General features: G+C 41.5%; 9 protein-coding genes and 1 pseudogene across 17 annotated transcripts; 5 read left to right on the top strand and 5 right to left on the bottom strand.

Annotated features, from left to right (window-relative positions):
- Positions 1–3,687: 3,687 nt before the first annotated feature.
- LOC122053240 (protein BZR1 homolog 1-like) lies at positions 3,688–6,754 on the top strand. The gene is made up of 2 exons (XM_042615194.1): positions 3,688–4,069; positions 5,866–6,754. Exons 1-2 carry the CDS (start codon positions 3,851–3,853, stop codon positions 6,565–6,567), a joined length of 921 nt encoding a protein of 306 aa, XP_042471128.1. The 5' UTR covers positions 3,688–3,850; the 3' UTR covers positions 6,568–6,754.
- Positions 6,755–9,294: 2,540 nt separating this feature from the next.
- On the top strand, positions 9,295–10,302 carry LOC122053239 (homeobox-leucine zipper protein HOX12-like). Of its 2 annotated transcripts, none has more exons than XM_042615193.1 (3): positions 9,295–9,451; positions 9,537–9,850; positions 9,916–10,302. In XM_042615193.1, the coding sequence occupies exons 1-3, from the start codon at positions 9,373–9,375 to the stop codon at positions 10,171–10,173; spliced, it is 651 nt and encodes a 216-aa protein (XP_042471127.1). In that variant the 5' UTR covers positions 9,295–9,372; the 3' UTR covers positions 10,174–10,302. The 2 variants fall into 2 exon arrangements, with proteins under 2 accessions (XP_042471127.1, XP_042471126.1); XM_042615192.1 differs by having other exon boundaries at positions 9,531–9,850.
- A 340-nt stretch (positions 10,303–10,642) lies between these two features.
- On the top strand, positions 10,643–12,347 carry LOC122053238. Of its 2 annotated transcripts, none has more exons than XM_042615190.1 (6): positions 10,643–10,955; positions 11,023–11,081; positions 11,183–11,244; positions 11,335–11,775; positions 11,849–11,993; positions 12,087–12,347. In XM_042615190.1, the coding sequence occupies exons 1-6, from the start codon at positions 10,790–10,792 to the stop codon at positions 12,195–12,197; spliced, it is 984 nt and encodes a 327-aa protein (XP_042471124.1). In that variant the 5' UTR covers positions 10,643–10,789; the 3' UTR covers positions 12,198–12,347. The 2 variants fall into 2 exon arrangements, with proteins under 2 accessions (XP_042471124.1, XP_042471125.1); XM_042615191.1 differs by having other exon boundaries at positions 10,646–10,937.
- An 18,812-nt stretch (positions 12,348–31,159) lies between these two features.
- Positions 31,160–32,862, bottom strand: LOC122050864 (annotated as a pseudogene).
- Positions 32,863–34,899: 2,037 nt separating this feature from the next.
- On the bottom strand, positions 34,900–35,461 carry LOC122053237 (photosystem II 5 kDa protein, chloroplastic-like). Its single transcript, XM_042615189.1, has one exon. The coding sequence runs from the start codon at positions 35,414–35,416 to the stop codon at positions 35,078–35,080; it is 339 nt and encodes a 112-aa protein (XP_042471123.1). The 5' UTR covers positions 35,417–35,461; the 3' UTR covers positions 34,900–35,077.
- Positions 35,462–36,501: 1,040 nt separating this feature from the next.
- On the bottom strand, positions 36,502–37,347 carry LOC122050863 (ethylene-responsive transcription factor CRF2-like). The gene has a single exon (XM_042611733.1). It carries the CDS (start codon positions 37,345–37,347, stop codon positions 36,502–36,504), a length of 846 nt encoding a protein of 281 aa, XP_042467667.1.
- Positions 37,348–38,253: 906 nt separating this feature from the next.
- Positions 38,254–40,938, top strand: LOC122053236 (adenylate isopentenyltransferase-like). The gene has a single exon (XM_042615188.1). The coding sequence runs from the start codon at positions 39,094–39,096 to the stop codon at positions 40,183–40,185; it is 1,092 nt and encodes a 363-aa protein (XP_042471122.1). The 5' UTR covers positions 38,254–39,093; the 3' UTR covers positions 40,186–40,938.
- Positions 40,939–45,043: 4,105 nt separating this feature from the next.
- Positions 45,044–53,869, bottom strand: LOC122053235. Of its 5 annotated transcripts, none has more exons than XM_042615183.1 (11): positions 53,673–53,869; positions 51,914–52,106; positions 51,732–51,817; positions 51,174–51,258; positions 50,182–50,260; positions 49,912–50,039; positions 49,614–49,700; positions 49,364–49,476; positions 48,084–48,214; positions 46,565–46,681; positions 45,044–45,299 (listed from the first exon to the last, which is right to left on the bottom strand). In XM_042615183.1, the coding sequence occupies exons 1-10, from the start codon at positions 53,744–53,746 to the stop codon at positions 46,569–46,571; spliced, it is 1,089 nt and encodes a 362-aa protein (XP_042471117.1). In that variant the 5' UTR covers positions 53,747–53,869; the 3' UTR covers positions 45,044–45,299; positions 46,565–46,568. The 5 variants fall into 5 exon arrangements, with proteins under 5 accessions (XP_042471117.1, XP_042471116.1, XP_042471118.1 ...); XM_042615182.1 differs by lacking the exon at positions 45,044–45,299 and adding an exon at positions 45,660–45,751; XM_042615184.1 differs by lacking the exon at positions 45,044–45,299 and adding an exon at positions 45,660–45,751 and having other exon boundaries at positions 51,909–52,090; positions 53,673–53,865.
- Positions 53,870–54,844: 975 nt separating this feature from the next.
- Positions 54,845–60,069, top strand: LOC122053234 (proteasome assembly chaperone 3-like). Of its 3 annotated transcripts, none has more exons than XM_042615180.1 (8): positions 54,845–55,010; positions 55,116–55,206; positions 57,556–57,603; positions 57,669–57,715; positions 58,618–58,684; positions 58,764–58,807; positions 59,257–59,314; positions 59,560–60,069. In XM_042615180.1, exons 2-8 carry the CDS (start codon positions 55,144–55,146, stop codon positions 59,608–59,610), a joined length of 378 nt encoding a protein of 125 aa, XP_042471114.1. In that variant the 5' UTR covers positions 54,845–55,010; positions 55,116–55,143; the 3' UTR covers positions 59,611–60,069. The 3 variants fall into 3 exon arrangements, with proteins under 3 accessions (XP_042471114.1, XP_042471115.1, XP_042471113.1); XM_042615181.1 differs by having other exon boundaries at positions 54,845–55,024; XM_042615179.1 differs by having other exon boundaries at positions 54,846–55,005; positions 59,560–60,067.
- A 551-nt stretch (positions 60,070–60,620) lies between these two features.
- On the bottom strand, positions 60,621–64,852 carry LOC122053232 (LEAF RUST 10 DISEASE-RESISTANCE LOCUS RECEPTOR-LIKE PROTEIN KINASE-like 1.1). The gene is made up of 3 exons (XM_042615178.1): positions 63,971–64,852; positions 61,861–62,106; positions 60,621–61,747 (listed from the first exon to the last, which is right to left on the bottom strand). The coding sequence occupies exons 1-3, from the start codon at positions 64,749–64,751 to the stop codon at positions 60,810–60,812; spliced, it is 1,965 nt and encodes a 654-aa protein (XP_042471112.1). The 5' UTR covers positions 64,752–64,852; the 3' UTR covers positions 60,621–60,809.
- Between the last annotated feature and the right edge of the window lie 4,414 nt (positions 64,853–69,266).

Raw genomic sequence — 69,266 nt, 5'->3', positions numbered from 1 at the left:
GCCGCCTGCAGATATTTCTCCGTCGGTAGGTGGAGTATGACCTTGATAGTCATGCGCCCGCCCGGTGTAGACTGAGCAGACGATGAAGGGGTAGAGGACTGGCCGACGGGATCGGAACGGATAAGAGATCGTCTGATTTTCCGCTGAGCAAGAGGGAGTGAGCTAAGGGGCTGGACAACGATGGGGTCAGAAGGCCAATCGCCTTGAGAAGGGGTCCGGTTGGAAGATAGCGCTTCCACCGTCGCAGGAGCCAACGGAGGGGGAACGTCCGTCTGCTCGGACACACGCACAGCTGAGGTGGCCGAGCGGGTTGGTGTGCCCGTTCTTCAGCGTTTGTGTCCAGACAACGGAAGTTCATCACCAGAAGACCCGGCTTCCTCGGCCTGAATGGCCGGTTGAGTACCTGACGGGGCGGTCTCTCCTGCCGCCTCGGTAGTGGCGGTCCGAGCGACAGACGCATCGCTCGACGTCTGCGCCTCTTCGCTCTCGCCTTCATGAGAACCGATGGGAGCGATGCCAAGTTTCTCTGCCTCCTTCGCTGCAGCTGCCTCTATCTCGACAGCCTTGAGTTTTATCATGCCGAGCGCCACCAACTTCATCATAGTGGCAGCTGCAAGAAAGAAAGAAGAAATTAGTTAGACCCAAAGAAAAAAAAGGAGAAAGTTATTTCTTGCCAGGGCCGCTCGGAAGCCTCGTTCGGGTCGAACTTAAGTCGAACATATACATCATTCCTTCGGGGAGCAGCTTATGAATATCCAGCTTCAGCCCGGCCAACAGATTGGCTGCGTGGAGGTAGGCGGGCTCGGTCCTATACCGCTTCAGGTCGGGCTGGGGAGGGAGAGCGATCTGCCATTAGGTCCGGAAGGGAGGTGGTTCGGGGAATCGCAAGAAGAAGAAGTAATCCTTCCAATGCTTATTAGAGGATGACATGTTATCAAAGAAGACGAGGTCGATTCCGATGGTGATAGCTCTTACCACAGGCATACCCGGACATGGAGCGATAAGGTTAACAAAGTGCCAATGAACGCTTAGCCGAGCGGCCGACGAAGGCTCGGCCGAGCGGCCGACGAAGGCTCGGCCGAGCGGTTGACGAAGGCTCGGCCGAGCGGATTACTCAAGCCCACTTGAGCCGCTTCAGCATCACTTCCGATCGGCCGGCAAAGCACTAAACTAATTTATCCAGTCAGTCAGACTTACAGCCTCCTTCGACTAGACTTGAAGGGGAGGCATGTGATCCGGTGGTAAAGTGGGACCCGGATGGTAGAGCAGCCAATGACACGTGGGAGTCAAAGTCAACACGGTCAACATCCAGTGCCCGGTCGGGCAGCCGACGTACTTGCCCGTGTTAGAGTGTATATTAAAAGTCTAGCTTTTGTAAACATTTATTTTTGAAATAAAAGAATTACATTTGGTCAATATCTACATTTATTTGTTAAATGTAATTATTCAATTAATTTATATAGTAGATAACATGGAGTGTGGTGTCACACTCAGAAGATCATGTTGTCGGTTCTTTATAAATTATAAATAGTTGCTCGCGACTAAGATGGAAAGGAATAAACCATTAGAATAGTTGTAGTTAATTAAATATTAGTTTATCTTGACTAATGAATTGCACTGATACACTCTAAGTGTATTGAGTAGGACCATTTTAGGTCGTCGACCACCTAAATTTATAAGAGTTTTTTTTCTTGTAAAATTTTATAAAAAATATATTTCCTTTTTCCCTTGATGAGGTGGTCGACCACCTTGCTTGGTGCCCAAGCAAGGGGCCAACCATAATTAAAATAAATAAAATCATCATCAATTAATTTTGGTGATTGATTCAATCAAGAGGAAAGAAAAGGAAAATTAAAAGAGAAAAGGAAAAGCTAGAGGAAGATTTTAATTTTTGTAAAAATTCTTTCCTTATTTGCCTTGAGCAACTAATATAAAAGAAGGGGTGAGGAGGTTTCATAAGACACAACTCTTATTCTTTTGCTTAGAGATCTCAAGTGGTCGGCCCCTCTCTCCCTTCTCTTTTCCCTTTTGCTCTCTTCTCCTTGGTGGTGGTGGTGGCCGGATTTTAGAAGAAGAGGAAGAAGCTTTTGGGTGGTGTTCATCTTGGAGGATCGTCGTCCACACGACGCCCAAGACGAGGCGAAGAATACGGCAGAAGATCTTGAGGTCATTAGCTTACAAAGAGAAGGTATAACTAGTAGTTTTCTTCCGCATCATTCTAGTTATTTTTCTTTGTATGAATTCTAAATACAAGAGGTAATTAGATCTAGTTTTTCGAATTTATTTTTCTAGTTTGTGTTTTCTTCTTTTTCGAATTTATGATTCGATTGTTCTTTTTGGTTAACCTAGAGTTATTTAAGGAAATTAAATATTAGTTTTCCTTAAAAGGCTTTGCCTAGGCGGTGGTGGTTGCTTCCATATCCAAGAAGGTCATGTGTCTCGCCATGCAGTACTGGAAGTCAATTTTTGAAAATTAATATTTAATGGAATTAATAACTTAGGTAGATTTAAATCAATAGTGTTAAGTTCCGCTTGCGATTCAAATCTAAACCATTAAGAACAGATAAGTTAAATTTGGAATCAATGATGTTAAGTTCCGTCTGCGATTCCTAATTTAACTTCTAAAGAACACAATAGGTTATTTAAGGAAAGGTTCGACACTTGTATAAAAAAATTTTGTACAGTGGAACCAGTATGTTTTCCTAGGACTAACCAACAGCCCGAGCGACAGTGCGACAGCCCAGCTCAACGCTGGGTTTCCGACGCTCCGGGGCCGAGCGGAATCCCCGCTCAGCCGGACGATAGACATTGCTCGACCACGCGCGGTAGGGCGGAAGCAGGATGAAGCACTAGGGGGCGAGCAGGCCTCCCACTCAGATCGATCACTCCAGCTGCAGTACGGGGGCTCGGCCGAGTAAACTCCCCGCTCAGCCTTGCAGACGACAATAAGAGCAAGAGGGAATATATTCTTCGGAGAAAGTGTCACCGACAAACGGCATGATTGGCGGCATGGTCAGACAGAGAATCGTACGGTGGAAGTTTCCACTGTCACGTCAAGGATATGCCCAGTCTGTTAAGGTATGGTGTCAGACGTGATTTTCTGACACACTCATTGCAGGTATGCTTTGAGAAGCGTGCACGTCTTGGTAAGCGTGCATGCGCCTTCAGAGAGCTCTATCAAAGGACCCTCAGACTTCGACGGAGGTAGGCGCGATTCATCACTGTAGCTACAGTTCTCGTCATTCTACTTCAATTTCTTGTTGTCAGAGACTGACTCGAGCGTCGGAGGGCTGTCACCGAGAACCCCTTCCCGGCTCGATTTTGTGCTTGCAAGTTCTTGCCGAAGGTCTACGTCATTCAGTCAACAAAAATATCATATCACCAGTGATCATCGACTCAGTACTTGAACCTGATCAAAAAAAATTTGGCTTCATTTTCCATCACTAATTTATATTTTTAGAAAAAATAAGAATTCACAATAATTATAGTGAGAGAGGACACGGAACGCTTCTTTGGCACACGTGGAACTCTACTCACTTGCTTGCGATTTTTTTTTTCCTTTTTTAAAAATAAAAAAAAAACGTAATTTTCAAAGTAGCAACTTGCAATATATAAATAAAAATCATATAAATAAAATAAATAAATAAAATAAATAATTGCGTTGCTGGCCTGGCCTCGTGCGAGATCTGAGAGAGAGAGGTATTAACAGTGTGAGAGAAATTTGGCGTCTTTCCCGTCTTCGATCTCTCTCGTTTGCGAGGAAAGAGGGAGGATTTGAGCAGAGAGGCGGACAAGGAGAAGAAAAGGTAGGAGTTTTTTTGTTTTTTTTAGGGTGGATCTGTGCTGAGGGATGACGGCGGAAGGAGGGCGGCAGCCGACGTGGAAGGAGAGGGAGAACAACAAGCGGCGGGAGCGGCGACGGCGGGCGATCGCGGCCAAGATCTTCTCCGGGCTGCGGGCGATGGGTAACTACAAGCTTCCCAAGCACTGCGACAACAACGAGGTCCTCAAGGCCTTGTGCCGTGAGACCGGGTGGATCGTCGAGGAGGACGGCACCACTTACCGAAAGGTATCGTCTCCCTCTCTCTCTCTTTTCCTCTCCAATTTCATCTTTCGGGAGGTGCTCTGTTCTGGTTTGGAGATTCAATGTTGTGATTTCTAACGGTAGAGCTCATATGCAATGAAATAGATCTTTGGGTTTCTAGTGGTTCCGATCACTTATCAACGTTTTGATGCATCGTTCCTCGCACCTTTTGGTAAATTGTTTTTCCTGTTATACTGTCACCAGCTGCTATGTGATTCAACTGGAGGATCCTCCGAAAGAAGTAGATTGCATAGCAGTTGCTTGAAGGGGTTAAACAGGGGAAAACAGCCAGTAGTTTAGAAATCAAACACCAATTGCTTCACCCTGCACACTCATTCATTGAAAATTTTATATGATCTTTCCGCAACTCCACATCGCTAGAGTCAATTGTGGACAACCACACTAAAAGTGAAACTTTAGTACCGTGCTGCTTTGTGTCATTTCTTGCACGCCAAATTTCCAGCTGCCAAATTTGCACTTGTACAGCAGTGCTGATGACCCTAGACGTTAATCCTTTGGCTTAATAGTTCTTCATGTCATGAATCTATGAAAAAAAAATACCCATGTTAAGGCAATTGAAAACAACAAGTAACACTAGTAGGCTGTCCCTCTCTATGTACTGCAGTCGATATATGATGTATTTGCTTCATGATTTCGTCATTTTGATTAATTCCCTCCCTCTTTGCATTTTTTGCTTTATTTCAATTCATAAAGGCGCTACTTAGTTGGCCTTTCGTGGCTGTCAACTTAGACTCGGGGTGTTCTTTTGGATCAGTTATGTCTTTGCATATAATTTTTCAATAGATTTATATTCTGAGAATCTCCATCTCATCCTAACTGTCATAAAACTTGCATTCTTTTCATTAACTTCTTAGTCCATTTTCATACTTTGCTTAATATCTAGGTTGTTTTTTTTGCTTCTATTGATCTTTTATTTATGCAATAGAAATAAAGAAACTGCAAATGCTAAAAGATAGGAAACATTGTTTGTGCCATAAATAATACAATTGACATAGAAATTTTGGATTACCATCTAGGTGTCTAATGTTAGATCGGATGATCTATTTGACCCTAAGGACAACAGGTTCCTTGTGTATATCCGTATTACAAAAGTTTAAGATTTTCGCATAAAGTAGTATGGTTGTATCACGGCCTTATGGGATGAAGTGGTTTTTGCAATAGTTCACGAGTGGCAGCAGTAGATTGTATGATTTGGTTTTGGAGTTAGTTGTGAGGGTCGGAGAAGATGGATGATGCAAAACAACGACGAGTTCACCAGTTGAAGGAAGTAAGCTGATTTGTATGGATGGATGTGAAAGGGAGTCAATGCAACGACTCTAAATGTTCTAGCAACTATGCATCATGCGAGCAGAAGGATGGAGAACTTGGCTTTGACACTATAAAAACTTTGTGATTGCAACACCATATAATTATCCGAAATGATTTATAAGGATTGTTTATAGAATTTTATACAGTTCTCTATACAAAGAAAGATAAAAAATTCAGAGATTGTTGACTCCATATGCCGGGCATTTGCTAGGTCGTAACACAGAAGACAGCACCTTCGTCCTTGTGTGTAAATGCAATAGTTGGAAGATACTACCCAATTTATTGTTGATTTAGTTGAGAACAGAGAGACGGAGGCAAACATTACCTTCACTTAATCATAGTTGATGTAATTTATCGTTAAATAACATCTAAACATTGATGTTTTTTTCTCAAATTTTACTTCCTTAAGCTTGTAATATACAGATGCTAACTGATGATTGATCTGTCGGCAGGGTTGCAAGCTACCACCAGCACCTCCACAATCATTACTTGCTGCTCCATCTTCTGGCATAAGTCCAAGCTCCTCGTCCCCTCTGTTGAGCCCTCTCTCCTCATCTTTCCCAAGTCCTGCTCCTTCCTACCATGCAAGCCCATCGACATCGTCTTTCCCAAGCCCCAGCCGCCATGATAATGTCTACAACCCCAGTGTCAATCCCTCGTATCTCCTCCCGTTTCTCCAAAATCTTACCTCCCTTCCCCCGTTTCGCATGTCTAATAGTGCCCCAGTGACCCCGCCAATATCATCCCCTACTGCCTCCCGCCCACCCAAGATTCCGAACCTAGACAATGCATTCTGCCATTCTCTTTATGCTATTTCTGCTCCTTCTAGCCCCAATAGAGACCACCAACCGGTGCAACCAACCACAATACCTGAATGCGACGAGTCCGATGCATCCACGATTGACTCTGGCCAGGGGGTCAGCTCCCAGACAGCAGCCCCTGGTTCCCCGACTTTCAACCTTGTTAAGCCCTTTGCTGTGATGGAGGGGACTGCAGCAAGCTCATCCGGAGGGATGTCAGAGAGGGGACGAGATGGCGTGGAGTTTGAATTTGAGAACATGTGGGTGAAACCATGGGAGGGCGAGAAAATTCACGACGTTGGACCAGATGACATTCAGCTCACTTTGGGAATCGGAGGCGCGACACCAGAGTGAAACACCACATGTTAGATCTTTGCTTGCTTTGTGCATTTGTTTTCCAAGTTCAGTATCCGTTCATTGTTGTCTAGATATTCTCAGTATGTGATTCTGCTGCCCCCATTCATTGTCTTGGTCTTCAGTAGCCGAGTTGTGCCAATGACTTAATGATTTCCATCTGAATGTATTATGTGAAGATTTTTCATGTGAAGATTACAGATTTTGAATTAACTGCTTGCGTGGACATGCCTAAGAAGACTAGGAAGTGAAGATGGCACAAAATTTGGTTATGGATTTAGCCATAGTTAGGCATGTGAGCATACAAGACAAAGCATAGAAACATCTATTTCGGACCCTTTCAAGTTGATCAACAAACTTCATAGGTAAACCAAATGCACATGCACAACTTGTGCTTCACTGAGTCCTATGGAGCCAATCTCATTAGTGTTTGTTTGTCCATTGCTATGGACTTAACCCTTTTATGAAGGCACCGGATTCTGGATATCCAAGTAGGTCGCGCGTGCACGTCACATCGTGAAGGCACATCCCCTGAAAGATGACAGCAATGGCCTAAAGTTGGAAGAAGATACAACGTGGATAGCTCCATTTCTAGGAGCCCACAATACTACTCTTGGTCATGCTAATCCTCCTTCCAGCTAAAGTGATGACTTATCCTCCGTAGTGACAGAGAGGAGATAAGATTTGCTTGTATTGCAACAGGAAGGGAGATGAGGGAATAGGAAAACAAGAAGGGAGTGGCAGAGATGTGGTCTGAGGATAGGAACTACCTCAGAGAGGCAAGCCAGGTACAACCCCTCAAGGCCAAGGGACCCTCCCAAGTTTCCATGTTGTTTGCACGCTGAACATTCGATGTTATCTTACACAGACCTTTGAATCAGATGCAGAGACGAAGTGACTGATCAAATGGGAGACGGCTCTACACCATTAATTATTGCGAGATTAAAGAAAAGCTTCTACAGCATCAGGAAGGTCAAATCAATTAACCAGGCTGGGCAGGCAGGTCAAATCAAGCTACTAGAGCAAGTGTAGCATGCAAACCTGAGTGCAAAGATGAAACTGAGGCATCAGCAAGCGTGCGCAGGGAAGGCTTCATTCAAGTGGCTAATGCTTATCCTCTCCTATAAGATTATGTCCGTTCTTGGCATATAAAGACAAGGTTTTTCCCAGCTTTAGATCTTGGAAGTTTAATCCAAATACGCCAATTTTGCACGTGTAATAGATCACCGCCCCATTAACCACGAGGAAGTGAGGTACAAAGGAAAAGAGTAAAGTAACTAATCGTGTCCGAGAATCGAAGCGATAAATATTGAGAGACGTGATATTTCTGTTGATTGTTAACGGATTCTGAGTCGGGAAGATTTGTGACCACAATAGCGTCAGTGTCGAATTAGGGAGGAGTTTTCTGACGATGATCCTCCGTGCTCAAATCAGTCATCGATGAGATGGAAACGGAAAAAGAAGCGAATTGAAAGAAACAGAATAACAGTAGTTACAATAATTTTAGCATATCTCTGTTGAAGCTTGGTGCTCCTTATATAGGGCTATCGGGAGTGCACAGGTATGTTTTTCGAGATATGCATGTTTTTCGAGATGTACATGTTTTTCAAAGCATTCCTTGAAAAAATATATCAGGAAAGTGTTTCTGATACTATCTTAATGATCCGAACATATCTTTAACATGACAGTAAAAATTTTCATCGTACGATCCTCTGTCTAACCATGCCGTCAACCATGTCGTCTGTCGATGACACGAGTTCTCACAAAGATATAGGTTGATTCTCCTTTTGTATGTCAGTGGATCAAGCGGGATGGTCGCTCGTCCAGCCCTCAGCCGTCCGGGTGTCAGATCCTTAGGTCGAATGGAGTGGCCGCTCGGCCAGCATCCCACTGTCCGAACTCTGCTGTTGTGCTGAGATATATCTGAGTGACTGTTCGGTTGTGCTCCCGTTTCGCCGATTCTGAGGTTCGACTTAAATCCGAGCGAGCTGGTCGCTCGGCGTGTGCCTCGCCAGCACATGGTTGTCTGAGCGCTGGAAGCTCGGTACGTTATCGAGCTATGGTGACATCGGGTTGATATTGACTTAGCTATCCTTCATCCCGGACGAACGAATGAGTTGCCCAATCGACCCACGATACAGGGACATTGACCGTCCAAACTTTGACTTCCAACCCTTAGGGATGAACTTTTATCACAGGATCAGCAATAATTATAGCGAACACTTTCAATGCATTGCCATTAAAGAGTATTAGTCCCTGTTTGTTTATATACAGAGGAGAGATGTTAGCCCATGGCTCGCAGGATAAATTTCATCCTGCTTGTACAGGCACTGTCCCAACTTCTCAAATGATGTGGTGGGATCCACTACTTAAGTGTGGATCCCACCATCCTAATGTGAAAGGTTGGGACAGTACCTATACAGGTAGGATCGAATTAACCCGGCTCGCAGCAAAAGGGGAGAAAGACGATGGCTCACGATTTGCATTGAAAAGAAGAAGAACGTTGCAAAGGAGTCTAAGACTGTCCTTAAGTGCCAACAAATTGTAATGTTTCCGAGCGATCGAGCATGGCATTCTTTCTGATCTTGGCGTCGACAAATGAGATAAAATATATAAAATCACGTGAATGACTAGCTCATCCACTCGACTTGATGATAACAAACTAAGCAATCCAGCTTCCATTGGATGTGATTGATTGACAAATGCATGTTCCAGCCTTCCTAGAAGGGTCTTGGTGTTCAACTACCACCTATAAATAAGCCTGTCGAGTTCGACACAGTAGCATTTAGCAAACTACAGAAGAAGATGAGTGAAGCGAGCATGACCACTGTGGAAGAACAAGTGCTCTTCTCCTCCTCAGTCGGTTACCAGTTGCCTCTTCGAGGTTGGCTTGGCAATTCATCTTCTTGTGCAGTTATTCATGTGAATAGAATAGCAATTAGAATTCGTTAACTACTTTTCAGCGACAGTAAGCGAGAGGACCCGGTTTCGCCGGAGGAGGAGGAAGGCGAACGAAGGTGACGGTGACGGCAGCGGAAATAAGAGGAGGCTGAGCGAGGAACAGGTGGAGTTCTTGGAGAGGAGTTTCGCGGAGGAGAGGAGATTAGAGACGGGGAGGAAGGACCGGCTGGCCGCCAAGGTCGGGCTGGACTCCAAGCAGGTGGCGGTGTGGTTCCAGAACCGGCGGGCGCGGCACAAGAGCAAGCAGATGGTGGAGGACTACGCCAAATTGAAGGCCGCCCACGACGCCGCCGTCGTCGAGAAATACCACCTGGAAAACGAGGTCAGTTTCAGGTAGTGCATGCTTGCGCAAACATGGCTGAGCTGCGATTGATCATATATTTGCAGGTGCTGAAACTGAAACAGAGGCTTGCGGAAGCAGAGGAGCAGATAAGGAAGCACTCCCCGGGCGTGAATGCAGCTCCCGACGACGCAGGCGTCGGTGATGGCAGCCCGAGCTCATGTTTCTCGAGCGTCCTCCCATTTGCTGGGGAGTTCGGGGTGGAAGGAGGAGCCGAGCTCACGTACATGCATGACTTCGACTTCAACAGCTACATGACCGTAATGGAGTGGGCAGTTTGCAATGATCACTCGATGGAATTGTAATTAATTAGTGTTTTATATGACAATAATGGAAGCAGATCGACTCTGTCTCTTGCAACGCGAGTGAATCGGCAAAAGGCAGGCGGCCGCTGGAGGTAGGAGGCAGGTCGCCGCCGCCGCCGCCGCCGAGTCATCCCACCGCTGAAACTTGAAGGAGCAAAATGTGCCCCCACGGACGGGATCAACCGGTTATGACATGGTATTCTTACAACATGGGTCGGGAGGTCGAAGGTCTGCGGCAGTAATTGCGATAACATCAATATCTGTCCGTGCTAAACATCTTCGACCGCCATGTCATCGCCGGGCCCGTATTCACCGTGATTTACTCCCTCTCATACTCGTGGGGCAGGGGTGAGGGGGCCGCTGGGCGGCGGGACCCGCCTTTGCAACTTGAAGGAGCAAAATGTAATTTTGTATAGCAATTTTTTTTTCTTTTTCTTTTTCTAGAGGTGGACCCACTCGGGGATCCACGATCCCACCAACGGTCGGAAAATTAGCACAAGAAGCGTAACGTTCCAACCTCTCCAACGAATCCCGACGTCCTCCTTCCCCTTCACTACTCTCTGCTTCCTCTAGGTTTCCATCTCCGGCGCCGCTTTCCTCCAGCGAAGCGCGAGCCATGGAGCCGGCCATAATTGACTGGAAGAGGGTTGAGTCGAGGTACGTCCGGGACGAGGCTTACGAGAACATCAACGCCCCTATGTGGCTCGACCTCAACGCCCCCGACAGCGTTCCCGTCGACGACGACGCCTGGTTCTGCCGGCCAGGTCATTGCTCCGACAAAGGTTTTTCCTTTTTATTGTCTTTCGCTCGAGAATTTCCGTTTTTATGCCTCGCTTTCTTGGGTTCCAGACTGCAAGCACCCTAAGGCCGCCGAAGATTTCAAGCTTTCGGCCATGGCTAGCCCTAAGGTTCGAAGGAAAACATGCTGAAATTCTTTTATTCCTTCTAATGATCCTTTTTTTTTTATCGATTTGATTGTTCAATTGTGGTGGATTGGGTGGGCAAGCAGGCGAAGATGATGAGATCGAGCTCAGAGAGATTGCCTTTCGGTGAAAGAAACAGCAATCGCAGGTATCGGATTTGCATTGTCTAACCAAAAAGTTACGCCTTTTGATGGAAGCTGAAAGGGGCTAATTTTCGTTCTTGATTGCGGCGATTTAGAGACGAGAACAAGCTGAAGAGAAGAGGAGGTCTCGTTGCTGCTCCGCTCCTCCCAACGTCTCCACTCAAGCCAAAGGCCTCGAAGGCTTTCAAAGAGGATCTTGAGAACCAAGACCCGAACCAATCAACGCCCTCTCGTCTCCCCCGCCCGACAAAGACGCGGAACGCAGCGAAAGAGATGATCAAGTCGAGCGCCGGGAAAAAGGTAGAAGAGGAGAGGGAGGAACAGAAGCCAGAGAAGCTACCACCTCGTCTGAAGAGCACGATGTCGGCCAGGAATTTGTTCTCCGGGAAGGACCTATTGAGCCAAATCTCCGAGTTCTACCACGAGCTCAAGAGAATGGCGGTCGGAACTAAAACTCTCGTCGGAGAAGAGGCCGAGAAGGAGGTCAACAATGTAGCTGAAAGCTCTCAACAAGATAGCAAGCTTCTGATCCCAAAGTAATCACACACCGAAACTCTAATTTTCTTTTCCTCATCATTTTTCTCCTCATCATCATAAAAAATTCTGCAGCAAACTGAAGATTGTGATAGAGAAATCAACATTTCCGAAGGAGGTTAGAGCAAATCCTCCGACACCACAGCGTTTCCCTTCCCCTCGCGGCGTAAAGAATGCAAAGGCTATTGCTAACGGACGATCCCCTCTCAACAGCAAGCCGGTGAGCGATTACACTCTCTGAAATTAGTAGAACGTGATCGAGAATGTGATCGGATATTTTTGATCCTAATGATTCTTGGTTACGCTTGATCAGGAAAGGATAGTTCTTCAAGAAGGTTGCAGCAATGTGCTTATTGCTGGTGACTCTGGAGGGACTACAACAGATTTGTTCTGGTTTCTAAAACCGTGTTCTTATCTGGAGTAGATTCTTGTTCTTTCAAGACAGAAACAATTAGTTTCCTTGTCAGATTTCGCTCTCGCTTCTTGCTGTTCTATTCAATTATTTGTTCTAAAGGAATAAACATGTGAGCTGGTGTAACTAGATAGAATCTGAATCATACAAACGTTTCTTCCATTGTTAGGCCTTTTTTTTTGTTGTATGATCTGGTCTATATATTAACATTAATATTTAGATTATCTAGATATCCAGAGTGTGGTTTATGCTATTTTTAGGATTACAGAATCTAAACATTCGAAAATTAGATTTGCACTCTCTACCGTGTGCAAATGAAAATTGTAATATGTAGATTTTATAAACGATACTATTTGGATATAATATTAGCCTCGAAATTTAAAAGGAAGAATTTCAGAATTGAGATTTTGTTTTGGAAAAAATTAGATTGCATTTCAGGAATTTTTCATATCCCAATTGAAAGATTGAGAATTGAATGTTTATATTCCCTTGAGTTCACATATTATAAATATTTTTTTAAAAAAATTATTTGAACACATACTTAAAAAATTATAATATAACAAACCTAAAAAGAAGATTTACAATTTTGTAAAAAAGCGACATCATGGAAGCTTAAAAAGGAGTACAAATCCAACAAATTTCAACCTAAAACCAATTTCCACCATATCAATTCCAATGTACAGTTAAGAGGAACAAGTCATATCCATCACTTTTAGCAAGAAAATCTCAATAAAGGCAACAGGAAACAAGGAAGGAGTAATGAACAATACCTATGAGCACACATGAATTGAAGATTGAGTAAAGAAATAAGAAATTGAACTGATAGCAATAAAGCTGCAAAAAAAAAAAAAAAAAAATTGCTAGGACTCAAGAACTTGTGCACTGAACATCTAAATAATTGATACACCAAAGTGAGGCACTTGATCATGTGTTCAAATCATCTTTTACTAGACCATGCTTTCCTTTAATGAATACATCATAACAAACCTAATGAATATATCATAATAAACTAAATAACAAGGTAAACAGAAGTAAATTACACAAATTTCAGTCATCCAATATAATATGTTTGGAGATTAGTAGCTACAAATTAAAAAACTTCAAAACACTAGAAAGCAGTCACCTGGTATACTTTTGAGAGAATCACGAGTGAAAGTCATTCATTGGATCCTAGTTAATGGAACTCTTTGTAATAATAATAAGTCTATTCAGAATAAATGAATATCTGAATTTCATCTTCACTGTCAGCTACTTTCTTCACTTTCTCTTGATAATTCATTCGACCAAAAAGAATAATGTCAACTACTATTAATTTTTTTCCCTCTGACATTGTCACGCCCCCAGAAGAGTCCCTGTCCGAAAAAATTTCGGCAGCATCTCCCCTGTACGGCGGACAATCAAAATTTTCTACAAGCACTAAATACTCAGCCACAGGCGGCTGGAATAATAACAGTAATGAAAATCAATCACCACGCAGTTATAATACTCTGACTCGAAATCAACCCTACTCAACTACACTCGTAAAGCCCAAATCCGATTTTTTTCTTACCTCTTCTGCCGTTCAGGCAGGCATGTAGTAGAGTAAATCCAAATCATACGAAAAGTTCATCCAACGGAAAGATTCCATACAATATCCATATGTAAGTCCAAAACAAAACTAAAATAATGTCTGATAGCGAAAAGCTAAAATGAAACAACTCAAAAACCAGCAGCGGAGTAGCACTACGTGCAGTGGGGACTAGCGACTGGAACTCCCTCCTGACAGCATCAACCTGAAAATAACAACAATGGAGGCGGGGTGAGTCCAACACTCAGCAGGTACAGTTGATATGCAAAGTAAAGAAATAACACCTAACACTAATCATGCGTACTCCTGATATAAGAAAGATATAAATATGCATCAAGTAAACAGGAGAATCTTTGTACTAACAGTCTCGAGTATAAGGTCAAACAGTCAGGGATAAGGAAATCTGATGCATGTCAAACATAGGTATCCAAACAATATGCGGCATATAAATGCAACCACAAACACAAACAATAAATGCATCATGCATATGATGCCAATGATGCGTCCTGGTCACCCCTGACGCCAGTCGATCATCTCATACAAAAGTGAGGCCGAGTGGGTAGGGCTGTGACAACCGTGCACTCTGTCGTCACTACTCCTGATGAGTGACCGAGTGGACGGGATGCTGTCGGAGTACACCTATCCTCCTACCCCAAATCATAGATGGGGGAGCGCAATGCTCTCATCTCCCGGTACACAATGACGGGGAGGAATCCCTGACGGATAACACGTTGTGTCACACTACCCATGAGCGGACCAACGGTGCCTAACAGAGTCCCTGTTGCAACACACTCTGCCTGAATCGACCACTAACCCATGAGTGGTGGTGTGTGCAGATCCATGTAACTGGCGATGTGCTCAGCAATAATGGAGCGGACTATCGCACAGCATGCAATCATGCAAATGATGCATGGCAATAACCATATAAACATCCTGACCTAATCCTTATATATAGAAATGTGCACCCTAAGTCAAAGAATCATATCAAATCAAGGTACACAGAAGGTATAAAAACCTAGGTCCTGAACATGGTCAAGCATGGCATATCACTACCCCTATAAGCATATATAAACAGGTAAAATATACCTGAGATGCAAAACCAATCAATCAATCAAGCATGTAAGATTTGGGTAGTGATTAACCGAAAACAGATAAGAAACACAATTAATGCAGCATGTTAATTTAATTACTAAGCATATCAAATGACATAAGTCAAAAGTACCCGCCTCCAAATAAGAAATGTCCAATCCAACGTCGAGATACCGTCTCGCGTCAAAGTCCTGTGTTATCAAACAGATAATGTATTTAGCTATATAACTAAATAAAAATCTCCAAACCTATTTAATAACCTTATCCTTCCTTAGAAATGGAATTGATCCCATGTAACAAAACAAGCAATGGATTAAATTCAATACCAATCCAATTCTATACATAAACCTAATTCATCACATCACGTAGCAAAATTACTACATATGATCATGTAATCAAATCACACCTAAATTAATCCATTATCTACAACACGTATCAAATCCCTACACTTACCTCAATTCACAGTCGTGAACACTGATCTACTGCCAAAAGGAGTGGATGCTGGACCAAAGAGCAGCCCACACACCCAAATTCCCAGATCCACCTAAACAGCGCTATCTACTGCCATCATCGGATCGAAATGAAATCAAAAGGTCAACACCACAAACAAACCAGATATCCAAAGCAAATATTAGGGTCGAACAGCTACCTCAACGACCACTGCTAGGGCACGGCGACGGCGCTGGTTTTCCAGTGACCGGCGGCACCTCATGAGCGCAAGGAGAAAGAAAGGAGACTCGTCGGTGGTCGCTCAAGCGTCGCCGGCGCGTTCCTGATCTCAGCGGCGGAGAAGCTCGCGATCCAAGCTAGGGCAAAGGCAATAGGTCGGCTGCCGGCGTGATGCTCGGCTCAGGGAAGATCGCCGGCAATGAAGCGGTCGGCTAGGACACGACGTCGGCAGTGCTCGGCTAGGGCACGGCGTCGGCAGGGGTGGCGGCGGCGCGTGGCTCAGCGAGGAGGAAGAGCACCCGGCGGTGCTGTCGGGTGGAGAAGGCGCAGAGAGAAGAGGGGTTTGGCTCTTGATCAAGCGCCGGCGAGGAAGAAACCGCCGGGGCCGGCGGGCTCGGGTGCGCGTGGGAAGGAATCGCCGCTCGAGAGGTTTCGGCGGGGTAGAGAAAAGAAAATTAAGAAATATAAAAGAATAAGGAAATGTAAATATAAATATTTCCTCGCTTAAACGGGGTAACCTAAACAGGCTTTTCCCGGGCCCCGTTTTTTTCCCCGTTAACTCGTCCGTACGAGCTCCGAAAAATACCCGAAAAATTTCCAAAATTTCCAGAAAAATCCCTTATTAATATTTCCTATTTTTCCGGTATTTTACATTCTCCCCCACTTATAAAAATTTGGTCCCCAAATTTCGTTATCTACCACCAACAAGTACTAACAACAGATATTGAGTATAAATGCTGAACGGTAAATAAATCACATACCTCAAGTGAAAAGATGGGGATATCGAGCTCGGATAGTGTCTTCGAGCTCCCAAGTAGCCTCCTCGTCCGAATGATGCTGCCATCCGACTTTAACCAGCCGGATGGTCTTGTTCCGCAACTGACGCTCTTTCCGGTCGAGAATCCGTACCGGAACCTCCTCATAAGTAATGTCAGGCTGAACTGGAACTGGAATATCAGCCAGTACATGCGTCGGGTCGGGTACATATCTCCTCAGCATGGATACATGAAATACATCGTGCACGCCTGACAGGGACGGTGGTAGTGCCAGTCGGTAAGCTACTGCTCCGATCCTCTCCAAGATCTCGAAAGGACCAATATACCGCGGAGCTAGCTTACCTCTGAGGCCAAATCTCTTCACCCCTTTCGTGGGTGAAACTCGCAGAAATACATGGTCGCCCACAGAGAACTCTAGTGGTCTGCGTCTCCGATCAGCATAACTCTTCTGACGATCCTGCGCCTCTGACATCCTCCGTCTGATAGTACGGACCAACTCTGCATCCTGCTGAACTCTATGAGGTCCCAACAACTGAGCCTCTCCAACCTCATCCCAAAGGACGGGTGTCCGACAAGGTCTACCATACAACGCCTCAAACGGTGCCATCTGGATAGCCGAATGAAAGCTATTGTTGTAGGCAAACTCAACCAACGGCAGATGGTCCTCCCAACTGCCTCCGAAATCCATAACACATGACCTCAGCAGGTCCTCTAAAGTCTGAATGGTCCGCTCTGACTGTCTGTGGATGAAAAGCTGTACTGAAACGGAGCTGTGTGCCCAAAGCCTGCTGCAGACTCTGCCAGAAACGAGACGTGAACCGTGGATCTCTATCCGAAATGATACTCAATGGAACACCATGTAGTCTGATAATCTCTCGGCAATACAGATCTGCCAATCGATCCAGGGAATCAGTCCTCCGAATCGCTAAGAAGTGCGCTGATTTGGTTAATCGATCAACGATTACCCAAATCACGTCATGGCCTCGTCGTGTCCTCGGCAACCCTACCACAAAGTCCATGGTAATGTGATCCCACTTCCACTCAGGAATAGGAATCCGCTGAAGTAATCCTGCAGGTCTCTGGTGCTCAGCCTTCACCTGCTGACAAACAAGACATCTAGCTACGAAATCCGCGATGTCTTTCTTCATACCGTTCCACCAATAGGAACGTCTCAAGTCTCGATACATACGGGTCCCGCCTGGATGGATCGCAAATCGAGAACGGTGTGCCTCCTGAAGTAGCTCCTGTAAGACCGGATGAGACTGAGGTACGCATAATCTGCCTCGGAAGTATATGATACCCTCCTCGTCTCGTGTAAACTCGGTCACGCCTTAAGCTATCTCGATCGCTAATAAACCGCAAATGCCGATCACGGCTCAGTGCCTCTCGGATCCTCGTCCGATCGACGATGAGCAACCATGGTAACAGAATACCCTGCTCTGTCGGTCCCTGCTCCTCAAGATCTAACTCGAAGAAACTCTGAATCAAGTGAAAGTCCGTGGCAAGCCAAAGTCCCTCTGGACTTCAGTGCATCTGCAACCACATTAGCTTTCCCCGGGTGGTAGCTAATGGTACAATCGTAGTCCTTCAGGAACTCCATCCATCTCCTCTGTCGGAGATTAAGCTCCTTCTGAGTGAAAATATATTTGAGACTCTTATGATCAGTGAGAATCTCAAATGTGATACCGTATAAATGATGACGCCAAAGCTTAAGAGCAAAGATGATGTCAGCTAACTCCAAGTCATGAACTGGGTAGTTCTTCTCATGCTCCTTCAGCTGTCGAGAAGCATAAGAGACTACTCTGCCGTGCTGCATCAGAACAGCGCCCAAACCCTGTAGAGACGCGTCGGTGTAAAGTACAAACCCATCCTCTCCAGAAGGTAGAACCAAAACTGGAGCCGACACTAATCTCCGCTTCAGCTCCTGAAAGCTGGTCTCGCAATCCTCGGACCATATGAACTTCACGCCTTTCCTGGTAAGACGTGTCAGCGGCATAGCAATACGCGAGAAGCCCTCGACAAAACGTCGGTAATATCCGGCCAATCCCAGAAAACTGCGGATCTCCTGAACTGACTTCGGCTGCTCCCAACCGGTGACAGCCTCGATCTTCGAGGATCAACTGAAATACCTCTGCTAGAAACCACGTGTCCAAGAAAACCAATCAAGATAGCGAATGCACTTTGAACTTCGCGTCGGTGATGCCGCCTAAGAATCTCCAAGATCGTATGCGAAGATGTGCATGCTCCTCCTCGGAGCGAGTAGACCAATATGTCATCAATGAAAAGGATAACAAACTGATCCAGATACTCCAGAAAATGCGGTTCATCAAGTCCATAAACACTGGAGCATTGGTAAGCCAAATGGCATTACCAAAACTCATAATGACCGTATCCGATGCGGAAAGGCATCTTCGGATATCGAATCTTTGACTCTCGATGATATCCGGATCGCAGATCAATCTTAGAATACACAAGTACCTCCGAGCTGATTAAACAAATCCTCAATCCGTGGTAATGGATATTTATTTCTGAGCTGCCCGTAGTCAATACATAACCTCATGGTGCCGTCTTTCTTCTTGACAAATAGCGGAGAACCCCATGGTGAAACACTAGGCGAATGAATCCCCTATCTAAAGCTCCTGGAGTTGAACCTTCAGCTCGTTCAACTCTTTTGGTGCCATACGATACGGAGCTTTCGATGTCGGCCCGGTTCCCGGAATCAGCTCAATAGCGAACTCCACTGGCCTTCTGGGAGGCAAACCTGGCAGCTCCTCTGGAAATACATCTGGGTATTCCCGGACAACAGGAACATCGGAGAGCTGCGAACTACTACTGTCCTCAGTACTGATCAACGATAACAGAAAACCATAACAGCCGTGAGACAGCAGCTTCTGCGCCTGAATCGCCGAAATAATCGAGATGCCGTCGTCTCTGATGCCAGTGAAACTCCACGAGGGTTGGTTCGGAGGCCGGAAGGTGACCACCCTCGTCTGGCAATCAACGGTAGCATGATATATTGACAGCCAATCCATGCCAAGAATGATATCAAACTCGACCATCTCCAATACTAGAAGATCTACTGTAAGTATCATGTTGCCAAAGTCTAACGGGCAACCTCTGATCTCCTGGGTGACTTCTAAAGTATCACCGGACGGTAGGGAGACAGTCAATCGCCGCAACCTAACAGTAGGTAATCTACCAATCTCCCGCATAAAAGTACGGGATATAAAAGAGTGCGAACTACCAGTATCAATCAAAATATCAGCAGTAAATGCATAAATGGAAATCGTACCGCGGAAAACGGATCCGTCGGCCCGCTGAGCACTGTTCGCGGAGGTGGCGGAGGAGGTGGTACCGGTGGCTCTGGACGCGCGGGTGGGAATGCTGTACGCTACCAAGGCCTCCTCTTCTCAACCAAATGGAGGAGTCTGATACTGCCCTTGAGTCGGATAATAAGGTCCTGAGCAAAACTCGGGGTGCTACAGAAGGTACTCCTGTCCAAGCATGCCAAATGTTGCTGCGGAGGGAGCTGCTCCGTGAAGATTGGGCTTCGCCCTCCACGATATGCCTCGACTAGACTGTCCCTCGACTGACCCTCCCGTGTCTTTGAGCTTTCGGTGACAATCTCGGCTCTGGTGCCCGGCAGTTTGCAATAAAAGCAAACCCCAGAGAGCAAGCTGGGGTGAGGTGATATCTGGATCCACATCTGAAACAATGAGTATCACCGGAAGGTGGTTGCCGGCTCGAGAAACCGGAACGCCTCAAGAAGACCGCCGATTTCGAGGCCTACGTGACGCCCAGTACTCGACCACCACCTGGATCGCCCGAGGCCGTCACATGCTGTGTCTGCTGGACTCGCCTCAAGTCGACCAATGCTTTCTTTTCTGTCCGGATATCTTTGCTGAGCTAACTCTATCATCAAAGCTCGATTCAATGCATCGAGTATGATGTAATCCCTAATCCGGCAAGCTGTACACGCAGATAACCATCCAATCCCTGTATAAACTGCTGTCCTCCGCAACTAACTCCGGACAAAACCGAGCCAACCGGAGGAATTCAGATTATACTCGGTCCATCGAGCGATTATTCCGCCTCGACTCATAAAATCATCGCGAGACATCCGATAGGATGGAAAGAAACGGCTCTCAAAAGCCTCTCGAACTGGTCCATGTGACGTTCTGCCCAATAATAGAACGCTGAGTCAACCACCGGGCATTAGCTTCATCCCGTAAATGGTAAGCAGCCAGCTCTTTCTCCCACTCTGAGCAAGCCATATAGAAGAAAGTGCGCCCATAGTCTCTATCCATGACAGAGCCATACTCGGATCGAGATCTCCGCGAAAAGAGTGAAACGAGTCTTCATCGACTCGGCCAGTGCTGGAATCCTAGCTCGTGCAGCGACAATATCGATGATCCGTGTCGGGACGGCTGCAGGAACTTGAGCTGATACTACGGTGGTACCGCTGAATAAACCGGAGGAAGAACTCCCGGTGCTGTTGTACCGGAGCATAGGTCGTCGGTGGTACTGCCTGGGGAATAAAAGTGGTGGCAACCGGAGGTACGGTAGGAAAAGGTACTGATGTGGAGCACCTGCCATCAGAGGCATGGGGTACAAAGCACCGGTATAGGATACATGTAGATCCAAGTGGTGGTGGCATCGAAACGCGTCGAGGTGACCGAGCGGATGTCGGGTGCACACCAATGGTACTCGATGGTACTGTAAGCGGTAGGCGTGATACCGTCGGTGTGGCCAAAGTAGGTATCTCTACAGAGCTATCGGGATTTGAGAGCCCGATGCTCCCGTTGCACTGACAGGCTCACTAACAATGGGCATCTCGGCATATCCAGATCGTGGTCCTCCCACGTGGTCGCCCAGCACCACGTCTCGCAGCAATACTAGTAGATCGTCTCATATCTGTAAATTAAATTACGATATCAATACCAATATAACAACATAAAATAACAACATACCTATTTGCTGTCTGGAGATGTCCAGTCCCCAATTTGACCTCAAAATTCCGTACGTACATATCGCCGGAAATCCAAATAAATCCGAAACGGAAATCCGAAACATAACCATATCGAAAATCCGATAATGCCCAGTTTGACTCGCAAACCTGGCTAACCCAAATATCCTGAATACCCACAACAGGTATCCGATAAATCTCCAGAACACCAAAAGCAGGTATCATAACCCGCTCTGATACCAAATAATAAATTGGTATCAGCTAAATCCCGAAAATCCAAAATACGAAACAAAAGATCGTAAAACTGTGCTCTGATACCACTAAATTGTCACGCCCCCAGAAGAGTCCCTGTCCGAGAAAATTTCGGCAGCATCTCCCCTGTACGGCGGACAATCAAAATTTTCTACAAGCACTAAATACTCAGCCACAGGCGGCTGGAATAATAACAGTAATGAAAATCAATCACCACGCAGTTATAATACTCTGACTCGAAATCAACCCTACTCAACTACACTCGTAAAGCCCAAATCCGATTTTTTTCTTACCTCTTCTGCCGTTCAGGCAGGCATGTAGTAGAGTAAATCCAAATCATACGAAAAGTTCATCCAACGGAAAGATTCCATACAATATCCATATGTAAGTCCAAAACAAAACTAAAATAATGTCTGATAGCGAAAAGCTAAAATGAAACAACTCAAAAACCAGCAGCGGAGTAGCACTACGTGCAGTGGGGACTAGCGACTGGAACTCCCTCCTGACAGCATCAACCTGAAAATAACAACAATGGAGGCGGGGTGAGTCCAACACTCAGCAGGTACAGTTGATATGCAAAGTAAAGAAATAACACCTAACACTAATCATGCGTACAGTCTCCTGATATAAGAAAGATATAAATATGCATCTGAAGTAAACAGGAGAATGCTGTACTAACCAGGTCCTGAGTATAAGGTCAAACAGTCCGAGGGATAAGGAAATCCTGTATGCATGTCAAACATAGGTATCCAAACAATATGCAGCATATAAATGCAGCAACCACAAACACAAACAATAAATGCATCATGCATATGATGCCAATGATGCGTCCTGGTCACCCCTGACGCCAGTCGATCATCTCATACAAAAGTGAGGCCGAGTGGGTAGGGCTGTGACAACCGTGCACTCTGTCGTCACTACTCCTGATGAGTGACCGAGTGGACGGGATGCTGTCGGAGTACACCTATCCTCCTACCCCAAATCATAGATGGGGGAGCGCAATGCTCTCAACTCCCGGTACTCAAAGACGGGGAGGAATCCCTGCCGGATAACACGTTGTGTCACACTACCCATGAGCGGACCAACGGTGCCTAACAGAGTCCCTGCTGCAACACACTCAGCCTGAATCGACCACTAACCCATGAGTGGTGGTGTGTGCAGATCCATGTAACTGGCGATGTGCTCAATAATGGAGCGGACTATCGCACAGCATGCAATCATGCAAATGATGCATGGCAATAACCATATAAACATCCTGACCTAATCCTTATATATAGAAATGTGCACCCTAAGTCAAAGAATCATATCAAATCAAGGTACACAGAAGGTATAAAAACCTAGGTCCTGAACATGGTCAAGTATGGCATATCACTACCCCTATAAGCATATATAAACAGGTAAAATATACCTGAGATGCAAAACCAATCAATCAATCAAGCATGTAAGATTTGGGTAGTGATTAACCGAAACAGATAAGAAAACACAATTAATGCCATGTGTTATTTAATTACTAAGCATATCAAATGACATAAGTCAAAGTACCGCCTCGAATAAGAAATGTCCAATCCAACGTCGAGATACCGTCTCGCGTCAAAGTCCTGTGTTATCAAACATAATGTATTTAGCTATATAACTAAATAAAAATCTCCAAACCTATTTAATAACCTTATCCTTCCTTAGAAATGGAATTGATCCCATGTAACAAAACAAGCAATGGATTAAATTCAATACCAATCCAATTCTATACATAAACCTAATTCATCACATCACGTAGCAAAATTACTACATATGATCATGTAATCAAATCACACCTAAATTAATCCATTATCTACAACACGTATCAAATCCCTACACTTACCTCAATTCACAGTCGTGAACACTGATCTACTGCCAAAAGGAGTGGATGTTGGACCAAAGAGCAGCCCACACACCCAAATTCCCAGATCCACCTAAACAGCGCTATCTACTGCCATCATCGGATCGAAATGAAATCAAAAGGTCAACACCACAAACAAACCAGATATCCAAAGCAAATATTAGGGTCGAACAGCTACCTCAACGACCATTGCTAGGGCACGGCGACGGCGCTGGTTTTCCAGTGACCGGCGGCACCTCATGAGCGCAAGGAGAAAGAAAGGAGACTCGTCGGTGGTCGCTCAAGCGTCGCCGGCGCGTTCCTGATCTCAGCGGCGGAGAAGCTCGCGATCCAAGCTAGGGCAAAGGCAATAGGTCGGCTGCCGGCGTGATGCTCGGCTCAGGGAAGATCGCCGGCAATGAAGCGGTCGGCTAGGACACGACGTCGGCAGTGCTCGGCTAGGGCACGGCGTCGGCAGGGGTGGCGGCGGCGCGTGGCTCAGCGAGGAGGAAGAGCACCCGGCGGTGCTGTCGGGTGGAGAAGGCGCAGAGAGAAGAGGGGTTTGGCTCTTGATCAAGCGCCGGCGAGGAAGAAACCGCCGGGGCCGGCGGTTAGGGCAAACCGGCGGGCTCGGGTGCGCGTGGGAAGGAATCGCCGCTCGAGAGGTTTCGGCGGGGTAGAGAAAAGAAAATTAAGAAATATAAAAGAATAAGGAAATGTAAATATAAATATTTCCTCGCTTAAACGGGGTAACCTAAACAGGCTTTTCCCGGGCCCCGTTTTTGTCCCCGTTAACTCGTCCGTACGAGCTCCGAAAAATACCCGAAAAATTTCCAAAAATTCCAGAAAAATCCCTTATTAATATTTCCTATTTTTCCGGTATTTTACATTCTCCCCCACTTATAAAAATTTGGTCCCCAAATTTCGTTATTTACCACCAACAAGTACTAACAACAGATATTGAGTATAAATGCTGAACGGTAAATAAATCACATACCTCAAGTGAAAAGATGGGGATATCGAGCTCGGATAGTGTCCTCGAGCTCCCAAGTAGCCTCCTCGTCCGAATGATGCTGCCATCCGACTTTAACCAGCCGGATGGTCTTGTTCCGCAACTGACGCTCTTTCCGGTCGAGAATCCGAACCGTAACGTCAGGAACTGGAATATCAGCCAGTACATGCGTCGGGTCGGGTACATATCTCCTCAGCATGGATACATGAAATACATCGTGCACGCCTGACAGGGACGGTGGTAGTGCCAGTCGGTAAGCTACTGCTCCGATCCTCTCCAGTATCTCGAAAGGACCAATATACCGCGGAGCTAGCTTACCCCTGAGGCCAAATCTCTTCACCCCTTTCGTGGGTGAAACTCGCAGAAATACATGGTCGCCCACAGAGAACTCTAGTGGTCTGCGTCTCCGATCAGCATAACTCTTCTGACGATCCTGCGCCTCTGACATCCTCCGTCTGATAGTACGGACCAACTCTGCATCCTGCTGAACTCTATGAGGTCCCAACAACTGAGCCTCTCCAACCTCATCCCAAAGGACGGGTGTCCGACAAGGTCTACCATGCCTCAAGCGGTGCCATCTGGATAGCCAGAATGAAAGCTATTGTTGTAGGCGAACTCAACCAACGGGCCCCCCCTCAGCCCTCGAAATCCATAACACATGACCTCAGGTCCTCTAAAGTCTGAATGGTCCGCTCACATCCATCATTTGTGGATGAAAAGTCTTGAAAGCAGTGTGCCCAAGGCTGCTGAGACTGCGAAGCAGGCGTGAACCGTGGATCTCTATCCGAAATGATACTCAATGGAACACCATGTAGTCTGATAATCTCTCGAATACAGATCGCCAATCGATCCAGAATCGATCCTCCGAATCGAAGAAGTGCGCTGATTTGGTTAATCGATCAACGATTACCCAAATCGCGTCATGGCCTCGTCGTGTCCTCGGCAACCCTACCACAAAGTCCATAGTAATGTGATCCCACTTCCACTCAGGAATAGGAATCCGCTGAAGTAACCCTGCAGGTCTCTGGTGTTCAGCCTTCACCTGCTGACAAACAAGACATCTAGCTACGAAATCCGCGATGTCTTTCTTCATACCGTTCCACCAATAGGAACGTCTCAAGTCTCGATACATACGGGTCCCGCCTGGATGGATCGCAAATCGAGAACGGTGTGCCTCCTGAAGTAGCTCCTGTAAGACCGGATGAGACTGAGCCGGAAGTATATGATACCCTCCTCGTCTCGTGTAAACTCGGTCTGCTGCCCGGAAGCTATCTGACTGCTAATAAACTGCAAATGCTGATCACTGGCCTGTGCCTCTCGGATCCTCGTCCTGATCGACGACTGAGCAACCATGGTAACCAGAATACCCTGCTCTGTCGGTCCCTGCTCCTCAAGATCTAACTCTGAGAAACTCTGAATCAAGTCCGTGACTGAAGTCCGGTGGCAAGCCAAAGTCCCTCTGGACTTCCTGCATCTGCAACCACATTAGCTTTCCCCGGGTGGTAGCTAATGGTACAATCGTAGTCCTTCAGGAACTCCATCCATCTCCTCTGTCGGAGATTAAGCTCCTTCTGAGTGAAAATATATTTGAGACTCTTATGATCAGTGAGAATCTCAAATGTGATACCGTATAAATGATGACGCCAAAGCTTAAGAGCAAAGATGATGGCAGCTAACTCCAAGTCATGAACTGGGTAGTTCTTCTCATGCTCCTTCAGCTGACGAGAAGCATAAGAGACTACTCTGCCGTGCTGCATCAGAACAGCGCCCAAACCCTGTAGAGACGCGTCGGTGTAAAGTACAAACCCATCCTCTCCAGAAGGTAGAACCAAAACTGGAGCCGACACTAATCTCCGCTTCAGCTCCTGAAAGCTGGTCTCGCAATCCTCGGACCATATGAACTTCACGCCTTTCCTGGTAAGACGTGTCAGCGGCATAGCAATACGCGAGAAGCCCTCGACAAAACGTCGGTAATATCCGGCCAATCCCAGAAAACTGCGTATCTCCTGAACTGACTTCGGCTGCTCCCAACCGGTGACAGCCTCGATCTTCTGAGGATCAACTGAAATACCTCTGCTAGAAACCACGTGTCCAAGAAAACCAACTGAAGATAGCCAGAATGCACACTTGCTGAACTTCGCGTACAGCTGATGCCGTCTAAGAATCTCCAAGACTGTGCGAAGATGCTGTGCATGCTCCTCCTCGGAACGAGAGTAGACCAATATGTCATCAATGAAAACGATAACAAACTGATCCAGATACTCCAGAAAAATGCGGTTCATCAAGTCCATAAACACCGCTGGAGCATTGGTAAGCCCAAATGGCATTACCAAAAACTCATAATGACCGTATCTGGTACGGAAAGCTGTCTTCTGGATATCAGAATCTCTGACTCTCAACTGATGATATCCGGATCGCAGATCAATCTTAGAATACACTGATGTACCTCTGAGTTATCAAACAAATCCTCAATCCGTGGTAATGGATATTTATTTCTGACAGTCACTGAATTCAGCTGCCTGTAGTCAATACATAACCTCATGGTGCCGTCTTTCTTCTTGACAAATAGAACTGGAGAACCCCATGGTGAAACACTAGGGCGAATGAATCCCCTGTCTAAAAGCTCCTGGAGTTGAACCTTCAGCTCGTTCAACTCTTTTGGTGCCATACGATACGGAGCTTTCGATGTCGGCCCGGTTCCCGGAATCAGCTCAATAGCGAACTCCACTGGCCTTCTGGGAGGCAAACCTGGCAGCTCCTCAGGAAATACATCTGGGTATTCCCGGACAACAGGAACATCGGAGAGCTGCGAACTACTACTGTCCTCAGTACTGATCAACGATAACAGAAAACCATAACAGCCGTGAGACAGCAGCTTCTGCGCCTGAATCGCCGAAATAATCGAGATGCCGTCGTCTCTGATGCCAGTGAAACTCCACGAGGGTTGGTTCGGAGGCCGGAAGGTGACTCAGGCGCATGGACCCATGAGAGCATCTGCAACACGGCGTTAATGACGCGTTATAACGCCACTGTTCAATTAACGTCGCGTTGCAGATACGGCGTTAATATTAAATCGCTTGAACGCGTTCAAGCTTTGCATGGAGTGGGCCAGCCCTGGCCCTAGCCCACCCCATGTGTATAATTTTTTTTTAATTTTTTTAAAATGTAAATTATAAAATTAAAAAATAAATAAAACGGTTAGTTTTTTAACGGCTAGTTCAAAATTTCATTTATAAATATCCATCCATATATGCGCATATTTTCATTCCAACCCGCTACTCTTTCAATTCTACTCTCTAATTTCTCTCCCCATCTATTTTTTCAAATTCCTACCATCTTATTTTCTATCCGAAATGGATGAAAATTATAAGACATTTTTTACAAATTTTTGAATTCTACAAACAACTTGCAAGAATATTCATCTTCCCAAAATTCACAAATTCCACCAAATTATCAATACTCACATCCATTTCCACAAAATTTTCAAGGTTTTGGAAATTCTATGAATCATCTGAATTATGCCCCTTGAGGTTCATATCAACCGCTTCCAGCCGAATATTGGCAAAACATGAGTCATCCGTATATTTCACGCCGTCGATTATTCATGGATATGATACCCACACACAACTGGTATGTCTTTCACTCCTTCGATGTCGAATGAACATGCAACTCTGACTTTTGTTCCGGAGACTCAGCTTTCCGACCGTGAATCCCTAATTGATGTGGTCAATTTAGAAAAGGCGGTTTCAAATGCTGAGGGTACAAGAAAGCGTTCAAATTAAACAAAGGTTGAAGACGAGGTCTTAGCGAGAAGTTTTGTCACTATTAGTGATGATCCAATAATCGGCAATGATCAAAAGGCGGATGCTTTTTGAGGACGGGTTGCAAGCTACTACAATGAGAATCTTCCCCTAAGTTCAAACATCAGAAGTGCAAATGTTATACAGTCACATTGACACAATACAATCCAAAAAAAGATATATCGATTCAACGCAAATTACAATAGTGTTTATAGTTCATATCGAAGTGGTCATGAAGATATATTGAGGTTTGCGTACGAAAAATATCGATCCAAAAACAATGGCGTTGTATTCAATCTCGAACATGTGTGGAGAATTGTCAAAGATCGTCCAATGTTTACTCCACGGTTCGTTGATCACTTTGTGGGCGACAAAGAAGACGAGGACATCAGAGTTGGGAGCAAGCAACACCTCCTCCAACCAAGATGTGAGTATAGACCTGGATTATGAAGATACTCGTTCAATGGGGCAAAAGGCAGCAAAAAGAAAGGGAAAAGACAAATTAAAATGGACCATGGAGGATTTGACAGTAAACAACAATACTATTATCACAAAGTTCACTGAGTACACAAACGTGAAGAAGTCCGAAGTCGATTTGAAACAAAAACAACTCGAAGTAGAGAAGATTAAGGCAAAAGTTGCATTGTCCAAATCTGAAGCTAAGAATCGTCGCTTGAAGTTGAAGGAGTACGAAATATTGAACAAAAACACCTCGCAGATGATAAAGGAGCAGCTTATCATACATGAATGCCTATGTCAGGATATTAGGTTGAGATGGAATATCTAAATTGTTTACTCAACGTTTATTTTCTAGTATTATTATATTTTCGAGTGATTGTAATTTTTAATTATTGTATTTCTCATTTCGATTAATGTGATTTTTAATTATTATAATTTTATAAAATAGTCGTTAAACAAGCCTTGGAAACTAGCTATTACAACTAGGCGTTGGAAACTAGGCGTTACAAACTTACTGTTGCAAACTAACCATTGCAAATTAGCCGTTGCAAACTAGCCGTTGCAAACTTACCGTTGCAAACTTACCGATGCAAACTAACCGTTACAAACTAGTCGTTGCAAACTAGCCATTACATGAGAAAAACAATATACATAGACACATTATGCTACAAGATTTTCATTCGACTATCAAACCATTTCTTAAACACATATACTAAAACGTGTTTCCTCCAAAAATATCTCATTATACAGGCAACTCTAGCTTAAATTCTAGCTCGACAAGCGAAGACGAAGTCCATGTTGAAATTGATGAGCAAGCTTATGATTCGGGTGAAGAATTGATATTATTGGTTCTTCAACAACACCAACAACTTATGGAAGCATATCAAAGAAGGGGTATGCGCAGAAGAAGGTTCGTCTAAAGAAATCGTGAAGCCGGGCATGAGAGGCTCGTCAATGATTATTTCTCTATAACCCAGGTGTATCATGATGAAATATTTCGAAGACGATTTCGAATGTGAAGAGAGTTATTTCTCCGCATAGTGAATGCATTATAAAATCATTCATTATTTTTTCAACACAGGGACGATGTTGTACGAAGAAAAGGGTTGTCACCACTACAAAAATGCACTGCCACGATTCGTCAACTGGCTTACAGAGTCCCTGTCGATCATCTTGACGAGTATCTACGTATGGGTGAATCAACTGCCATCAGACGCCTTTTCAAGTTTTGCGAATACGTGGTTGAAATATTTGGTGATAAGTACTTGAGAAGGCCAAATGCTGATGATGTTCAACGTCTTCTTCAAATGCATGATGAGAGACATGGTTTCCCTGGCATGTTAGGTAGCCTTGATTGTATGCACTGGAAATGGAAAAATTGTCCAGTTGCTTGGAAAGGTCAATTTACAAGGGGACATGGGTCACCAACAATCGTACTTGAAACGATCGCGTCTCATGACTTGTGGATATGACATGCATTTTTTAGGGTCGCCGGTTCACGTAACGATATTAACGTGTTATATGAATCTCTCATATTCAACAACGTCTTGCAAGGAAATATGCCGAAGATTAATTTCACGGTGAACGACACTACATATACGAAGGGTTATTATCTAACAGATGGAATATATCCCGAGTGGACTACTTTTGTTAAGGCTTTTCCTTGCCTGGAGGATCCCAAGAGGAAGTTGTTTAAGGAAAACAGAAGTCTGCAAGAAAAGATGTTGAACGGGCATTTGGAGTGCTCCAATCTCGATAGGCAATTGTCAGAGGTCCGGCTCGTTATTGGTATAGGAAAAAGTTAAAACAAATCATGCTAGCATGCATTATTTTGCATAATATGATTGTTGAGGATGAGGGAGGTCACATGACAAATTGATACAACGATAAAGGTGACGAACTCGCACAATCTATCCATGGCTCAAACTGAGGATTTCAGGATTATCTTCGAACAAATTCTGAGCTACGTGACACTCAAGTTCATCACCAACTTCGCACCGACTTAGTTGAGCATATCTGGGGGCAATACAACAACAATCCGTGAATTACTATTTCATATATTATTTTTAATTTCATAATTGTATGATTTATTTAAGTGATTGTTACATTTCAATTTCATAATTACATGGTAATTTAAAATAAGTTTTGTTTTCCCAGCTTTGTAAATTTAGTCGCTCAGTTGTAATTTCATTTTCCCAACTTTATAATTTTAGGCGCTCAGTTATAATTTTATTTTCCCAACTTTATAATTTTGTTTTTCTAACATTGTAATTTCGTTTCCTCACAACCATCTATTTTATTTAATAAATATATTTTAAAAAATTAATATTATTTTTGAAAAATAATAAAATTATATTTTTAAAAGTAATATTATTATTAAAAAAAATAATAATAATTTAAATATTTTAAAAATATATTTAAAATATATTTATTTAATATGATATAATTTTAAGATGATTGAGTGGATTGTGGGGTCCATAAATAATGAGTGTTAATGTTAAAAGGAATGTGGGTGAAAGAAAGATGTTGTTATAATGAGTATATGACAGTGGGCCCCATGCTTTTTGATGAGGTGGTGGGTGTTATAACGTTATAACATTGTGGATGCCCTGATACATCATGTTCATCCCCATCTTCTCCTAGCTTAAAGGAAGATGATCGCTTGAGATGTCCTAGCTCTTCACCATTTAACCCCCAATTAGGAACACGGCGAGAAGGGCATGCCCAATTGAGTAGTGATGAATTAACAGGAGAGCCAATAACTGGAGATGAGATGGGACCAAGATCATGTGAGCTCAGGCTCCATTGAGTAAGATGCTGCCTCTCTCTCTGTGAAAGAACAAACAAGCAAGAATTTAATGGAGAAATAGGCTCGATGCTTCGAGGTGACATAACACCAGGAGAAGAGATATTGGGTGAATATACATTAGTGTTAATGGGTGAAAGCAGACTTTGTTGTTACTGCAGATTGTGTAATTGACTAAGCATAACATTCTTGTTCGATGGAGAAAATATGCCCCCATGATCAGAATTACATCTCGGGGACAAGGTCATTTTTATAGAAAAAATATCATCAAGATTTTTAGGATTCATGGATTTGGCTTTGACCAGAGAATTCCCAGCCATTGCCATAGAGTTAGGTCGAGAATAGTGCATGTCATTCACAGATTGTTGGGAACTAATCTCCGACAAAAGTGTGAGGTCATCCACCAGCATGTCTCGTGCATTGAGAGACGACCGTAATCTGCTTGATTGAAGATTACTTGCAGGAAGATTTAATGTGGGTATGTTAGGTTGTGGTCAACCCAATGAGTGTCCAGAACCATTCACCGAAGGCAAAATGGGTGGTGTGAAGGAAGTCATAACAGCAGAAGGTGACCTAGGGATGAAATCCATGGCAACTGCCATCTCCATTGCAGCAGATGAGGTTGCTCAAGGGGAGGGATCCATGGATCCAGTGGACATGGGGAGCGGACGGAGCTCCACATTTGTGTGCGCAAAGAAACATACTTGGCGAGAGCAGTTGATTCCATCTTTGCATAGTCTTGTGCGATACTGCGCAGGGTGAAGTCAGGACAAGGGGCACAGCTATAGTGATACTTTCTTGGATCACACCGCCTAGCATTCTCGCCAGGATGAACAAACGGACACTCAGTCCAGTCATGGGAATATGCACGAGTGCAAGGGCGGATCTTGAACGAGAACATGCAGAACTCATCTGTGGCATATATATTGTTCTTGATATCTGGATATGTCGGATCTACTGGATACTCTTTTTTTGCTGGCACAGTCAGTGGTGGGAGGTCAGGGTATTTGGCTGGAGGCAAGGAGGCCAAATCACTATCAAAAGCAGACAGAGAATTTGATGAGGTAGTCATCACGCGGGTAAGATTTTCGTTGTTCCCACCATAACTAGAAATGGTACTCTTATCAAGGAGTTGCTCAAGGTAATTCCTTGCAAGAGGCGACCTGGGGGATGCTACTATAATGTCAGTTGGGCGGTTTCCATCGGCGTCAACCACCGTGGGATCAACACTGGCAACGAGAAGAGCCTTCACAACATCAACCGCAGCCAAGGAACCACCAGACGCAGCACAGTGAAGCGCGGTGGTGGTGTTGTGCCCAGAAACACAGTTGACGTCAATAGAAGCCAGAGAGAGGATGAGCTTGAGGACCTCGAGACTCCCATACGTAGAAGCCACCATCAATGAGGTTCATTGGTCCAGCACCATGCAATTGGAACCTTGGCTTCGGATGTACCAAAGGCCGAAGACCCAACTAGACTTCTTGTCGGATATCAGGTCACACCTTGACCTATATGGACTCCGTGCTAGTTATCAGTTCCTCAGACGTAACTGGGTTTCAGCGTAGTATCAAGTCTTCTATTCTAGACCCGTCAATTTCTGCACACTAGATAAAAATATCAGGTCATACAAAATCTAATTTTAACTATTTATCATTTATCAAAATCAAAGTTCAATTATTAGTGACAACTAGACTAATAATTCAAGTTCTCTAGTAGTGGCTAACACTCATGTTCTCCATGTGCCTCAAGATCTCTGTCTGCCTTACCCATGCTTCCTAAAATAAATGTTTGCGTTATCCATTTATTTCGGAGTAAATGCCCATGTTTCCAACATTCTTTAGAGTAACGTTGCCTCATGTCTATGTTTTCAGCAAGACACATCTTACCACTTGGAGTCAGGAGCGACCTGGAGTTAGGAGTAGCAAGGAGCCCCGAGCAGTCTAGAGTCGAGAGTGGCAAAGAGCCGAGAGTGGCCTAGAACCAGGAGTGACAAGGAGTTAGGAATGACATGGAGGTGAGTGGCAATGTGCTGGGAGCAGCCTTTAACCAGGAGTGACAACGAGTCGGGAATAACATAGAGCGGGGAGTGACAAAGAGTTGGAAAAGGCATGGAGTTGGGAGACCTTCTGTTGACTATGACCACCACTTGTGCAAGACCCTGACCCCTACATATACAAAACCCTTGGTTTTCCTAAATTATATGGCGCACGATGTAAGTAGTAGGAACTCATCTCATCCTCACCAATTATACTATGTCTTTCTAAGGCTCATGGTGCTGATATAAGTCACCTCTTTCTGAGACGTCGAGTTGTACAATTTCTTTCCAAGGCATATACTCTCTCTTTTCTAGACATTGTCTTTGCGACTAGTCAATGGTGGTCCATTCTTGGCATAGGTGCACATAGATGCTTGATATAGGTTCACAAAAGAAATGACTTGGTCGAAGAAGTATGGTCGAAGAAGGTGTGGAATTTGTTTCTGATAAAGGAACACAAAAGAAATGACTTTGTTTCTAATTGACTTGCAACAATGAGGACTAGCGAAGAGACCAGCAAGAGCCTGATTGGAAAAGAATGAGAAGGGGAGAGTTAGATTGATGGTCGGGGAGTTTCCCAGCACAACCACTTCGACGCTCAAGTCAATCTCCAATATAGGAGGAAGAAAGAAGAAGAAAGGTAATTTAGGATTTCAGATGCATGTGAGCGTACCTGCGCACATAGGGATGGGCGACTTTTTATAGAGTAGCAGCTAACACTCACATTCTCCACGTGTCTCGGAGTTCTCGCTTGTGTTACCAATGTTTCCTAAAAAAATTTATTTGTGTTGCCTATTTATTTCTGAGTAAATGACTTCATTTCCCATATTCTTTGGGAAATAACGGCTATGTTATCTGTGTATTCAGCGAGTCGCATTTTATCGTTCAAAGTCAGGAGCAGGTTGAAGTCAAGAAAAGCTAGAGCAGGGGAGTGGAAAGGAGCCGAGAACGGTCTAGAGCTGGGAGTGACAAGGAGCCGGGAGCGGTTTGAAGTCGGGAGTGGTTTGAAATCGGGAGTGGTAAGAAGTCAAGAATGGTGTGGAGCATGAAGCGGCAAGGAGTTGAGAGTGCGGCCTAGAGTCAGAAGTGGCAAGGAGTAAGAAGTGGCTTGAAGCCTGGAGTGGCAAGAAATTGAGAATGATGTGGAGCATGGAGGGGTAAGGAGCCGAGAGTAACCTGGAGCCGGGTGTGATAAAAGTTAAGTGGGTTGACGTGAATCAAAGAGTAGCAAGGAGTCGAGAATGGCATAGAGCTGAGATATTTTTGTTAATTTTGACCACCACCTATGCAAGATCCTTCACTTTCCTAAATTATATGTCGCCCTGTGATTACATCCCGCATCAGTATTCGTATACCAAATTGATCGATGCAGTTGTGAATGGTGGTCGTTTGTAACCTTGTTCAACCAACATAATTCTTATTTCAATGTCAACTATAAATTATAGATTCATAATTTGATTTCGATTAAGGCGAAAATGAAGACACGTTAAGTGGTACTTTAATCACATGATTACATCGATGCACCAGCCGCCAAATAAAGCCCAATGGATCCTAAACGCCAGGCCCATCCCATTTAGCATTAGCTACGTCGCCGTCGGTCGCCCCTTCACTTGTGGCAGATCTTGGCCGTCGGCATCGTCACGCACACCGGCCCGTACTTTTTCTTCGCCTCCGGCGTTCCCCGCTTCGGTTCGTCCAGCGCCATAGCGATTCCCTGCCCGACGGCGCACGCCGCGGCTGCCGCTGCGGCAAACATGACCGCCCTCCGCCCGCCGGCGTTCTCGTCGTCGCGGTCGTCGGGCTTGGAACTAGCTGCGTGATCGTGATCTTTTGAAGCCGCTGCCTTGGCCACGATCAGGCTCCGGCGTCCGGAGTTGAGGGAGGGGCGGCCGGCGACGGTGGCGGCGCCGCCGAGCATGGAAGCCATCATGGTGAGCGATGCCATTGGATAGGATTCAACTCCAACACGCGCAGTGAGGACGGAGGGAGCTGGAGCGCGTTAGCTAATAACAAGTGGTGGGCAAAGGAGTAGATGGGGCACGTGAGGTGCCGATTTGCCAATCTTATCCCAGTGGATAATACATCCAATAGCATGCTTACACGTCGGACGGGCGGATAAGAGGGAGGGAGGGGTGTGCCGTCGTGGCTAGACAAATAGTGGATTAAATTTATTAGTAATAAATCAAAATATTAATACTAATTCGTATAGCGATGAAATGGGTACGGACGTAATTTAGGAAAGCAATTGAGGGTGTTTTTGGTATTTAAGATCGACGAGATCATTTCAAATGGACATCTGTTCGCGGACCACGAGGCCCACCGGCAGATCGTCTCCGGCGATGTGTGCTGCAGATGGCGAATCGATTCGTGATCTGGGTCGAAGAAAGACGAGGCGGAAGCGCGGCGAGGCACGGAAGGGGCAGCCGGCTACGCCGATAACCCTCCGCCTTGCTGCGGCGGCAGAGAGGGCAGAAACCAAGTCGCCGATGGAGTTGGTGGCGGGGGTTGTCCTTGAGGATGGATTGGGGGTTGGCGATGCGGAAGTTGGGGGCAGAAGCGGCGCCTACGGATGCTGTGATAAGATCCGACAAAGAGGGTTCGTCCAGGTACGACTGATTACTGATTCCATCGATCGCCCTTTTTGCTGCTTCTCTTTTTGTGATCGTTGTTGGGTGTTGACTAGGGGAGGAAGAAGATCGATGGGAGAGCGGACGATCGGGGATCCCTTGGAGATGGGTTCCATGAGCTCGAAAAGAAGATGCAGGGGCACAAGCTGAAGAGAAGCCAGAGCAGAGGAATCTCCAGGAAGCTTTCCCCCAAAAGTTGATAAGGTACTTCTACCGCAATTCGTCCGTGCTCCTAGGGCTAGGGCTGTAAACGAGTAATGTTCGAGTCCGGCCATCTATTCTCCGAATTTATTAAGAAATGAAGAACTGCTGAAGCCATATATTTACATTAGTATTTTACAATCTGATCAAGGAAAAAAAAAACATGATTTCTCATACGAAAACAGAAATTGCATTCTAAATATTAATTTTGAAGATCTAGAAATGAAAAATCTCCGCAGTCCAGATAGTTCTCCGTCCACAGCGGCAAATCAGCAAGCCCGATCAAATCCTCGGCGAGCTCGCCGACCAAGAACGGCTCTTCATCGAGCCCGAATTCCACTTCCGGCGTTGTAATGCTTGCCATCCACTCCTCCTCCGCCGCCGGCACAGCAGCGGCACCAGTCGAAGCACTTTCTTTCGCCGAGCAGGAAGATTCGAGGACAGAGGACGATGGAACGGGGATCCCCAACGCCTGTGCCGTTGTCGCTGTGGAGGAAGATGAAATGGAACCGGCGACAGCGTCGTCGTCATTGGAGAAGCGCCGTTCGCGTTGCAGAAGGGATTTTTCCTTCTCAATCCGCCTTGCAGCCGCACGGTAAGCCTCGGCCGCCTCATTGGCGGTCGGAAAAGTGCCCAGCCAGAGACGAATGCCACGGATGGGGTCTCTGATCTCCGCCGCCCATTTTCCCCACCGCCGCTGCCGTACTCCCTTCTGCTTCCCGGAGATGGGGGTCTTCATCGATTTTGAGAGATTTGCGGGCCCGCGAGTAGCGGCTGCAGGGTCGACGGGGATCACGAAAGCAACTCGCTTTCTCTTCTTCAAGCCATCACCATGGTTATCATCCTCTTCTTCGCTGGAAGAATCGGTGGCATCAGGGTCAGTGAACGAGACTCGAACTTGCCTGATCCATTTGCCGATCTTCTCCGAACTGCTCAACATTTTTGACGAAATTGAATCCAGTGAAGCCGACCCCTCCGATTCTTCCACTGGATTCAAGCCGGAGGAATCGAAACTCTCAAATTTCTTCATTTTCCTCCTCGTTCTCATTCTGCCAACAAGAAAAGCACCAAATTCGCTTCTTCTTTCTCCGGATCAACAGCGAGCACTTCCAAATTGAGATTCTCAACACTGCAAACTTGAGCCGAGACCAACGTTCTCGATTCAGGTGAGGGCGCGGGGGAAACAGCGAAATATATGAAGAAATCCGAAATACTTCACTCCGAAACCAAATCCAGCCCTGCAAGATCAAACAATTCAGATCTAACACAAGAGATCACTACTTTCACTTGAAAATATCCCTACCAACAGTGTTTGAAGCCATTGGATCTCAGGAAAGCAAACTTCTTTTTCATGCAGATTGTGGAAGAATAGCAAGAACTGGCAGCCCACCCTTGTTCTTCCTTCAGAGAGCAGATTTGCAAGACGATATCAAAATCCGACATAAATCACCAGGTACCGGCTCTTGCTTCTACTCCTCGGCTTCCTGCGACGATCGAGAGCAGCAAAGCAACGACGAGAAGACGATCGATTCCTTCAATCTCCGAGAACTGGTAAATGACTCACACTCTCTACCTTTTTCCACTCGGCGCTTTAGGTTTTATAGCTCCTCCTTTGGCGGCGACCACGAAGCGGTCGAACGTCGTAGTGGTAAAATTGCGATTTAATTCACACTCGAAAAAGCTTCCCCAACATAACACCCAGCTACGTTTGGAGACGGATCCACGTGGGACCGACTTCGATGGGCCATTCATTACCCAGGTTGTGATCGAGTTGGCACCCACGACATCGTGCTTTTTAGACCGTGAGGTCGTGGGTGGAGCCTTCGTTGGAAGTTAATAATCCACGACGGAGAGAAGCGGTTTTCTTGCCGGTTTATAAATTCGACATATTTTATAAATGCTAAAATAATAATTAATAATTAATATAACCACGGAGAAAGTTTGGGGGCCACGGAAGCGGAGCAGGTGGCGTGGGTTCCAAGGAAACGTCGAAGTAGTTTCCCGGCAAAGGCGGCGTAGTGCCGTAGTGGTGGCAAAGTCGCCATGAGCAAACGCGCGCTGTCATATCTCCCGCCAGAATGTGTTCCCGCGCAATTCAAAAGTGGACATTGAATAGGCAGTTGATAGCACTTACTTAAGCCTACGGGCCAGGCCCATATTAAGGTCCCAACTTGATAATATTAACCATGTACAAATATAACTTTAAGCCCACGGGCCAGGCCCATATTTCTTTTCCATCCGTTAACTTGCCCATAAATCCATACAATCACCAAGTAGAAAACACCTTTTAATGCTTTAAATGATAATTATAAAGACTAATTAAAGAGGTTGGACTGGTCAAGAAACTTTTCAAGGGAGAGAGAGCTACACTGTTGAAGATCGCTCATTTCATGGGATTCTTTCATGTCATTGGCCGGAGGAAGTCAACAAACTGGGAGAGTGACTTCTTTCTTGACTCGATCTGGCATCCAAATTTCTGTCTGTCCGACGTTAATACATAGTTTGTTAGTTAGTTAGATGGTGTCGGTCTTATCCCGGACGGTAGCAGAGACTTGAGAAAAGTGAAAAACGACCAAAGATGCATGGATGGCGGAGAAACAGCCGCACCCACAAGAAGTAGAGCATGCGACGATTGAGAGAGGGAGACCGCTAAGACTTTGCCTCTTTCAATCGTCGGCGTTTCTGATCGCGAGATCTGCGTGGAGAGATTGCCGGGTTTAATTTACTGCTCTCGATTCACTTCTCGTGGCATTCCTCTGTTCTTCGTGCCGGAGCTGCTTCTTGTCTGGGCTTTATGAGAATCCTATTCAAAAGAGGCGCCAACTCAGCTCTGCTCGCTTACCGGCACCGACAAGCTTTCTCTGGTCTCGCTTTCGTCACGGACATGGCTGCGGCGTCGACTCTGCCGCAGCAGGGCTGTCGCCGTCGCCATTTGGACATGCGATGGAGTTCCTGCCGACAGGGAAGCTGCTGCGTGAGTGGAAATGGCGATGAGGCGGAGGAGAGGGTGGTGGTGGTTTTGGGCGCCACCGGCACTGGAAAGTCCAAGCTTGCAGTTGGGCTAGCAAATGAGTTCGCCGGCGAGGTGGTGAACTCCGATAAGATTCAGGTGTATTGGGGTCTCGACGTCGCCACCAATAAGATGCCCGTGGCGGAGCGTCGTGGTGTGGTGCATCATTTGCTGGGGGAGCTCGACCCGGAGCACGGCGAGCTGCCTCCCGCGGCTTTCCGGGAGATGGCGGCGCGCGCCATTGCGGGGATTGCTGGCCGTGGAATGCTGCCGGTGATGGCTGGCGGGTCGAACTCCTTCGTACACGCGGCCATCGCCAGGAGATTCGACCAGCGCCGGAGCCCGTTCGAGGACTGCCGGGGAAGAATCGAGGCGGCGGCGCTGCGGTACCACTGCTGCTTCCTGTGGGTGGACGTAGACGCGGCCGCGCTGGCAGAGAAGCTCGACCGGCGGGTGGAGGAAATGTTGGCGGAAGGAATGGTGGAGGAGCTGGCGCGGTACTTCGAGGAAGAGTCCGCGTCGACGGCAGGGGAGCGGAGGCACCTGGGGCTGGGCAAGGCCATCGGCGTGGCCGAGTTCCGGGAGTACTTCAGGGGGGAGGGACGGGGTACGCCGGCGGCGTACGAGGCAGCTGTATCGGCCATTAAGGCCAACACGCGGCGGCTGGCGGAGGAGCAGGTGCGGAAGATCGATCGGCTGGGTGAGATGGGGTGGCCGCTGCGGCGGCTGGACGCCACCGCAACCGTGGCGGGTCCTGCGGCGGAGGCGGAAACGGCGTGGGAGAAGGGCGTGGCGCGGCCCGCGGCCGCAGCAGTGGAGCAATTCCTAACAGAAAAGGTGGATCAACAAAACAACACCATTTTTTTTGCTGGCTGATTTTTTAACTTTTTTTTTTTACAGCTTTTAAATACAATCAAAGAGTGCGTAATAACGGTTTACAAAAGCGTGAGATAGTAGGATTGCACGATCGTATTATGATTCGGAAGTATCGAATTGCTGTGGGATCATTTAAAATAATCTTTTAGGATGGAATCGGAATAGAATAGCTAGGATTGTTTAGGGGTCGTTTGGTATGCGTGTTTTTCATTTTCATTTTCTGAAAAATATGTATTTTCTAAAAAATGATGTTTGGTTTACGTTTTTCGCGCGCATTTTCAAAAAGATTGGCTATCATTTTTTAGAAAAACAGAGAATGACAAAAAGTCATTTTCTGTTTTCTAAAAAATACGCATTTTCCAGAAAATGAAAATAAAAACGGTGCAAATCAAATACACCCTTAATTTTACTTAATTTTATATGAGATTACTCTTTTAACCTTTAAACTGTGCTCTTTGTGGTTACTTTTGTGTTGGATGCCTAATTGGCACAGCATACTAATTGATTGTTAAAAAATTTAGGATAAATTACTTCCGTGACTTTACACTTTATTAACCGTTTTTGACCCTCTAATTTTATTTTTTTAATAAATCAGCCCTTAAACTTTTTACAATAATCTAATTTTAACATTGTAATTTTTTTTTTCTGAAAAATTAGTCATTCAACTTTTTAACTGATTACTTACGACTCTTTCATCAAATTTTTTTGAAAAAATTGACGAAAACTACGAAGTGTGCCTCCTGCATGCCTTTTAAGGGGGGGGGGGGGTAAAAGGCGCCTATCACATGATGTTCGACCAAAATCTCGTGGCCATCTTTGTAATTTTCAAGGTGCTGCTTCCTAGGGAGATCTTCGCCAGAGAAGTCGCTGTTGGTGCGTTGCAGTTGCATTCCGCTGTCGCACATTCGTTAGACCCGGTTGGGCTATCACCATAAGGAACGAATGCAGTCAATTCACCACTAGTAAGGCTGTCTGTTGGGGTTGTGAGATTGTAAACATAGTACCACATTAAAAACACATGGAAAAGATCATAAGTTTATAAGAGAAAGATATCTCCATTTGGAATGAGGTCTTTTGGGTAGAGCCCAAGAGTAAAATCATGAGTGCTTAGGCCCAAAGTGCACAATATCATATCATTGTGGAGATATCTAAATTCTTTTTGATCTAACAATTGGTATCAGAGCTCAGACTGCCAGAAGGTTTAACCGTCGACTGTGCACAAGAACTATGATCTGATTGACCTCGAACAAGAGGACCAGACAATATGAAAATACATTGGAAAGATCATAGGTTTATAAGAGAAAGATATCTCTATTTGGAATGAGGTCTTTTGTGAAAGAGTAAAATCATAAGGACTTAAGTCCGGAGCAGTGGCCTTATGTGAAAGAGTGTTGTCAGCGCTATGCTCTACAATTTCACTTTATCTAATGCTACTATTGATATGAGATATGTCGTCTCTTTTATATGTTACCCTTTTAATAGACACGTAGGAGGTACGTTTTGTAATTTTATCAATCTTTTTAGAAAAACTTAATCGAGGAGTCACAAGCGACTGGTTAAAAAAGTTGAATTGTTAATTTGTTCAGTAAAAATGTTAGAGTGCCAAAGGTGAGTGATCGAAAAAGTTTAATGGCTGATTTATTTAGGGAAAAAAAAAATTAGAGAGCTAAAAGTAAATTATTGAAAAAGTTTAAAGGTTACATAGGTAATTTGCTCAAAAGATTATGAAATTTTATTTTGTGAATAGGAGAATATCCTGAGGTTGAATGATTATTGTTATGTCGGTAGTAGAAAATTTATAATTAAATTGCTAATTAATTTATTTATATACAAATATTTTTTAAAATGATTAATCATAATAATATTTAATCATAAGATTTTTGATAGGATAATTCCATTCATGTGACCCCAAATAGATTTGCATAGAATCAGGATCCTGCAAAATATGATGTGTATATTAAGAATACTTATTTCGATTTTAATATCATCAGACATTTATTAGTCTCACAGAAAAGATTTATTATAATGTGTATATATTAAGAATATTTTTAACTAATTGATTGAGCAATTAGGATGGAATGAATTTGAGGCACAATTTAAATAGAAGATAACAATTCTTGTAGAAATTATCATTAATTCTTGGAGAAGAGCAGGTTTACGGTAAAATCCTGATTTTTTTATTATTGTTTTAGAAAAAATAGTTTAAAGAATCTTGTTACTTTTTTACTATAGAATTCTAGATTTTCTTATAAAGAGAAAAAATTATTAAAGTAAAAACTATTTTCTCTAAGGCAATATAAAATATATTTCATTTTCATGAACCAAAGAATAATGTGTTGGTGCGGTTAGCACTAACGGTCTAACTCAGATTTTGATGAATGACAAATCAAGTTAAGTTAGATATGTCGTGATCTAACACTCTAATCGAGTGTGCAGGCTAAGTCCAGACAGGTCGACGGGCTGACCGGATGTCTGACACAAAGTCCAAGCGGGTCGACGGGCTGATCGGACGCTTGGCGAGAAGTCCAGCTAGGTCGACGGGCTGACCGGATAGCTGGCGAGAAGTCCAAGTGGGTCGACCGGCTGACCGGATAGTTGGCGAGAAGTCCAGACGGGTTGAAGGGTTGACCGAACGTCTGACAGGTAAGTAAAGGTAAGTCACTGGAAGGAGTGACTATGAGGACGCGTTTCCGAGAAGGGAACATTAGGCGTCGATCCGGCTTAGATCCATTTCGGATATCTAAGTCGAGATCGTGACTAGATTCCGGTCTCAGAAAAAGACGGAATCTAAGTCATACTTCTTATACTGAACTCATAAACTGTGCTAACACTTTATTTTGCAGGATCTATTTGTCTCGGACTAACCTTGTTTTGCAGGAAAGCTGTTCGCTGGAAAAAGGTGGTCCGGGCGCCCTGGAGGCAAAAATTATCCTGATCGCGCGTCACCACTTGGAGCTCGCTGGTTGGACTTGCCACGTCTCACTAGGGCGCCCGGAAGGGATCCAGGGCGCCCCGAGCTTCATATAAAAGATGGGGCGGAGGCAGAGCTGAAGAAAAAACTCAGAACTTTTAGACTGCTTACTCTGCTGCTCTGCGCTCCAACGACGCTAACGAAGCTCCGACAACGTGTTCCTGTCCTTATGGTTTTCTTTCTGTCGGTATAACTTTGTTTTAATTTTTATTAGCATTTCTTGTACTGTCTTTATAATCATTATTTCGAATTGCTAGTAAATTGCCCAACGAAAGTACTCACGGAGTACGGGCCTTCGAGTAGGAGTCGTCACAAGCTCCGAACAAAGTAAAAACACCGTGTTCATTTGTCTATTGTTTTTAATTCCGCTGTGCTTAACTCTTTACAACGTGGTTGTTTTTCGAATCGATATTCATTCCCCCTTCTATCGACGTTTCACGATCCAACATAATGTTCCTTTGAAATTTAAATAATAAAATTTTAAATATAATCATGCTAATCAGAGAAAAGATCTATCTATGATTCGTAAATTGTGAATTAGAGAATGATCCACTAGATATATATTAGCTGATTTTAATAGATTTATCTATTTATAAATAGGATCGAACAAAATTAACCAATTAGAATTTATGGATCATCTTTTGATCCATAAATTATGGATCAGAGGATCTCGTCCGTGCTAATCGAGGAGCAAACTTATTTGATTTAAAAAAAATATTTTCGATAAAAATATCTTTTAGATTTCTAATATTTAGTACAATGGGGAAAAAATAATAATAACTAGTGGAAAAAATTGATGAATAAAAAATAGGTATATATATTTTTTTTAATGAAGATGGCTTGTCTCGTTGTTATTATTTTCTATATAGTCTCATTAGTCAACTAAGCCAAATTGATTAGAATCAATTCCATAAAGACACCATTACATCAATAATAGTCAACCCAACTACATGGCATCTTCATTGTATTAGGTGAGATAGACTCAACTTAAACCACAAATACACAAAAGTATGAAATCTTTGACTTCTAGCAACTTTGAATGAGATAATTTCAACATTTTGATTCAACTTTGGGCTCAATTGAAGAGCAAAGATTAGATTTCTTAATCTCATTGGAGAAATTACATGTTATAATACATGATCCTAAGACCATTTTTTTTTAATTTCATTCTCACCTAAGTTTAATTTAAATTTATTTTATTTAAAAATCCAGAACAGCCAGTTATTGCCCCAAAGAAGGTTCCTTCTTCAACTTTCATTAATCACAGCATGATAAATGTCTTGCAAATTAATTCTTTTTTATTTCAAAATCTTTTTGTTGAAATCTTCTCGTACCACATTTAATTTTTAAATAGTGTATGAGAAGCAATGGCCAAAAGCGTATAAATCAAAGGCCAATGGAAATATATTTTTATGTCCAAGAATCATTTGAAAATCTTCTTATGATTCTTAATTAATACATCTCCTTGCTCGAAGCAAGCTAAGCAAGATGATGAATTCTTAAAGATTGGAAAATAATACATAAATAAAATAAAATTAAAAGTTGGATGAGTGTGCGACCTTTTAGATTTTCCTAAAAGAAATAAAACATCGACTAGGCCTAACCTTAAATGGCGAGGTCCTTCTAGGATTTTTTTTATCAAGTAAATCTTTCTTTTTATATATATCAATGTCTGGATATAATGAGATCGAGCATGGGATTTTCTCAATCGCTAATTGTTCATGCAATAATGTCTCATGCGCAAGCTTTAGTCTGGTTCTTTACTGATTCTGATCTAATTTCTGAGGAACTCAAATGACCAAAATCTGTGTTTGAATTTTGCTTCCCACTTAGAAGATGTCGGCTAAAACATCGGCCGACGATGAAGTTTGATCCAATCCAACAACAGGAGAAAAAGAGCACGATAGATTTCCAGATTCTGCGACTGTTCAGAAACGTCCAAGCTCATCGAATTTGAATCACATGATCATTGAAAAAATAAAGCAGTCTATTTTGTCTGATAGGATTCCAGTTGAAACTTCTTGCTCCTGTCATCGTCAGCTCATCAGTTCTTCCCACTGCTTGTACACGATTCAATGAAAAGGACTTGATCAGTTCCAGTCAACTGGGAGCGGCAACAATCAGCATCATCAAAAAAAAGTAGCTGCAGCACAAAGCGAATGATCATTAATTGGAGAATGCTGCCGTCCAAGCATAAGGATTAATTGCACACAGTTTAATAAAATTCAAGTAAACGTGACGTTACAAAGGTGCAGCCAATCATTCATGTGAACATTTTTGTGCTTGAGTTTTGTAAATGAATGAAGCAGGTTGGCACACAGAAGTGGTGCTTTTTTCTGTAAAAAAATTTTACATTACATGCTGTTTACATGAGAACAAGAGAAAATAGATATCTTAGCATCGACCCTAATCTGAACGATCTTGAAAAATTTGCCGAAGGAAATTCTTATAGCTTTAAACAGACTTGAGCATCTAGGGTGAGGTTGAGCTAATAGGCAGTAACCTGTAAAAATCTATCTCAAAAGTAGCTGCTACGGATTGAGGCCGCATTAGAGTGAGAGGGAGTCATTAATCCCAAACGGAATGTTGATGATTCTACCAAAAAAAAAAAAAACAGGAATTTCAGGGAATAATGCAGTTAAGATGTAATGTACAAGATTAAACTGAAAAGAAATACTTCTTAACCATAAAATTAAACGCCAGATTAATGAAACAGGGAAATGGTTTTTCAACGTTAGGCAACCATATACATCACAGCAAGACCATAATAGATGATACCATTAATTTGAATGTTTAAGACAAATCATTCTGATTTACCTTATTTCTTTGAGACATCCATTTTGACCAAAACACACAACATTCATCATTGTGGTTTTTCAACGATAATCCCAATAGCTATCCAAATTGGTGTCCAAGGGCACACCAAACAGTACGTTGTATTCTTAGACATAATATCAATTCATCCTAGAAATTCTGATACTTCTCCAAACGGGAAGAAAGAAATCAGGAAAAGAACTTCTCACTTAACTAGCAAACAAGACAGACTAGCTATTCAGTTGGGCATATTACATTGAGAAAGTGTAAGGCCCAAGCACAAGTGTGTCTACATCTTCCTACTGAAAAAAATTCAACCACACAAGAAAAATCATTAATGGTGGAGGAGCACTCATTTTTCCAATTTGTTTTTAACATTGCTATTTAAGGATAGCAATGGCAATTTTTTACCCAGAAGTTGAGAAATTGCTTGTCTTGTCATTAATATGTGATATACGATAAAGGATGTTAAATATCCTGCAACAAATAGACTTATCATTTACAAGGCAAAACATGAATGAGTTAACTATATAGATATTTTTTTTTAAAAAAAAAAACGAATGCCCATAACAGATTAAATAAGGATTAACATACATCATCAGCTTGGAAGTGGAGACATCTGAATATTTTCTTGAAGTTCTGCCTCTGATCCAGGCTGAGAATCTTGAGGACCTCTTCTAAATCTCCCAAGTGAAGTTGCTTCAAAAATACCTAATCATAATTTAACATGATCATGATCAAAGAAACAAGAGAGACAGAGCAGGATTGGCTGTTTAACTTCATACATGTCAACTATGTGTACTGAGCATGCCAGCATGACACCAGAATGATAAGTAACCTTCAATGTTATCATCATCATCAAGCCTTATTTGTCCTAATTATTGGGGTCAGCTTAGCTGATCTTTCATTGAGCTACATAAAAGGTTATATCACTAGTAAATTCAAATCAATTAAATCATTGTTACATTCATAATGTTTTCATTAATCTCGTTCTAGTCCTTGCAACTTAGTCTCTAATCAAGAAGAAGAGTAAGGTGCCCCCACGGGTTGACGTAATTGGTTCATGCAAGGGTGTTGTTGCCAACAGGCCTGAGGTCAATTCCTAATGGGTGTGAAATGCCCCACTGATTACCTCAACCCCTCCTTGCATGTGTCGTGATTTACCTCTTTTCCAAATAGTGGAGGGTCACCCTGTTGGGGCCGCCAAGGTGACGGTTTCACCTTTTGCTGCCAAATAAGAAGTGTAAGGTGCTTGTTACCACCAGTTGACATCAAGTGCCATCAAGTGCTGGTTATAAGAAGAGAAAGAACACATTCTCTTAAGTTTCTCAAGGAGTGTAACCAGATCAAAGCAAAACTATACACACCAACCATATTAATCAGGACATCCTAGTGAAATATCCCAGAATGGTCTAGGTACAATGGAACATGTGAATGTTGAGTAAAGGATATGCAAACACGAGGATAAACACATCATTAGTAATTCATGACCCTCGAAGCTATGGCTGTAAGTTGGTTGCCCTCTTTCCTTTGTATGTCCAAATACCATCAAATATCAGACATGAAATGTGTTAAATTGTACTATTCTTGATCCTGAACAAATATCAGATTTTCATTTTTCATGATGACTATACAAATGATATAAGAAACAACTATGTTGCTCTGGGTGCTAAATAATTTAACAAAGAAAAATATTTATCAAAATACACAGCTAAATTCATTGCCTAAGTACCTTGGAAAATACAAATGTTATATTGTGCCTATGACTATCGTGCTGGAACACAATCATGACATTGCTAAGTAGCTTGATTCATTGTTCTTGATCATGTATACCTTTGAACATATATGATTCACATTACACAAGTCAATCATTATAAATACAGCCCGAAACAAGTGTGCATTCTCTGCCAACTAACTTAAAGCACAAAAGAGAAAATCCATATGAATACTGTAAACAATACAAGGATAGCCTTGTATATAACCCACCAACCTATTGGACCATGGATCATCAAGACCTTGTCCAGTTTCTAATCACTACAGAAGCAGCAACTCATGACACTACATGCAATGTCAAAATGGAATATATTATAACAAGAGAGAAGAGGAAGCATACCGAATGCCAAAATTGAAGAACAAATCACAAAACCCAAAAGGGAAAAATCCATTAGATATAAGATTTCCATAATAATAATGCATACTCCAGAAATCATTAGATGCCTTGGAGAAGAAAAGACAAGATGCAGCCTGCAAATGTTCAACCACACGTAAGTGTAAACAGGCATTAACATTAGTTAAGACAAAGCTCAGGAAGAGAGGGATCATTGATCAGTAACAAGAAAGACATCCAGCATAGAACCATTATATTGGCATTCATAGTTCAGCCACAGATCCTCTAAGTAACTTAGGATATCTTTACTATACTTGGCTCTGCCATAATCAATAATGCATGTAGTATAAAAGTAATTAAACAGTATAAAGACACGGTAGTCATATCATTGATCTTAGCATGTCCGATTCAGAATAACATAGATCTATAATATCTACAATCCTTTTTTGTTAAATTATGATCAAGTGTTCTTGTCCACTTAACCAGTTACAATACCCTGGTTAATCTTAATTTTAGCGCCGCTTTGAAAATAAAAAGATAAGAATAGTTATGTACAGTGATCCCTATAAGGCAGTGGTTAATAATCAAATATAATCAATTGGAGTTTCAAAAAATGGTTTAAACTTCACAATATACCAGTTAATTTAAACATTTAATTTGTTTTGTAGGGTCATTGTGTGGTCTAGAATGGTATACTACTTAAACTTGAGTGAAGTTTCTTAACGATCAGTTATTAAAAAGCCATGGTTGGATCAGTATTTGATTTTTTCTAGCATCAAAATGAGACTATGAAGCTTTTATTCTTACTTGCTTCATCTAAGATACATTAACAAAAGTAATAGCCTTATAAGTGTCAATGAACCATAATTATCTATTAGCTAATTTTGTAAGTGCATTATAGATGCTAGTATAACTAAAACAAAATATTTTCCAATCTCAACTTCTAGACAATGAAGCTTTAATTGCAGTTAAAGCTTGTGGAGAACATTGTTTTGTCCAATTCTAATAACGATGATGCTGAAGTTCCTTTTTTATTTGCAGTACAGTAAGAAATACTTCATATTCTGGCCCTGCCTTGACCACACAATGGCTTTCATTTTTTTATACTTTAAAGTCAATGACAATGCCAAGAAGCTTCAAGGCATAAAGAATGAAAGATAAGACATGCAAAAGTCTTGTGAATCCAGATCCCAGATCAGCATGAACATTCAAGTGTTAGATAATCATTCAAACAATTTCTCCTAAGGCAGTTGTATAGTTATGAAGAAGTTCCATTAGCAATTAACCTTTCTTCAGCAATGTTATCGGCATAGAATATGAAAATAATTCCAAAGAAGATTGTACTCAAGTATGCCCAGCTTGGAAACTGAAACTTAACAATACTATCAGAAGCTGAACCCTGCAGCCAATCAATTAAAAGTACACATTAACAGACCAAACCAAAACACAACTTTTGGTTTAATTTGGTGGAAATATCACACAAAACGAACAAGATTGTTTTATCTAAAGGCATGTAATTTCTTCAATTACACTTACTAATATTGTGTCCCACATGGCAAGAGGAAAAAGAAAGCATGTTGCAGAAGCAACACTCATTGTGTGAAGTCTCCTTTTAAGCTGATTCTACAATAAAAATTAATAAGGGATTAGCTAGAATGAAATTCTCCAACTTCTACTTCGTACTTAAAATCAATGAGGCATTTAAATTCTACTTGAGAGAATAGAAGAAAAGTTTTCTAATAAAAATGATAAATGGTTTTTCAATGAAGATTGCAAGAAAGTTTCCATTCAAACAGCTAACAATTTTTTCCTCATAAAGATATAGTAATAGTACCTTGAGAGATATGCGTCGTGCGATAACCCTCCTCAAAGCTGATAAAATGCCAGCTGCAATCGGTGCCACTAATTCTTTGAGTTCTAAAGTTGGTTTTGCCTGTGTCAGTGACTCTTTGTCAAAGATATCTGTGTCATCAATAAGTCAAGTACCACCTGTTTCTAGCTCATCAAATTTCTATAGAAGTAATGACCGTGTTATAATGTTACAATTCAAAAAGTAAAACAAAATAAGGTGAAAATCAAGTTAAAATCATTTTGCGATGGATACAAAATGGTGAATTTGTTCTTGTAGCCCACCCTCTTGAAAGTAAATAGTAGGAAGTCAGCATTGCAACCAGTCCTCCCACCTGGAAAGTTAGAAGTATCAGCAGCATGTACCACATAGTTGCAGAAAGGCATAATAGTCTACCTCAGAGAAAGGTTGTTTGTTTAGATGTTTGCATGTAAGTTTTCCAGCAAACACCCATGAGACTTACAATTCAAATTTGTTGAGCTTATGCAAGAGAAAGCTACAATTTTAGATAAAAAGCATATGCTGTGATGTGCATGCAAGGCATGCGCCATTGTGTTACAGAACAACCAAGACATTATTCCTGACACAAACTCTAACTAGACTGGGCTAATCAAACTCTGAGGTTTAGCTGTCATTTCAGGAGGACCTTTTCAAGGCTAAATTGCCACCTAGTTGCCTGGCCACATCATTAGGGATAGCCAGTAAGAAAGAATGAAAAGTATGTGATGCAATCAGTTAATGAGGGATTTTCTTTTGCCAAAAATAGCAAACTAGTTTAACTCAATTTACATTGGAACTACAGAATTGATAAAGCTCACTTCTATAATCCGGTTAGGATTAAAGGTGACTGGTAAAAAACTTATCCTAAGATTAGTCTTTACTGACATATGAAAGAACAGCAAATGAGAAACCTTAGGTGGTACAAGATACACCAGAGAAATAGCTTGTTACTCTCCTCTTTGTTGTTTGCTTTTCAGAAGCTGCTTCTCTTTCTAGAACTTAAGAAGATTTATCCACATGCAAATCTTATCACATAGCTGGTTATTGAACCATTTATAGAAACTAAATAGTAGCTCAAATGCATCAGGTACTGAATTTTTCAACTATCTTTCCTAGTATTCACTCAGTTTGCAACACTGTTAAGTAAATGTACAAGTAGCAATAAGATGATGCCACTTATCAAAATAATAATAATAATCCTACAATATTGACTATTTGGAGTGCTGAATACTAAAGGAGTAACCAACCTTTCTCCGAATATCTACTTTCCATCCATATAATGCTGCAGATAAGATCCCAAGGATAGCACCTGCATACTCTGCTAGTAGAGCACTGAAATTAAAAAGAGGAGCAATAACTAATAAGATCTCAGCATAAGAATGAACAAGTAAATAAAATGAGTTATGAGTAATGTTCACGTTCAAAAAACAAAATAATTTTTTTTTATAATAATTTACTTTCTAGACTTCAAATGAATAACCAGATGGTAACTTGGCAATCTATCAAATGCCTAATTCTAAACTAGTGACAAGGTATCTGTTAGACCTTCATGTATGACCAGCAACAAGATTGTCTTAGGTTCCCTGTGTCATTCGTTCAGTTTGGACTTTGAAAACAAAAGTGAGCTAGCTATTTTTTCTTTTATGCAAAGCAAATATTAAAACACACTAATTACTTAGATAAATTCCATTATTCACCATGAAACCATCATCCTTCTACTAGATAACATTCTTGCTCATATTTCAGCAAATGATAGGAAATTCCATATAAGAAATAGTTCAAACAAAATTTAAGTTGAAGCATACATCAGTGGTCCGCATGATTGAAGTCCTTTTCCCCATAATACAAAATATAATGCCATAATCCCACCATTAATAACAGTTGGTATTATCTGAAAAATAGCTGAATGTCAGACTAACAAAAAAATTCATGAAGTTACAAAAGTAGGTATTTTTTTCACATACAATCAAAAAGTATCTTACATAACCTGAGAATTGGATAAAGGCCTCCCTTGCCAAGGTTTTTGTAGAACTAGGAATATAACAGAAGCTGGAACTAAGCAACTGAAAATGAAAGGCACTACACTGTCTCCATGATGTGCTAGATAATGATACAAGGAGTAAACAGACCATATTCTCATGAAGTTTGCAATAACATGTATTATCTGCAAAGGAGTTTGCCTAAGAATGCAAATTCCAAAAGTAATAAAGGATAAGTTCGTTACCAAAGTTTATTTCAAGTAGAAGATATCTTAAGCAAACAAGACTGAAGGGAAAATAAACATCACACTAGCAAGGAACCATTATCATTATCATCGCTAAGTAAATTCCAACTATTTGCAGTTGGCTACATACATCTAATCCTTCAGCCAAACTTTATCAGACTATATCAATAGCAATATTCAAATGCATTAATCACCATTTGTTACACTAACGAGAGGCTACTAATAGCACACCCATAGGAATATACTTCTAACTTGAGCAATTTAGGAATTGTAGTGCTAAAATCAACAATAATGTTTCCACAAAAAGAGTTCACTGTGTAGAGAGAGCACAGCATTCTTTAAATAAGAAGAAGCTCTGGCAAATATTTCTAGTAGCTTGTTTCACAAAACGAATCTAATCTCGAGCAGCACTCCTTGTGCCAGTAAACCTGTAGGGATATTTGTATTGTAATGAAATGGCAGACTGAACAGGAAAACAACAAACCAACAATTTTCCCAAAGGTGACGCAGTATTCCAATAAGACTTAGACCCGACTGATATCAGTAATCCAAGATGGTTATCTATAAAAATCAGCTTCAGATAATAAACACCAAAGGGCTTAGGCAATCAGTCCAGACTACTGGTACAATAACTTATGATTGCTGATCTCATCAACATAGAGATTCTTCCCACCTAACCAGTAAACATTTACAGTCAAACTATGCAAGAGGTGCACTAATTCAATCCGATCTGAATTTGGAATTATTTACAAACACAATTATTGCAGTAGACCTTAGCCAGAAATTGTCCATTAAAAAAAGTGCCCCAATCTCACAGATCCAAACAAGCTTCAGCACCATTGGCTCATTCTCATGAAGAAAGAGTTACTTATATCCATGAGGTCTCACAATGCAGAATCTAAGACAATTTTTTTTCTTTAGTTTTAACCAGCAAGTAGAGAGACAAAATAAACCAATACAAACAGATTACAAAATCTTTCATATCGTAAATTATGGACACTTCAATTTGAGAAACAACAAGGTAAATAATAGTCACGACTGCAGCTGAATAATCAAAAACACATGGCGGCTAGGTGTTTTCGAGTATAATTGGACCAATACGTTTATACACTTCATGTCATCAACATCTATAGAAACGCCGGAAAAAAAAAAGACACTAAATAGAACCCTCCAATATATAGTATCGTTTCGTCACGTAGGGTCATTCGAGGTGTTCTGTAGAAGAAAAGTGTGATCAAGTGGTTCCACTAGAATGCAATGGGTTTATGCTTTCTTATGTCGACTCCCATCATTTCCCTTCTTTTCTCCACCCGCACACATATCCCAAATCGAAATCGAAGGTGCTCATTATGCATGATTCTTCAGACGGTTTCAATTAATGATCTCGAATCGAATAAAGAGAAAAATGACAAACACCTTCATAAATTCTCCACTACGGCTTTCAACTTCCTGAGTAAACAATCAATTGATATGATGCCCTAGCGTCAACAAATTCCTCCGAGGGAAAGCGAGGACGACTCACCTCGAACTGGGTGCACTGGATGCAGATAAGCGAGAAAATCGCGCATCGGCGTGAGGAGATTTCGGGGTCATCATGGTGAGGCCTGACGTACTCGATTTGGTGAAGAAATCAATCAGAAAGACGAAGCAGACGAAGAGAGAGAAGGAAGGGAGACTGCACTCTGCCTCGGATCTCGTCTCCGATTGAGAACAGACGACCGGTTCGATACCTAAATTGGCCCGGACCGGGTTAAATGGAAGCCGGATCATCTTCGATTTGGTTCATTTTGCAAAAGTTAGGCCTGCTTCAAGGTTTCGCGACATAAGATAAAGTTACTAATTAAATAAAACCTAAGTACTCTTTGACCGCGAAATATTAAATTCGTTCCGGTTTCATTGGAGATGTAATTAACAATGGACCAATTAATTCTCAATTAAAAATTTTATATAACAATATTCCGGATAAACTAGTAGACTAACTAGGAAAATATATCAAAAATACAAGTTGTATATAAAATCTGAGACCAATTTTGCTGGATTAGGAGATTACTTTTTGAATTATAGTCAGATGATAACTATAATATTGATTGTGATATCCCTTCGAATTTATAATTTCTATTAGGTTATAGTTTGGATTAGAAGGGACGGTCTAAGATCGTTTTTGCTCAGTATCTGACAACCTAAATACTTACTCATTTCCGATGACTTCCGGTCGCTCATTCTAACTTAAACTATAATTTAATGAGGACGATAACTCAGATTACGATCAAATTATAACTAAGATTCAACTGTAATTAAAAGTGAATCCTTAATGTATTTATTTATTTTCACTAGAAGATCTGCTCTCATAACAACTTATTATGGCAGTTAAAGATGATTATAATTAACAAACATTCACTTTGTCCCTATAATTTTGTTGTATTTTTAGAAATGTTTTTGAAAATACTTATTTTTAAATTTTTAGTGGTGTTCCGAGCATTTTTAATATATTGCGTCCCTATATGTATAGTATGTGGGCTATAACTATAACTTTAAACAATTTTTTTGAAAAAGAGAGGGTGGTTGAAGGGGCAAACTGAAAATTTCCTGCTTATAGAAGTTTCCGGCTCGTTTGTCATTTCATGGACCTAGTGAGTGGGCCGGGCCTAAAATTTGATCGATTAGATTCTTCTTGGGCCCCCAACATCCCCATTGGAACCCTAGATGAAGCTATTCCTTGCGACAGGCCGGTCTGCTGATCAGCGAGCAACGTTCGCCGGTGACCAAGCTGCTCGAGAACACCCATACGATAAGCCGACCTCTTCGCTTTGGGCTTCTCTAGCTGGGTCTTCGGTATTGCTGTTCATCATCTGACAGTGAAGTATCTGCTTTCAGGAATTGCTCATAAGTCGTCTAGTGTTTTTTCATACTGTTGCTCTTATTTTTTAATATGCGATTATAGAATTGCATCATCTTTTCGGTATAGATATCCTCAGAGGCAAATAGAGTGAAAGATGGATTCGTCCCAACCTACTCGATTCCCTGTCACGCACAAGTCCGTTTCTTTGGATATCAAGGTTTGTGAGATTCTTCATGTTGGTGATACGATTTGCTACTATGCTACATGGCTATTGTATTGATGCCAAAAAAAAAAAATGCTTGTTTGCTGGTTTCAGTTTTTCTATGTGCATCCTTATTGGCATTGAAAATTAACCAAATAAATTTGGAACTCTCCAGTTCAATATAAGCTCATTTTGAGTGTATATTATCAAATATTGCTTGCTGGAATTTCAACTCTTTCTTTCATTTGATTAAAAATTTTGATGAAAGCATAGTTTATCAGTTTAACAATTAATAGAAATTCTCTCTATGTAACTGTTATTGTGACCAACATAGCTTGATGATGATGATTCTATATGCCTGGTGTGCCATCGAAATGATTGTATCTGCTCTGTTCTAGGAAGTCCCCGATATAACTAATTTTGGATCTTCAAGATCAAATATAGGCACACAATGATCTCTTATGACTTTTTTTACAGTGTATCTTCAGTGGCTGATACTTATTTATTGTTTGCTAAGACAGTAAACACATTGCTATTGTTGCATTCTCTTGCCTAATCAAATTTTGTATGTCGCTAAGGTATATTTGATTATTATGTGATATGTGCGTTAAGCTTAATAAAGGGACACAAACATAAACACATAATGATAATATGCTTGTTTGTATGTAAATTATGAACTAGAATAGAATTGTTTTCACTCATTCATAATCATTGATGTCAGTGTGATAATACCTTTTGATTTCCCTATATAATACATGATCGTGAATAGATGTTTAAGATGACCCATTGCTCTTGTTGCATTCTCTTTCATATCCAATTATTCTGTGTGTATATGTGTGTGTGTGTCTATATCAATACTATATATATATATATATCACACAACAATAACAACAACAACAACAACAACCAAGCTTTATCCCACTAGGTGAGGTCGACTATATGGATTGTTTTATACCATTGAGTTCTATCTCTTACTATATCATCATCTATACTTAAATAAATTTTATCTCGTTTTATTATTGCTAACCAAGTCTTTTTTGGTCTTCCTCTTCCTTATTTGATATGCATGTTTGTTATAGTTTCACATCGCCTAACTGGAGCATTAATTGGTCGTCTAAGTATATGCCCGTACCATCTTAAACGTGTCTCTCGGAGTTTTTTCTCAATAGATGCAACTCCGACATTCTCTTTAATGCTCTTATTTCTTATTCTGTCCATTCTCGTATGCCCACATATCCACCTTAACATCCTCATCTCTACAACTCTCATCTTCTGCTCATGAGCTCGAATGCCCAACATTCAGCACCATATAACATAGCAGGTCTAACTGCAGTTTTGTAGAATTTTCTCTGAAGTTTTAGAGGTATTTTATAGTCACATAAAACACCCGACGCTCTCCTCTATTTTAACCCTTCTGCTTTTATTCCATGTAAGACATCTATCTCAATCCATCTATTATTTTGCAAAAACGATCCTAAATATCTTCTCAGTTCCTATCTTAACAATTGTCTTATTATGTCTAATATTGTTAAACTTAAATTTCATATATCCTATCTTTATTCTACTAAGCCTAACACCTTTCTCTTCTAGTGTTTTCCATCAAGATTCTAGTTTAGTATTTACTCCTTCACCTGTTTCATCTACCAAAACAATATCATCTACAAACAACATGCACCACGATTCTATGTCTTGAATATGAGTTCATTCATAATTAGTGTAAAAAGATAGAGACTTAGAGCTGATATTTGATGTAACCCTATCTTTATTGGAAATGCTTCAGTTACTCCGCCTGAAGTCTTTACATCCTTGTACATATTCTTAATTAGTTCAATATATGTTATGCTAACACCTCTTTTTTCTAGAATTCTCTATATAATTTCTCTTGAGATTCTATTATAAAATTTTTCTAAGTCAATGAATATCATGTGTAGATCTTGTTTTTACTCCCGATATTTTTCAATTAATTGTCTAAGAAGATGTATAGCTTCTATTGTCGACCTTTTAGGCATGAATCCAAATTGATTTTCGGTCACCGTGATCTCCTTTCTTAATCTTTTTTCTATTACTTTTTCCAAAATTTCATGGTATGACTCATTAATTTAATACCCCTATAGTTTGTACAATTTTGTACGTCTCTCTTATTCTTATATAAGGGAACTAAAGTACTATATATGAATACTATCTATATATACACATATATAAGAAAAAAAAAAATCAACCTCATTCAGTGATCAGTATGATTGCATTTCATTTTTTCTTTACTATTCATCATCCTAATTCCTAAGTGCATATGTAAAATGTATTTTGACAATATATTGGCAGGTATATTTAATTTGTTGGATTTTTTTTCCTTTTACCTTGTAGGGGAATAAAACGGACATTGTTATCTGTAAGTATGATGACAAATTTCTGGTTAGTATGATTACTTTACCTCCTTGGTTGAAATAATATTTGGTGCTAACAACAAAGTACCTCAGGTCATAGTAACCCAGATCGGATGCATGGGGACCATATTGCATGCTAGGTGAGAAGTTTTTTCTTATTGGAGCAAAAATCAAAGACTATATATAAATTTATTATGTCATATGTAATTTTCAGTTTGGATGTACAAATCCTAGGTTAATACAAATATTTCCCATGTTAATATCTGTTTGTAGGTTTCATAATATAATAAATTAAATTAGGCATCAATTAGTAAGATTGGCTTATCCTTTATAGAAATTTGACCTAGAAATTTTTCATTTTACTTTTTGAAGCTAGATGTTGTTCTTTTTACTTCTAATTGCAGGTGGTTATTTTAGTTTATATTACGTGCAATGAAATGTTTTCAATTCTGTTTTTGTGTTCAAAATTTTTATCACATTTACTTTAGGAGTACAAATAATTTTTTTTTTCAAGGAACCTCCCTTTGTTATTCCCATTTAGAGAAAATTAATTACCTATTGAGATGTGGAGGGAGGATTTGAGACATAAATGAAGGGTGGATCATGTATGAATTTAAACATTTACTATCAAGGTCTTTATTTATGGAGTAGTCTTTAAATATTAATAAATAAATATTGCACTTGGGTTCTTTGTATTTTCCTGGCAGATGCTGTCCTTGATTGATTGTTGTTCCTCTACTTCATTTTCCTAGATAGTGGACCATACTAGGATATAGTTGGGCCAAATATGACTCCCCATATCCTGTAGAATGAGGCAAAATCTCAACCAACATTCTGAGCTATTAACACATTGTTTCATTCTAGCATGATACTCCCTTCCCATTAATGACACCGATTCCATTGGATCACCCATGTTAAGGAATAATGTTTACTTCTCATTTTAATGCAACTTGACATTGAAATCGCTTGTATGTTTGCAAGTATTTTCTATTTTCCCATAAACTTCTATGCTTAGAGATTGATGAATTTTTTATGGTGTTAGGAAGGAGGAAAGTGTATCCACTGAGCCAACTTTCAGTGTTTCTGTCATTTTTGGTAAAAGAGATGAGGTAAGAGGAAATCTTATATTGGCCAAGACAAGCATTGTTATATTGGTTGCAATGCCATTAATCTTCATTTCACAAACAGCCATGGCTTCTTGCCTGCGGTCGCCAATTGATTGAACATATAAGGTTAGTTTTCAGAATCCATTAGAAACCAATTAATCCAATCATTTTATATATAACATCATAAAATCAGTTCTCTAATTACTCCTGTTCTTTCCAGTGGTTGTTCCCAAGAAAGTATATGTTGTAAATTTGGTGTGTACCTTTTATGATGAACAGAAAGCAAGAGATATAGGATGGATTTAGCTACAAAAATGCATGTGATGCTTAGTCTTCTTTTGTACTTTATTTGGTGCATTCTCTTGGGCCACATTAAACTGTCTCTCTATTAGATTAGATCCTATTTCACAGTTTGCCTTGGTCAAGGACACACATTACAGCAAGATATATACAGGAATGGTATTCAACAATTGTTAGTAAAAAGCTATGAAATTTTATTCAGTTCACTTTTGAGAAAAGATAGCAAGTTAGCGGCGGTTGATTTTCCTGATAATGTCTATCATACCATTTTGCAGTTGCTCTGGCTCTTCTAGGCCTTTGGTGCTATCTCTCGGGCTGAAGGACCATTCTCCGGTGAGAGATGCAACACTCCACATTTCTAGTTTTGGTTCTTTCAGGCCCTTATACATCTTAGAAAATAACCTATTCACTTTCAGATACCCGTTCTGAACATTGGTTTCTTTAAAACGAAAATGAGTTCCTGATTTTTTTGCAATTTTACTAAATACAATACATATACATTTGTCGTCATGGTAAGGCTTTATGCTTTTATATATCTTTGTTAGGGAAGTTGACCAATTTGAGCCTTTCACTTTCAGGAAACTCTGAAGGAAATCATTGTAGCAGTCATCGAGAATTGCCTTTGGTAATCATCTATTGCTATTTGTGGTTAGCTATTTTGTAGGGATTCAGGGTGGCACCCCTACTCGATATCCAGCAACCTGCGAGCCAATGTATTTGTGTAATACTTTGGTGAAAATACGAATATCATTTGAAGATCATGATTTGTAGGAGGGATGGACTTTATTCTGAAACCCTTTCCATACCAAAGTTTATTCTGAAAGAAGTATATTTTCAGAAACTACTTTCGTAGGTAGCTTTGGTTTTTCTCATGTTCAACTAAATTGAACAAACAAATACAACATATTAATCAAATTCTGAATTTGATTAATATGTTTTAACGTTCTGACATTATGGCAGATATTCAGGTGAGATTTGAGTTGAAAAATTCTTGCACTTGTCCTGGGTTCTTGTATTTCTTTTCTCTGTCCTCTAATGTACTTCTGACCACTTCATCAAAGAATATAACTCAAAGGTCTTTTTCTATGCACATTTTGTCAAAACATAATATCATTTTTTATATTTCCAATTGCAGCTACTTAGCAGCAATTTTGAAGTATGCCATATCATAGCTGTGGCAGTTCAACCAAACTAAACTGCAAGTCTAAAAAAGTTGATCAGTTCGTCTTAGTTAAAAGAACAAAAAATCAGAAACAAAATGGCAGTTAAAGAACAGGTCTCTATATCAATAAAGAAATTCTTGAGCCTCTCGAAACAAGTGAATTCTTATACATGCTTAACCATGCACAGAACTTTACCATCTGTTTTAAAGAATTGGATTTGCAATTCTTCCTTTCATTAGTCAGATTTTATCTGTTTAGGAGTAACACAATTTTATTTAATTTCATTGCTCAGATATTTTATAATGTTGCATGATTTTGTTTTTCAGTGGTTGTTCTTAAGTATTCATCCTTGAACTTGTCAAATGTGAATTTGAGTTGCTGAAAAATGATATTCATAGTTTTGTAGGAAGGCTTAATACTGGAACATTTCATTGCAAACAAGTGACAAAATAGTAGAATTGATCATTCTTGACTCATTTCAGCAAACCAAATATTACCAATGATATCAAATTCTGCAACAAGGATATGCCAATGCATAGAATTCAGATAACCTCTTTTAACCATTTACATTCTTTTAATCAAATCCAAAACATCGCTGCACAAGTACAAGAAATGTGTTTTAGTCTGTTTTCTCCTGGGAAAATATAGAAGAAACATTATGGGATCTAGTTCGTGCTAGTGTTTGGTGTAGTGGTCGAACTGACCCACTGGTTCATTACCGTATCTGGCGACATTGGTGCAATATTCTCCAGCAGTCCTGCATCGTCTTCACTGTCACCGGTTTCCTTTCCTCCGTTTGATACATTGTTCCCCTTGCTCTGTATGGCTACCAATGCCTCAAGGACCTCCTTCATGGGTGGCCTCATGTACCCGTCAACTTGCAGACATCTGAATGCCACTTCAGCTACCATTGTGACCATCTTCGTTGCAGCTTGATTCGATTGATATTCTAGGTGTTCGTCCACCAACTGGTCTAGTTCACCATTTTGGATCCTATTTAGTGCCATGTTAGCCAAGTTGATCTCTTTTCGATGCCGGTTAAAATCCACAGCAGGTTTGGAGGATAAGAGTTCTATAAGTACAACTCCAAAGCTATACACATCACTCTTGTGTGTGAGTTGGTAACACTGATGGTACTCAGGGTCCAAGTATCCTGGGGTTCCCTGTGGCACGGTAGAGACATGTGTGGCATTGGTGGGGAACCAACGTGAAAGTCCAAAATCTGCAACTTTTACATGGAAGCTGCTGTCAAGCAAAATGTTGCTAGTTTTGATATCTCGATGAATGATTGGGGGATCAATTGCATGAAGGTAGGCAAGGGCTTCTGCTGCCTCAATGGCAATCTTTAGGCGCATTGGCCATGTTAGTATTCCCTCCCTAGCCCTAGATCCATGGAGGTGGTCGGCCACTGTGCCATTTGGCACAAACTCATAAACCAACAGGAGCTCCTTACTATCGCGCGAGGTCCAGCCATATAGGTCAACAAGGTTCTGATGACGAACATGAGAAAGGATTTCAATCTCATTCATGAACTGCTCAAGCCGTCTGCAGTTGTTCTCATATAGACGTTTGACAGCAACGACACGGCCATCTCGAAGCTTTCCTGGAGAGAAAAAAAATTGAGCTTATCTTAGGTTTAGGAGAAATTAACAAAAGATAAGCTTAGTGTAGCAGATTTGTGTGAAACAAGTTTAAAGTATCTATTTTCTTCAAAACCTTTATAAACTGCGCCAAAACCTCCATCTCCCAGTTCTTTTTCAAAGCCATTGGTGGCCTCCTGTAGCTCATCATATGAGAAGAGGTTGGTCTGGAAATGGACACTATATTTTTCAGGGTCCATGGATGATGGCCCTGAAGAGGCACTACTAGTGAAGGTTTTCGAGGCTGCTAAATAGTTTCGTTTCTTCTTGTACCTGCAGAAGAGAATGCTAGCACAGAGCAGCCCAACTGCTGCCAAAGCACCTGTTATGTGGATCACGAGTATGAGATGCAATGCTAAGCAACATAGAACTAGAAGAGACTATGTTAAGGAAATAAAAGTCGAGGCTTTTAAGTACTGAAAATTTTGTGGAGATTAGTGTTTCCAATCTCCTGACCATAGCCAATTTATAGATAAGGTTTTTTTTTTTTTGTTTGTTTATCAAATAAACATAAACAATCAAATTTGATAGCAAGAGTTCGTGATGAGATAGTCTATGGTTATAGTTGTAGTAGTATGAATGACAGCTATTGATATGTCAAATTTTCATGCAGAAGCACTGGTTTTCAATTAGAATTAACCCCTAAAATAGGTTTAAGTCTAAAGAACCAATCAGGCAATTTGAGTAAAATAAAATGGAAATGCACTAGTTGTATTTTGTCCATTAGTATTCATTGAATAAAAGGTATTTCACAGTTATTAGAAACTTAAAATAAGAATACTGATTAATTTCGAGCCAACTTTTTACTTGCCTATTACAATTCCAATTATCATAAGCTTCTTCAAGAGAGAATCAGAAAAATTCTTTGAGAACATCAGAAACAATAAGGTTGATTGAGAAGATTTCCGAATCATTCTAAATCTGCAAATAGATAACCAAACCACAAGAAGAAATCATGGGATCCCAAATATTCAACCCAAGGACGTGAATCTCATCTTGCCAGTGTAGTCTATATACAAAAATATCAATGGTAATATTCATATCCTTTAAATCAGTAATTAAGTTCTCTGATCTCTCTCTACCCATCACAGTCAGTTATTACCCAGCTCAAGCTCAAGGGAATTTGCATTTGTTAATGAAATAATGATCAATTTGGAAGTCTAATAACTGGATTTTTTTTCCCATATAGTACTTGGAAGCTAAATCAACTTGCAATCCAACCCTTTCATGGTAAGTAATTTCTTGCATACAACCCTTCATCTCAGTCCAGTGGAATTACATCAACTGGAACGAGCATAACAATCAACTTGTGATCCATATTCAAAAGGAGGCCATAAGAGTAGATTTGCTAAGTTTTCTACTCGTCCTTTTTATTTCAAGACATCAAATTAAATTTTAAATCCACAAAGCAACAGAAGATGGTTGCATTCCTGAATAGATCTTGTTTTGTGACGTAACCTTATATCCCAACCTTCAACTTTCACCTTCTCCACAGGGAGTGCAGGGCTCAAGTGATTGGAATCCTAAGAACAACTAAAGTGTATATTGTTCACCAACTTGGAGTTGAGAATGGCATGATTAGTTAAAAGGATGCAAAGTTGAAATATTATTTGTGCTTTTAGCTTTGTGAACAAAAGAAACGTGCTTCCACAATAAAATACCATGAAAAGTATCCTCAACAAGATAAATGAACCAGTGCATCAACTAGAATCACTGCACACCATCCTTCTCAGCCTAGTATATATACATGTGTATATTGTATAGAAATAGAACCTAGTTTCAAACACCAACTAATTTCCATAATTACAAGCATAACCTCGACCTGATGACCAAGTCTAAATCTGACCAGGTCAATAGCTACCTCTGGAACCAATTTTCTATGTGCATGCCGCATCACCTTTCTAAGTCCATGGGAGAATAATGAAGTCTCACCCTTAATTGGACATTAAATTCAGTAACGATAGGAACTTCTTTTACATATCACACAGAAATTGAAGGTACCCTCATCATCAGACATCAATTGAACCCACCATTTCTAGGCATATAGGTTCTAGGGGAGTATTCAGGTGACCAGATGAGAATTAGTTCTATGAATAAATTTCATTAATTGAACAATAGCAGGGGAAATTCTAAAAGGGTCGATCGAGCAGAAGTAAAATAACAAGGGATAAGTTATGTAAACGTACGTGGGGGCACTTCAATCTTTCCGCCCGACCAGAAACAGGTGGGAGCGAGAAAAGCATCGTAGATATGATACCGACAATGGCCATCTGAGCTCTCGCAGTAAGAACAATTTTCGTTGGGGCCCCTCATCAAAGGAAGCTCGAACTCCTCAAGCAATATTTGTTCATATTTTTCAGCAAGCTCATTCCCCACATAGGGTTCCAGGAACGACGAAATTGCCTCACTGTGGCAGTCGTATTCGTTCAGTTTTCCTTGATCAACATAACTATAATTAAATTCCCTTCCGGACTCATCAAATTGAAGGCAGGGGATCACGGAATTTGGCCGTCTACTGCAGTTGAAGAAGAGGGTGAGTTTGGTTTCGGTGTCAGCGTTGGATAAAGTTATGCTGGAAGGCAAGGTGACATTTTGGCTGATTTGGGGGCAAGTCCGCTGGATATCGCCGTCGGCGAGGGAAACGACTTTATAATAGTAGTTGATGTCTAAGACCCTGTATAGGTTGTCGTCACCGAGGCGCAGCATTGGGATGTTTCTGTGGTTGGTCAACATGAAGCTTTGGTGGCCGCAGACGTGGGGAGAGAACTGGTTTGGCTCATCAGACGACAGCCAGAACGGGTAGGAGATGCTGACGCTGCCGCAGGGTACCGACGTCGAGTTTGGGCAGGAGTAGTCGCCGTGAGAGGCGACGGGCAAGAGCATGAGAAGGCAATTAAGGATGGGGACGATAAGAGAGAGAAGAAGCTGCGGCAGAGGCGGCGATGGTGATCGGAATCCAGCAGCCATTCCCAGACGGTGGTGATTCGTAAGGAAGGAGTCGTGGAATTAGGGGAAAAAGAGGCGGCTTCTCTTCCTTTTGTCGAGCATAACGAAGGGGTAGGTTGTAGCCTCTCTTCGTTGCTTCCGTGCCTTCGTATTAATATATTTTCATTTTTTTCTCTCTCTTTTTTATTTATTTATTTAAATGATAATTAGCTGGTGGGCTCCCATAAATGCGAGTGTGAGAAAGACGATTCCAGTCTCCGTCGTCGTGTTTAAAGTCTGGTGGTGCCAATTGCTCGCGCGGCGTCCGGCCAATTAAATCTCGGTCCGTAAAGACTTTTAGTTCGTGTCTTTTCACGGATTGATGTGCTGGAGCGTGGCCCACAGGATTCAGGAACACGGCAGACGGGTAAACCTCAAGTCTTCGCTCCCTAACACTTCGTCAACTGGTGCAACCTCTCCTCCTTCACAAACGGTTGACTTGCAGTGCTTTGCAGAGATAATTATTAGATTATTCTCGCAATTATTTATAGAAACAAATATACATGACGTCATTCTTTGCTCAAAATAATGTTATTTAAATAAATATTGTTTTTGGTGTTGTCACGTGTTTAATTTGTATTCTCAAAAGAAAAATTATATGTTCAAATAAAAAAAAGAAAAAAGAATGAAGAAAAAAAATTTGAAAATAGACACATAAAATATTAGGGTCCATAAAAAATGAAATGACGGATCATGACTTTATGTGTTTATTCTTGAATTTTTTCTTCAATTTTTTTTTTTTTTGAGCATATTATTACTTTTCTCAAAATGATTTAAAGATCCTTCATTAATTAATGAACATCTAAGTATATATATATATATAATATGCATAAAAAACGAGTAATTTAATTTATCTAATGGGATCAAAATATTGATAATTGAAACGAAAATTTCATCACATTTTTACATAAAAAGTAAAATCCTCATCTTAACAAACCTACACATTCTGAGAAAACATAAATTATGATGAACAATTGTTCTAGCGCAACGGGACTCTCGTCCTGCTCTTGAGAAATATAGATCTAGACTTAATGTGTAAGTCGAAGTCGATTCAAATTATCAAAGTGTATATAGAAGTCCAAGTAAACTGGCGTGTTGAATATGTAATACGAAGAAGGAAGGAAAAATCACGAACTGGCTCGTCTTGTTGCCCGGGTCAACCTGGCAATTAATATGTGTCTTTTCCAGTCCATATTTACTCTTTGTTTGAAGAGGCAATAAGCTAGTCATGGTCCATAGATAGTTCAGCGCTCAATGCACGCCAGCCATTAATTCTTAACCCTGACCGACAGCTCAGCTAACTCAAAGGTCAGGCCGTCGATGCCAGATTAAATGCCTTAACCGTACGTCGATGTCTCCTGTGTATAATTTGTGGGTTTTTTTTCCCTTATAAATTGACATCCTAATTTAGGGATGGATTAAAAGGGTAGAAATCAAGAGGGAAGAAAATTAGAATTTACGTCAATTCACTAAAAGTTATACAATAAAATATTTAGCCTACTGATAAAGATTAATCGTTTATCCTGGATGCTTTGTCATTCCCAATTTTTTTATTCTAGTTATTGATTATGTGAAGAAATAAATAAAATTAGAGATACAATTTTACATGACTCAAATTTTGAATTTTTTCTCTCATTTTTCAGTTATTTCATTTTAGTTCCTTAGCTTTAGAATAGGGAGAAAAGAAAAAAAGTATATGGAACCTCAACAAAAATGTGATAGGTCGAAGATCGAATTTGGAAGACCTAAAATTTAAATGCGGATCCAGTCTAGGGAGGGTTCCGCGAGAAAGAAGATACTTAAATTAAATAAGAATAATAATTTAATGGATTTAGGATAGGAACAATTGATAGTTAGAAAGAAATTGTATTACTTAATTATGACTTCATAAAATAAAATAATTATTTTATTACTCTATAAAATATAAAATGAAAAATTTTTGCACTCGCCTTCAGCATGGAGGAAGAAATCACGAGTGATTATTAGTCATTAGTATAGGTGACCAAGAAATGGGGGAAGACATGCTTGAACTTGCTAAGTTTCGACCCCAAGACCTCGAACGAATACAAAATCTAGCTCCCACGGTTCGTGTGTTCTAGTGTTTATTAATTATTTCAATTGCACTGCTATAAAAATTTAATCCGAGAACATCCATCTCATGTAACACCATAATAATTATGTGGCTGCATCTATGATTTATCTCCTCCGTGTTGACATAGGGACGGGCTGGTGGGGGCGCTGGGGGCAAGCGAATCACCTTTTTTTCACATAATTAATATGGTTGTTGTTCTCATAGGGTGTTTAATTGGCTAGAGGATGACAAATTTGTTACATTGGAACAGGGATTAATTCCCGGTAGGTGTATACCATCGGGAAAAAATTCTCACGGCCCTAGGTGGTTTTAAGATGAAGTACTTGTGCGTGGGGGCTGTATGTAATTTCCTTTTTTTCTTTTATAATCTAGCTACTTCAAATCGATAAATCCTAAAGGTGATCAGTCCAATCCTATGAAAGTTTTTCACCCTACTAGAGTTAATCCGAGAAGCACAAATGGATCCTGCGCGAATGACCTAACATCATGAGTGGTTCAAGCACCGCGGATGTATAAAGTACCCTACGTGAGAATTAAACCCTCATTGCATAGGAGCCCATCCTACCTTTTATCATCACACAATGTCCGGGGGTATGTAATTTCCAAATGCTACAGGAGGCTCTGAACATTTTGTTTGTTTATGTTAGAGTTGTTTTAATATTTTGCGTCTTAAGATTTTAAGCCTATTTTAGGATTGTTTTCATCTTTTTGCATCTTAGGGTTTTAGGTCTATTTAAATACTTGTTTAGATTGATGTTAGACATTAACACTAGGCCAAATAGCAATTATCTTGTGGGCAGATGAGAAAGTAAGAGGGGTAATTACCAAAAAGAAAACTTTTATTCAGAATTAAACATCGTATCCTAAGATTTGAAAAGGAAAGAAATCATAAATTACAAAAATTAATAAAATAAAATGCATATATAAAATTCCAAACCTCTAAATACAGGAAATACCAAAACTTACCATAAAAATAAAAATTACTAAAAATAGTAAAAAAAATCTAAAAAGGATCTAAATAGTGGAATTTGGGCTAGAAAATTGGTGATTAAAGGTTCCTTTGTAACAAATATGGATTCTTTAATTCTACATGCGTGGTCACTGTTATAAACTGATTCTGATTCCTAAGTCAAAAGTTATGCTCTTTGAAAAATTAGTCCTCCTATGTTGATATGCATCACACATTCTGTTTTATTTTGAAAATAACACTCTTTTCATTTAAAGCTAGAGGCGGCTTCTTTCGTTTACCGATTTCTCTACGTCTTTTTTATAATTCTTACGAGGAAACGAGCCATAAAATAATTGTTATTCTATTCGGCGTCAATTTATATCAGAGCTTTTAGATCCTATGGATGATTGTAGTGGTTGTAGTCATGGTTGTAATAGGTAGATTTCGGCCAAGGAAGAATCACTCCGTGATCGTAGCATCTAAGATGAGATACTTGAAGATCTACATAGATAAATCGCAAAATTAATTCAGTAATCATTATACTACCCTGCAAAACAGAAGTTAGCACAAATATAATAAAACAGAGTAGTAATTAGATTATGTCTCACCGAGACCAGAATCTAGTCACGATCTCAACTTAAATTTCCAAAATGGTTCTTGGTTGGATCGACGCCCAAGTTTCCTAACTGGGAACGCGTCCTCACCAAGTCATTCCCCTCTAGAGACTTATCTTAATTTACCTGCCAGACATCCGGTTAGCCCGTCGACCTGTCTGGACTTCGTGCCAGCTGTCCGGTCGTCCCGTTGACCTAGCTGGACTTCGTGCCAGCTATCCGATCAGCCCATCAACCTAGTTGGGTTTCGTGTCAGCTATCCGATCGGTCCATCGACCTAGCTGAGCTTCGTGCCAGCTATCTGGTCAACCCGTCGACCTAGCTAGGCTTCTCCTACACACTCAGTCAAAGTATTAGATCATAATAAACCTAACTTAACCTACTTTGTCATTCATCAAAACCTGAGTTAGACCGTTAGTGCTAACCGCACCAACAGGTAGAACTTTCCTCTCTCTCAGAAGGTGGTCACATGGTTGACACAGCAGTAGAGCTTGGCCGAGCAGATGCCGTCGACCTAGCTGAGCTTCGTGCCAGCTATCTGGTCAACCCATCGACCTAGCTAGGCTTCTCCTACACACTCAGTTAAAGTGTTAGATCATAATAAACCTAACTTAACCTACTTGTCATTCATCAAAACCTGAGTTAGACCATTAGTGCTAACCGCACCAACAGGTAGAACTTTCCTCTCTCTCAGAAGGTGGTCACATGGTTGACACAGCAGTAGAGCTTGGCCGAGTGGATGTCGTCGATCAAACAGAAGCTTCTGTTCGAAGCCTTTTGTGATGCTGGCACTGGAGTAATGACTTGGCGGATGTTGTGGACTCTAAAGGAATGACTATAGG

Source organism: Zingiber officinale, chromosome 3A (genome assembly GCF_018446385.1).
Source record: "Zingiber officinale cultivar Zhangliang chromosome 3A, Zo_v1.1, whole genome shotgun sequence".
In the NCBI taxonomy this organism is placed as follows: Eukaryota; Viridiplantae; Streptophyta; class Magnoliopsida; order Zingiberales; family Zingiberaceae; genus Zingiber; species Zingiber officinale.
Note: the sequence above shows the minus strand (reverse complement) of the source record. Positions and strands in the feature narration are given on the sequence as shown.

Bases quoted from the DNA above. Each gene is read 5' to 3' on its own strand.
- LOC122053240 (XM_042615194.1), top strand. From the start codon at position 3,851: ATGACGGCGGAAGGAGGGCGGCAGCCGACGTGGAAGGAGAGGGAGAAC. The intron at 4,070-5,865 runs GTATCGTCTCCC...ATCTGTCGGCAG, and splicing joins ACGGCACCACTTACCGAAAG to GGTTGCAAGCTACCACCAGC.
- LOC122053239 (XM_042615192.1), top strand. From the start codon at position 9,373: ATGAGTGAAGCGAGCATGACCACTGTGGAAGAACAAGTGCTCTTCTCC. The intron at 9,452-9,530 runs GTTGGCTTGGCA...ACTACTTTTCAG, and splicing joins TTACCAGTTGCCTCTTCGAG to CGACAGTAAGCGAGAGGACC. The intron at 9,851-9,915 runs GTCAGTTTCAGG...ATATATTTGCAG, and splicing joins AATACCACCTGGAAAACGAG to GTGCTGAAACTGAAACAGAG.
- LOC122053238 (XM_042615190.1), top strand. From the start codon at position 10,790: ATGGAGCCGGCCATAATTGACTGGAAGAGGGTTGAGTCGAGGTACGTC. The intron at 11,245-11,334 runs GTATCGGATTTG...GCGGCGATTTAG, and splicing joins GAAAGAAACAGCAATCGCAG to AGACGAGAACAAGCTGAAGA. The intron at 11,994-12,086 runs GTGAGCGATTAC...ACGCTTGATCAG, and splicing joins CCCCTCTCAACAGCAAGCCG to GAAAGGATAGTTCTTCAAGA.
- LOC122053237 (XM_042615189.1), bottom strand. From the start codon at position 35,416: ATGGCATCGCTCACCATGATGGCTTCCATGCTCGGCGGCGCCGCCACC.
- LOC122050863 (XM_042611733.1), bottom strand. From the start codon at position 37,347: ATGAGAACGAGGAGGAAAATGAAGAAATTTGAGAGTTTCGATTCCTCC.
- LOC122053236 (XM_042615188.1), top strand. From the start codon at position 39,094: ATGAGAATCCTATTCAAAAGAGGCGCCAACTCAGCTCTGCTCGCTTAC.
- LOC122053235 (XM_042615183.1), bottom strand. From the start codon at position 53,746: ATGATGACCCCGAAATCTCCTCACGCCGATGCGCGATTTTCTCGCTTA. The intron at 52,107-53,672 runs GTGAGTCGTCCT...TTGCATTCTTAG, and splicing joins TCCAGTGCACCCAGTTCGAG to GCAAACTCCTTTGCAGATAA. The intron at 46,682-48,083 runs GTATGCTTCCTC...AATTATGATTAG, and splicing joins TTCTTCAATTTTGGCATTCG to GTATTTTTGAAGCAACTTCA.
- LOC122053234 (XM_042615180.1), top strand. From the start codon at position 55,144: ATGGATTCGTCCCAACCTACTCGATTCCCTGTCACGCACAAGTCCGTT. The intron at 57,716-58,617 runs GTGAGAAGTTTT...TTATGGTGTTAG, and splicing joins GGGACCATATTGCATGCTAG to GAAGGAGGAAAGTGTATCCA. The intron at 59,315-59,559 runs GTGAGAGATGCA...TTTCACTTTCAG, and splicing joins GGCTGAAGGACCATTCTCCG to GAAACTCTGAAGGAAATCAT.
- LOC122053232 (XM_042615178.1), bottom strand. From the start codon at position 64,751: ATGGCTGCTGGATTCCGATCACCATCGCCGCCTCTGCCGCAGCTTCTT. The intron at 62,107-63,970 runs GTACGTTTACAT...TCCACATAACAG, and splicing joins AAAGATTGAAGTGCCCCCAC to GTGCTTTGGCAGCAGTTGGG. The intron at 61,748-61,860 runs GTTTTGAAGAAA...TTTTCTCTCCAG, and splicing joins TTTTGGCGCAGTTTATAAAG to GAAAGCTTCGAGATGGCCGT.